At 35.5% G+C, this 60,948-nt stretch overlaps 5 protein-coding genes and 2 pseudogenes across 8 annotated transcripts in view; 2 read left to right on the plus strand and 5 right to left on the minus strand.

Moving 5' to 3' along the window:
* Positions 1-3,124, minus strand: part of LOC143531033 (uncharacterized) — a 3,925-nt gene extending 801 nt beyond the window's left edge. Inside the window, exons 1-10 of the mRNA XM_077026425.1 lie at positions 3,066-3,124; positions 2,049-2,134; positions 1,760-1,956; positions 1,642-1,692; positions 1,511-1,561; positions 1,351-1,411; positions 1,220-1,271; positions 973-1,116; positions 774-893; positions 1-691 (exon numbers count right to left, since the gene is read on the minus strand). The exon at positions 1-691 is cut by the window's left edge and continues 195 nt beyond it. Of these exons, the coding sequence (XP_076882540.1) occupies positions 1-691; positions 774-893; positions 973-1,116; positions 1,220-1,271; positions 1,351-1,411; positions 1,511-1,561; positions 1,642-1,692; positions 1,760-1,956; positions 2,049-2,134; positions 3,066-3,119 (1,507 nt within the window). The 5' untranslated portion in view covers positions 3,120-3,124. The remainder of the gene's footprint in view (positions 692-773; positions 894-972; positions 1,117-1,219; positions 1,272-1,350; positions 1,412-1,510; positions 1,562-1,641; positions 1,693-1,759; positions 1,957-2,048; positions 2,135-3,065) is intronic.
* A 1,830-nt stretch (positions 3,125-4,954) lies between these two features.
* LOC143530994 (uncharacterized) lies at positions 4,955-7,233 on the minus strand. 2 transcript variants are annotated; one of them, XM_077026397.1, is made up of 9 exons: positions 7,166-7,233; positions 7,014-7,083; positions 6,847-6,928; positions 6,135-6,219; positions 5,905-6,013; positions 5,693-5,781; positions 5,497-5,561; positions 5,339-5,417; positions 4,955-5,135 (listed from the first exon to the last, which is right to left on the minus strand). In XM_077026397.1, the coding sequence occupies exons 1-9, from the start codon at positions 7,214-7,216 to the stop codon at positions 4,974-4,976; spliced, it is 792 nt and encodes a 263-aa protein (XP_076882512.1). In that variant the 5' UTR covers positions 7,217-7,233; the 3' UTR covers positions 4,955-4,973. The 2 variants fall into 2 exon arrangements, with proteins under 2 accessions (XP_076882512.1, XP_076882511.1); XM_077026396.1 differs by having other exon boundaries at positions 4,955-5,131; positions 5,335-5,417.
* Positions 7,234-17,262: 10,029 nt separating this feature from the next.
* LOC143530995 (uncharacterized) lies at positions 17,263-21,935 on the plus strand. Of its 2 annotated transcripts, XM_077026399.1 has the most exons (7): positions 17,263-17,284; positions 17,473-17,538; positions 18,837-19,400; positions 19,505-19,818; positions 19,939-20,037; positions 20,434-20,601; positions 21,560-21,935. In XM_077026399.1, the coding sequence occupies exons 3-7, from the start codon at positions 18,866-18,868 to the stop codon at positions 21,704-21,706; spliced, it is 1,263 nt and encodes a 420-aa protein (XP_076882514.1). In that variant the 5' UTR covers positions 17,263-17,284; positions 17,473-17,538; positions 18,837-18,865; the 3' UTR covers positions 21,707-21,935. The 2 variants fall into 2 exon arrangements, with proteins under 2 accessions (XP_076882514.1, XP_076882513.1); XM_077026398.1 differs by lacking the exon at positions 17,263-17,284 and having other exon boundaries at positions 17,489-17,538; positions 18,850-19,400.
* A 4,893-nt stretch (positions 21,936-26,828) lies between these two features.
* LOC143531034 (uncharacterized) lies at positions 26,829-28,152 on the minus strand. The gene is made up of 5 exons (XM_077026426.1): positions 28,067-28,152; positions 27,830-27,963; positions 27,489-27,744; positions 27,244-27,368; positions 26,829-26,902 (listed from the first exon to the last, which is right to left on the minus strand). The coding sequence occupies exons 1-5, from the start codon at positions 28,150-28,152 to the stop codon at positions 26,829-26,831; spliced, it is 675 nt and encodes a 224-aa protein (XP_076882541.1).
* Positions 27,446-31,073, minus strand: LOC143531036 (uncharacterized). The gene is made up of 7 exons (XM_077026427.1): positions 30,693-31,073; positions 29,618-29,737; positions 29,334-29,416; positions 28,869-29,125; positions 28,067-28,406; positions 27,830-27,963; positions 27,446-27,744 (listed from the first exon to the last, which is right to left on the minus strand). Exons 1-5 carry the CDS (start codon positions 31,071-31,073, stop codon positions 28,213-28,215), a joined length of 1,035 nt encoding a protein of 344 aa, XP_076882542.1. The 3' UTR covers positions 27,446-27,744; positions 27,830-27,963; positions 28,067-28,212.
* Positions 31,074-37,664: 6,591 nt separating this feature from the next.
* On the minus strand, positions 37,665-48,145 carry LOC143531017 (cysteine-rich receptor-like protein kinase 15; annotated as a pseudogene). Its single transcript, XR_013134953.1, has 7 exons — positions 47,293-48,145; positions 39,672-39,806; positions 39,364-39,488; positions 39,059-39,269; positions 38,475-38,712; positions 38,215-38,365; positions 37,665-38,027 (listed from the first exon to the last, which is right to left on the minus strand). The product of XR_013134953.1 is annotated as a cysteine-rich receptor-like protein kinase 15 (transcript).
* A 7,928-nt stretch (positions 48,146-56,073) lies between these two features.
* On the plus strand, positions 56,074-60,220 carry LOC143531037 (protein FAR1-RELATED SEQUENCE 5-like; annotated as a pseudogene).
* The last annotated feature ends 728 nt before the right edge of the window (positions 60,221-60,948 follow it).

Here is a 60,948-nt window from a genome sequence, read left to right on the forward strand (position 1 = left end):
CCATTGCCGCCTCAACCACATTAGGTTCATTAACACAGACAGCCAACATGGGTTCCTCAGATTTAGTGTCTAGTGCACTCGTGTGAGGTGGACCAGACACATCAGGTTGTACATCATGCAATTCTGCTGGTACTTCAACTGAAGAGCCAGAGACCACAGGTCCCACTGCTTCAGTCACTTCACGTGTAGGGACCAGTTCAGCTTTATTATGCTCTTCCGTTATAGCATCAGGCATCAAGGGCTGTACTTTCTGCAACTCAGCTGGTACTTCATCTGCATGTGCTGATGGAACATGCACCGCCGGCTGCACCTTTTCTGGCTCTAGTGACGTTTGGTCAGATGGAGCAGATACTGCAGGTGGTGCTGTTTGCTGATTTTGTGGTGCATTAGCCATCACAGGTTCTACTTTAGGCTGTATTTGTGATCCTTCTGGAGGAACCGTTGGATCTAGCCTCTGGCGTTTTTGTGGTGTTTCAGGTGGCAAAGATGGGACCGCCGACTCCACTTTTTGTTGCTTTGGTTGCACTTCAGCTGGAGGATAGACTCTCAGAGTGCTAACTGTATGATTGCTATTATTATTAGTGCCATTTTTGTTCTGGTTTGCAGCAATAGACTCATTCACAGCATGAAGCTGCTGCAGCCTATAATCAGTTTCAGGTCTACGACATATCTTCCTCAACGCCACAATTTCCTGGAAATTTAAAAACAAATACTACAGTAACTAACTTTTTCTAAAAAAGAATCTTATTAAAAATATGTATGTAGTTACACACCTCAGATTGATCATGATCATAGCGCACCAAAAACCTACAACGACAACCTCTTACATCATGTCGCCTTCTTTGTGCATCCAGAACATGCGCATCAAAGTACAGAGCCTGCTCTTTTCCTTCCTATAAAATTCAACTGTTTTTAGAACTGGATTATGATTTCTTAAATATAATCATATAATATAATACAACTAATTATCACCTGAAAACAAAGAATGAGATCAGCAGGAAGAACAGCTACACATTCAGATGCTTCACATGGAAGAGATCTTTGTCTCACATTCTTCTTCACATTAACCCATTCATCCTCCTCAGCTCCAAAACCCGCAAACCGAACGAAAACTTCCTGATTAATATAAGACAACGTAATTAAATCATATGAGATATATCATGGAAATCAGGTGGATAACTGGATATACTATAACGCATTGATTAGGTTAAATAATTACCGGATCACCCGTGTCAAGAGACCTATGTGATATAAAAGTTGAAACATCATACCTGCGATAAAAGAAAAAGAAAAGATTTAACATTGTTGCATAACATAATAAACGTTAATTACATGTGTCTATGTACTAACCATGCACCATCTCTAGCAGACTTAGCTTCATATTCCATCTGAGAATTATCCATCACCCGTCCTGCACTTTGAACCGATCCAATTCATAACTTAAAACCCTAAATTTCCTCAATTTCATTAGAAAAATAGATGATAAATAAACCCAAAAATAGTATTCCACCTGAAAAAGTGGGTGGTTGCTGGGGTGCTTGTGGGAAAGTCCTAACCGAAGCTGAGTTGACCAAAGGTCAAATTAGTCGACGACTCAACAGATGAATATAAAATTTCAAAATAAAATGTATTCAGCTTTACCTGAAGGAACAGTTGGATGTTGTGGTACTTGAGGCAAAGATCTAGCATTAACTGCATTATCAGGAACATGTGTAAGTTATGTACAACAAATACTGCAGAAAGTGCAAGCTTAACTCACCTAAAGAAGCAGCATGCGGTTGTGTAACCTGAGGTACACTTTTTACCATAGATGAATCATCTCGAGCCATTGGTGTCACATTTATCTTCCCTGGTTCTTTAGCTGCTTTGGCTCTGATAGCATATCGTCTATTTTGAAACCAATTCCACACTTGTTTCATTTGTACTTCAATTTTTCCCGATCGTTCTTCAGACTTACTACATACACACATCCAATGCGGCATCAACAGATTATATAAAGATTGCCCAAAAATTTAAGCTTGGTATTAAAAATTCAAATAAATATATACCTGAATTTTTCAGCTAGAGAAACAAGAACATTACGTTCAGGCATTGCGATCTTGTGTGCTTGCAATATGGCTTCCATTTCCGCAATCTTGAAGAAAAAATAAAGTTATTGGTACCAATTTGTTAAAAGATTATGTACGATATATATTAAGCACCTCTATATGTAATATTTTCCATCAGATTTTATTTAACTATGAAGTTTTCACCTACAAGTAGCCAAGATTCCACATGAATTTGATGCCATTTTGGTATTAAAGACAAATTCTACCACAATTTCTTGAACCTCAGATGGTCAAAAACATAATCTTGGCAAGGTGATGATTAACCTTATCATTTTGAAAATTCAAAGCATACAATTACATATCATATAAACATTAGAATTTTCATCTTAAGAACAATTTTAATGCACCCAAAAACCATTCAAAATAATAGAACTTATTAATAACCGAAACCGACGGTATTCAATATTCACCTAGTTTGAAACACAATTAGGGATTTTTTAAACTAACAAAAGCAGCCAAGATTCCAAATGAATGGAGTGCCCTCTTGGTATCAAAGACAAAATCTACCAATTTCTTGAACCACAGACGATCAAAAATATAATCTTTGCAGGTAATGAATCCCCCATTATAGCCAAATTAATCCCCCAAATAAACATTAAAAATCACAAAAAGATATAAAAAAAAATAATTACTAGTACCAATTTGTTAAAACATTATGCATGATACAGATTATGACTCAAAACTTCAATGTGTCTGATATATTTTATGACAAAAAGACTCTTGAGCCCTAAAATCAGGCAAGATTCCACATGAATTTGGTGAAAAACATAATCTTTGCAGCAGCTGATGACTCATCTTATTATCATATTGAAACTTACAAAAACTAATTTTAGGGCAAATATAATACACCCAGTAACCATTATTATTATTATTAACCTAATTTTCACAATATGAATTAGGGATTTGAAAAACTAACAAAAGAGCAACGAAACTAACAACAATTAGTATGAATGTGACCTCAGCCTGAGTAAAGCGGAAAGAAGGGCCTCCGTTACTGGGTGGTCTCCCCATTTGATTGGATTGGATGACGTTAAACCAGTCGTGAACAACAATTGCTGTTGGGTTCTTCTAACCAATAATTACAACGAACGAACGAACAAGTATATTGTATTTGATACAGAAACAGGGGGTTTTTTTCATCGATCGGAAACACGAAGAAGGTTATGTAAATTGGTAAGACTGATTTGCTTGCGGTTTACTCGGATTTTGTTAAACTTGTCGTTCGCAGCGATTTTGTAGGTTTTCGTCCGTATTCTTTTCAAGATTGCAAAAACACTTACACAAATGTTTTTTAATTATTTGTAGGCGGTGGTGGTATACACACGTGACGTCAATATGAATATAATACTTAAAAACTAGTTTAAAGTTCAAACATTTTATCGATAGCATAACACATCTAGTACTTAAAAACTCAAAACATTAACATATTAGTTAAAAGAATAAAATATGTTGTGTTAAAACATAGAACGGAGTTTGTCAACAAGGATGATTGGCCGTTTGATCGAGATCGTCATGGAATTGGAAGTGAAATGCATTGGAATTTTGGTAGTGGATTTGTCTCATCATCGATAATCTAGGTTAAAATTAGGGACTGGAAATTGGGTGTCTGTTTAATATACGACAACACTTTTTAGCAAAAAAAAGTGCACTAGGCAGTTTTATACTTTTTAAAAAATAATTAAAATTAGGAGGCTAAGATTCATCATTTCATCTTGTTGATACATAAAACATATAGCTGTCACGCTTAAACCATCAAAGTAAAGTGTTAAACAAGTCGTTTTCATGTTTAATACTTGTACTAATAGCACTATCTCTAACCTGTTAAAACAATAAGACACGATTTGTCAACCCTAGTCAAAACTGTAATTGGGCCCAATCTCATTAAAAAACCTGATGGACCATTGGGTCGACTTTGACCGATTTGACCCGACTAGACCCAATATGTTCAAATTCCTTTTAATCTCTTTATATTTTACACTTTTTAAAATTTTAGATTGATTTTAACTAATATTATTATGTAAATAAAAGAAACTATATATATGGTTAGTACGTATTTTAATGGATACAGTTTACAACCATTGCTAATCTCACGTTAGAAAATGTAAACCAAAACTGGGAGTCATAAAGCTCTACACAATTTCATGTGGGCAGAAGAGATGTTAAGGCTTAAGAACATGCTCCGACTTGAACATCATCAACGTGTTTGGGACTTTGGGTGCACTGGTTGTGGATGAGACGAGAACTTAATAAATAAGTGGGCTCAAGGAGGTAATCTAGTGATGGATAATCTACTAGAAAGTCTCCACAGTAGCCAAAAGCAATGTCATAAACTCTTACCCAACAAACATTCAATAATGGTTTGAGTGTTAAAATAGCATTATCAAATGCAACTGCAATACTTAGAACTTGTGCAGCTCAAATAGAGATACAAAAATGATTGAAGAACTTAAAACTAGTGAAACTTGGTTTCTTGGTTAATACCACAAAAGGGCCAAAAAGACCGACTCAATGCAAAAAAATAAATAAATAAAAATAGACTACAACAACCATATAGGTTCATGTTGCTTTAAGTGTAATGCATAAAACACTATTATGTAAGTCCGAAGTGTTCTCAATAAACTGGGTGAACATAAATCAGCCTAACAAAAATTTGAGTTTTAGCTTAACAAAACTTTGGCTTCAATCAGCCTATTAAATGTTGTACAATTGATCCAAATTCTTGATCAATGAAGAAACAATATCACCAGTTTCCAATAAGATACCTATTTCATCTAGACATGCCACTAGCGACGACCGCACGATGCCACCACAAGAACTTTCAGACTTTTAAGATTTATCACCAAAAAGAAAGTATTTGTGACAATTCTAAGATGCAGGTGAACCTTCATTTCTCAGAGAAACTTTCTTCTTTTTCTTCGGTTTACGTTTCTTCTGCTTTAACTTCATCCTTGCTAAATCTTTAACGCTTTTTTCCCATTCCCGCCTTTTCTTAACATAAAGCATCATTGCAGCACGAGCATCTTCTATCTATAAAGCATGTGTTAGCTATGATTACAAAACAAATTATGAAAATAATAACTGAAATTTTTTAATAAAGCAATTTAGCAGGTTGTGTGGATCATAAAGAGACTTTGTGCATGTTTTTCTTTATTTGACCCTAAACGACAACCCACTTTGACCCGCCCTCATAAGTCAACGGACCACCACGCGTACTTTAAAAAGAAACTCACAGGACAATGCTCGCCGTTTTGAATCTTGACACTGAGGACTTCGGCTGCAAGATGTTTAAGTGCTTTGCTACGCCCATCTCTGTATCATATAAAAGGATTGGTGACAAATTAAAGCTATCTCTCATATTTGAATATAAATTATCAAAAATAAAACATACTTTAGAAATGGTTGATACTCTGCAGTGTCTCGTATATCCGTCTTTGGATGACTTAATAACAATGCCTGTAGAAAAAAAAAGTATAAATTACACATTAAATCACTTTATTCAAAAAAAATAGATTATAACAATAATATGTTTTTGCAAACATATTTAACACAAATTATATTATTATTATTATAATTTGTATATTAACCTTAAGATCGTTGCGCAGCGCATGACCAACAAGAATCTTCCCTTTGATCATTTCTGCCACTTCCTTCTGAACAACACGGAAATCCTTCGCTGAATATAGCATTATAAATCCAGTTAATTAGAAATATAAGTTGCAGATCCGAAAAACGCAATAACTTACAAGAGCAATCAATATGCAAGTAAAACACCAAATTATATACACAAAGCTGGAACCTTTTTTCAAGTCACGGGGTCGGATACCACTTATTTGAGTCCGAAAGTCAACCACACGTTCAACCGGACGAACGTGCTCATCATATACAACATTTCCCCACCTATTTACCTGTCATTAAAACATGTTTAACGGTTTACTTGCATGAATAATCATTTTAGGGTCAACCTTTGACCAATGAGTCAATGACAAACAATGCTGTTACATATACACCAATACAAATTAAACTTACCAGTGTAACTCTTCCAAGCGCGCTTTTGTTTCCTAGCGGGCTGACACCAACCATTTCACAATCCATGGCTATCTCGTTTGTAATACTGTCAAATTGCTTACTTAATTAAATTAAACTACACTAACATATCAGACTATTAGCAACAGTAAAGAAAACATAAAACATGAATCATGACATGTGAAACCGTATAAGGGGGTGTAAGGTATTTGGAGGTGTGTCTAAGTGGTTCTAATGACTTCACTTTCAAGCGCTCGGCTAAAACCTATTGCCATTTACATTCGGAAATCTGAATATAATGATTATTCATGGTTTACTAATTTTACTAAAACTGACTTGGAGATGCTGTGAGGAGTAGCTAAAAACTATATTAATTACTATTTTGAAAACTCGCATCCAAACACCCTAATTTTGCTAAGAGCATAATACTGATGAACCCATAAAACACAATAATGCTTATTAACTCTGGTTATTTAACACTAGGCCTGCAAACGACCCGAACCATTCGTTTACACTATTAATGAACGAACACAAACACACTTTATTTGTAAGAACACGAACAAGAAAACAGTGTTCGTTAACTTGTTCGTGTTCAATAACTTCAATCGGTTGTTTGGTTAAAGTTAAACGAACGAACGAGCACACCGTTAGCGTTCATTCAATTCGTTTACACACTAATTTAACACCAAAAACAAGTATTAAAAAGATTGTACACCTTGAGTCTGATGAAGTGGGAGTAAGAAGATTAATCTCGGAATCAGTAGCCTCCCCATTATCAGACCTCTCTTTACGTTTTCCTGCAAGTTATTATTATATGAATTTTAAAGTAGTAAATTGCAATTAGATAACAAATCAACAACTGGGTTGAGTAGAAACACAAACCTAAGATGGTTTCTTGGGTCTGTGTTGGTGATTTGTTGGAGGATGATAGTTCAGGCCGATGACCTAATTTCTGAAACACAAAAGCTCATTATAAACATTAAAAAGATTTATGTCTGTGTAGAAAGTGAAAGAAAGAAAGGTGGTTAGGTTACTTGACGGAGCTGAGCCCAGTTGGGGTTCAGCTGCTGCTTCGGATTCTTCATCGGACCTCCGGCCGCTTTTCCTATGTATATGTTTGTTGTTCTGAGGGACGAGTTTATGTTTGTAGGTTTTTGATTTGAGTTCTTTTTCACTTTGTTCTTGTAAGGGCAAAATTGGAAATACATTCATAATACCAATAACTTTGGTTCAATGATATTCACCACGAAGCATTACTTTTTATTGACTAGCCATCAACCACAACCACAACCACAATCACAACATATGGTCTTATTTGTTATTAATCAGTGATTACTTTGATTGATCGACTAGATATTGATAGAGATTTAGTTTTCGGAGTTGTGTGCATGTTCACAATATTCAATTCTCACAGTTATCATATTATATTATGATAGAAATACTTGCTTATTTACGTTTAGTTTAGTCTAATTGGTGAAAACCTTTTAAAATTCAATTTGTTTAAAAGAGTAAAGTGTCATTTTCGTTCTTGTGGTTTGACAAATAATACGAATTTAGTTCAAAAAGGTTTATTTTTTGCATATGGACCCTCCACATTTCTTAATTCTTGTCAATTACATTCAAATCACTAACCTCGTTAAATTTAATCGTTAAGTCAGGGGTAGACATGTCTTTTCACTATTTCTTTATTATATGAGTAAAATGCCAAAATCGTCCTTGAGATTTGATCATATTTGCAAATTTTGTCCAAAATTTTTTTTTTTGCAAGTAGACCCTCGATTTTTCCCAACCGTTGTCAATTTCGTCCAAATTGTTAACTCGGTCTAAATTCAACGTTAACTTATGGGTGTTATTGTCCTTTTACATGCTTGTTTACATTATTGTTATTATGTGTTTGTTTGATGACATATATAACATTTCACGATTCCTATGTTTGAATCCAATATATTATCCGTTTGTTTATTCTTCTTTATTTTTAGTCATATAAGGGGTTTAGCTCAGCGTAATAATAATAACAATTTAAACAAATATGTAAAAGGACAATAACACCCTTGATTTAACGTTAAATTTAGACCGAGTTAACAAATTGGACGAAATTGGCAACAATTGGGAAACATCGAGGGTCTAATTGCGAAAAAAAAAATATTTCTGGACGAAATTAGCAAATGTGACCAAACTTCAGGGACGATTTTGGCACTGTACTCATGTAATAAAGAAAGAGTGAAAAGACATGTCTATCCCTGAGTTAATGATTCAATTTAACAGAGTTAGTGATTTGGATGTAATTGTCATGAATTGGGAAACGTGGAGGGTCCATATACAAAAAATAAACTTTTTGGACTAAATTAGCATTATTTGCCAAACCATAAGGACGAAAATGATACTTTACTCTGTTTAAAATGTTTAATAAAAATATATTAAATTTAACACCAACTTTTGCTATGGTTTATAGCCTAAAATTTTGTTTTAATTTTGTACTTGTTTTTTAAAGTAGTAGTGTGAATCACATTTAACTTTACCAATCAATTATGATATGTGTATATGAACATTCGTATATAAATTAATAAAAAACACTTGATTGAAATGCAATACAAAAATTAAAAAGAAAGCTGTAAGTTGCATTACAGTAATACCACAATTGGAAAAAAAAATGAAAGTACAAGAAGAAGGAGATGGGCAATAAACATTTGATTTGAGGGTTTTTGTCCAACGTGATTCTTTTATAACAAATATATGAATCTCCGAAGAAAACTTATTTGTTTACTAGTATATAAAACCAGAACACTTTGTATTGCCAAACAAGGCACTGGCGTCCAAAGATGTACCTTGAAAAATTGCAAAAAAAAAAATACAAAAACAAAACATACAGTCTATTAAATTAAAAAATTCACAGAGTTGAATGGGCTTTATTTTTCCCATACCAAGCACGTTCTTTTGCTTCTTTGCTTCACCCACATGAAGGATGCCAATTTGATGTCATTCACCAACTTTGATAACACGAATGCAATATTATTGAAAACACGATCGTTTCTAGGTGGTCATATCATCCAACATGTTATCGACGATATAGATTGCACCGCAAGACGTGTAATGTTGCAATTGAGGTATAGTTTTTCTTTTACTTATACATTTAATTGCATGTAGAGTCAAAGGTGTTTTGTTAATGATAATTTTAATGCAAATCTTCTATCAAATGACAAACGTTGGCCAAGCCCAAAGAATGTAGAAAGCATGAAAAAAAACCGACAATCAAAGGTAACTTTCGCAATCCACACGAAGCAAACTGAAAATGACAAACTTTAGCCATGCCCAAAGAATGCATATGAGCAATGTGCAGCCATATGTGCAGCCGATAACATTCCAAAACGCGTAGACAAACCGGGTACTAGCAACCAGAAGTTAACCACTTATAGATATTTGCCCCAGCGTTAACCAAGTATGGTGGAATATTAAAACATCAAACTGTCAAATCCTTTTTTGGCTAGTGGTTACTAATATCAATGCTGCAACCATAGAGTCCATACCCATAAGAGAATTACAACTTAAAAGTCAGAAAGTACAAAGATTGGAAATATTTCATGCATCTGAACAAGCCAAACAAATGGTTTTAAGTTTTAACATAGGCAGGCAAGCAGCATCAGTTGTAGCTTTTAGGTTCGGTGCCTTTGACATAGTAAGCTCCGTTAACTTCCACAAGTTCGGATGAGCCAGGTAGATCCCAGCGATCCCTCGCAAACATAGGATCGTCACCACGAATATATCCTCGTCCAGTTTCAGCCATTCTACCATTATTAGGATTAATGCAAACATAGCTTGATTAATGAACAGTAATGCGTACGGGTTATCATATAATCGGTGATGGCATTTGGACTAGGAGGCAAGATCTCCCTCTTAAAGGATCTAGGAGGATGTTTCCCGACACAAACGAGTCGACCTCCCTCAAGGTGGTATTCATAAAGAAATTCCTCTGCCTTTTTGTTAGCGTGATCAACGTAATCCCACACTGTAGAGAAATTAAGAATCTTTCCTTAAAACGATTTTCTATAATTTTTATTTTAAAAAAATCTATCAAGTAAAAACTTTGTCACTTAATTTAGCTAGGTTTTTATTTTCGAAGTGACATTTGGTTATCATGATAAAGCCCCAAACATTATTACCCGAAAGCGGTGGTGCTGGTGAAGAATCGTGCTCATGGTCAATTGTATTGGGAATCTTTTTCCAACCGTGCTCCTCAGATGGGCGAGGGTACGTTTGGTCACCTATTAACAAGTTAAAAAGAAATGCAGTTTGAGACTTTAAACGATATTAAACATGCGCAACCCGTTAGAGAGTAATACTAATATGTTTTACAACCGAAACCAAACGAGTGGTTACCCGAAGGAGGAAGTGCAGGGGCAGAGGAGCTTGGGTTCTCTTGCTGCTTCCCTTTCACTTGAGCTTGGATTCCACCTATTATTATTATTATTATATAACAAAGATAAATAAATAATGGTGAAACAAAAACACTTTATGATATGTTTAACGAAAAACAAAAGAGAGCGGTTACCAGCAAATTGATCCTCTTCGTTATCAGATTGATCCTCATCAGTTGATGGTGAGTCAATGACATAATAAGGGGGGCAAGGAGTAGGAGGAGCCTTTGACTTTGCAGAGTTAACAGATTGATCCTCATCATCCACACTATCCATTGACTTTCTACTCAATGACAAAAAGATTATGTTTCAACAGCACATGCATGTATTAAAACATCCCAAAACGAAGGAGTGGAAAAACACAGCAAATATACGTGAACGTTAACAAATATATAAGCCAAAAGTAATTGCAAGGAAAAACATAGCACGCATACGATAATTGACCACCAAATTCCATTCATATATATATAGCATAAATAAATTAATAAATAACGTACCTTCGTCTTCAACCTCTTCTGATTTATTATAGTTTTAGGGTTTGCAAGTGTACGTATCAAGTTGTGGATTTCGCATGTACATGTATATATACACCCACTCGTGAGCGGGGTCTAAACCGTCATTGTGTTTTGTGGTTTTCATTATGTTTTTATTAGATATATTAGAGCCCTCAAAAGTTTTGTATTAGGGTTCCGTATTTGTCTCTATATTGATGCATACAAAAAAATATACAGAAAATTACTGTTCGCATACCTTTCGTTAAGGGCGGGGGCACATTGACTCCCTCGATAAAAATGAACTGGTTGAATCCCCGTGGTTCTAAAAATAAACTGAAAGAGTCCTGTCGTTACGCTTCCATCCATGGAAAAGCTGAAATTACCAATATGCCATTTCATAAGATACGTATGAGTCAATGTGGTTTGTAGTCGTGCTAAATTTTAGCCCCTCGTATAAATTCCATCCAAACTATTTTTTTAACAAAACTGATCGAAACAAACTACTTTTTTTAACAAAAAATAATCGAAACAAACTACTTTTCTCTAACAAAGCTAATTAACCGAACTACTTCGTTAACAAAACTAATCGAGTTGAACTGATTTTTTAACAAAAATAAATCGGACCGAACTAGTTTTTAAACAAAAACTTATCAGGCCGAACTAGTTTTTAACAAAAACTAATCGAAGCGAACTACTTTTTTAACATAACTAATCGAACCGAACCACTTCTTTAATAAAACTACTCGGACATAACTTGTTTTTTTAACAAAAACTAATCGAATCGGACTACTTTTTTAACAAAACTAATTGAACCAAACTACTTCTTTAACAAAAGTAATCGAGCCAAACTAGTTTTTTTAACAAAAAAAACTACTTGAATCGAACTACTTTTTTAACAAAACTAATCAAACCGAACTACTTTTTAAACAAAACAGTCGAACCGAACTACTTCTTTAACAAAACTAGTCGAACCGAACTAGTTTTTTTTAACAAAAACTAATCGAACCGAACTACTTTTTTAACAAAACTAATCGGACCGAACTACTTTTTTAAAAAAAGTAATCGAGCCAAACTACTTTTTAAACAAAACTAGTCGAACCAAACTACTTCTTTAACAAAACTAATCGAACCGAACTACTTCTTTAACAAAACTAATCGGGCCGAACTACTTTTTTAGCAAAACTAATCGAATCAAACTACTTCTTTAACAAAACTAAACGGGCCGAACTAGCCTTTTTAGCAAAAAAACTAATCGGACCAAACTGCTTCTTTAACAAAACTACTCGGACAGAACTAGTTTTTTTTAACGAAAAATAATCGAACTGAACTACTAACAGAACTAATCAAATCAAACTACTTCTTTAACAAAACTAATCGGTCCAAACTAGTTTAAAAAAAAACTAATCGAACCGAACTATTTTTTTTAACAAAACTAATCGAACCTGGTTTGGTTTGGTTTGGTTTGGTTTGGTTCGGTTTGGGGTGTGCACGGTTTGGTTTGGGTTGATTTGGGCTGAACCAAACCAAAAACCAAAACTTCCGTTTTTTGGAATTTTGAAACCATTTGGTTTTGGTTTTCGCTTAGTTTTCGGTTTCAGTTTTTCCTATTTGAGTTTATAAATTTTAGGCCAAACAAAAAGTTGGTAAAAAATAATGAATTTAGATATAAATACTTATGTTAATTAGCAATTAATTGGTTATACATCTGGCCACAAAAATTTAAGTTATATATTTATTAAATTCTTATAAATTTCTTAAAAATAAAAATGAAAATCTGGAAATTCGACATGTTTTTTTCTTTTTTACGGTTTTTTATTACATGCAAAACCAAATCTGAACCGTAAGTTCGTTTTTTACAAAACGTAAAATTAAACCGTTGGTTTTTGTTTCGGTTAAGTTTTTTGGTTTGAATTCTTCGGATTTTTTTTTGTTTCAAAACGGTATTTAAATTTATTGCACACCCTAATATAAACTAGTTGCATTTAAGATTAATTTTTTAAAGAAAAGTATTTATAGAAAGTAAAAGATGAGTTAATTGAAAAATCATGTGAACTATAATGTCACACCCTGACCATGACGGAAACGTCGGGGCGTAACCGATTGTTCATCGCATACGACACTATTAAGTGACAATATTTAATCAACTCATTTAAATTCATAAAAACACAAAGAGTCACATAACTTGTTCATACAATAATCGAATTCAAATCATAGTAAATAATATATTGTTCGTTTTGCTAATATCCTAATAGTCTCGATAACGTTTTTTTCTTCAAGTCCTCGAGTCAACCTAAAGTCAAACCTGTAACATTGCATAAATAAATTTTGTCAAAACAAAGGTTGGTGAGCAATTTCATAGTTTTTGAACAATAGATATATAATATGAAATTCCACAACTTGTATACAAAACAATAAATAATAGCAACAATTTAGATAAATGAAATCGTTAATAAGAATACATTAACGACACCTTTCTATAAGGGGATGCCAAATATGCTCGGATTTTGTATGAAATTGTTAATAAGAATACATTAACGACACCTTTCTATAAGGGGATGCCAGATATACTCGGATTTATGAATCAACCATCCAAAAGCGGTAAACACATTAGCACTTAAGCATATAAGCATATAATCACCAAATCGAGCATTTATTTAAGTAAAGCATACAATAAAATATGTGGTTTAAGACTCAAGTATAAATCATTTGGATTTGAATAAGTTTGCAATGTTACCCCCAAAATATAAAAGAGTGAAAACAGGGGGATGAAAGTACTCACGTTCAAGTAATAAACTTGAAAGATTTGATGATTTGAAGATTAACCGGAACGATGAGTTTAACGAACGAAGCCTAAAGGAGAAGAAGTCTTGTATTAGAAAAGTTGTCTTGGAAGTCTTTAAACGAAAATAAATGATAAGAAATGTAAACAATTTAAAGTTTAAGGTTTAAAATGTAATATTTAATAAATTATAATAATAGTCCTTTAAAAATGTAAGTTTGCTCGAAACCGGGTTAAAGTATCTAGCCCTTAATTTTACTCAAACTATGTTAAGTAATAAGGTGGGTAAAAATGCAAGAAAGCAAATCCCTTTATAATATAGATACTAAAACGGGTTTTAAAGAGTGTTCGGGTGGTCGGTTCGGGTCTTGGTGACTTGACCAAACCCAAAGTCAACTTTCCCAAAATAATAAATGTATGAGATAACTCAATAAATCTTAAAGAGACTCAACCAAGTATGTAGTTCTATTGTTTTAGAACTAACAACGTCCGTTAAGCGAGTGTTCGGTTTAGTCGGTCCAAACTTTGTTATAGGATCAGGTTGGATTCAACATTCCGAGTACTTTGTGAAAATAATTAAAATCAGTTTATAAAGTATTTTTAAAGAAATATACAAGCTTTAATGGTTAAAAACACACTTGTGTGTCTTAAGCGAGTAGACTTGGTTTAGTTCGGTTTGGTTCGGTTTTTATCTTGGAATAAGGCCAAGAATGGTTACCACATGTCCAAACATCATAGAACTTGTAAAATAATTTATAAATAATAATACCAAAGTCTTACATACAAAAAGTCAACAACAAAGTCTTTAAACGAAAGTTCGGTTTCCGGTTCGGATCTTGTTTCGAGATAAGACCGAGGTTAGATTCTACAAACCCATAACCATGGAAACTCAAAATGTAAAATAGAACTAAGATGAGCAGAAGTTAAACAAGTATAAGAAGTTTGATGGTTTGATGCAGAAAATATATATAATCAAGGACTACTACGAGTCCTCCATGTAGCTTTGTCTTATGGGCCGGACACTTAACCAACCGAGACCGGAGAAATGCCCACCGAAGGTACAAAGGGTGCTATTATATATTTATGTTGTATAACAATCTTCAAGTATAAATAAGTGTTAACAAGTTGATTATAATATAAGACTATGGTCAGTTTGACTTTGGAAAGTCAAACTGCCAAAAAAAATATGAAGAACACCTTTGAATGCTTGAGAATTGGAAGAGAAAGAGATGAATGAGCAGAGATTAATGAAGGGGATAGGGGTGTATATATAAGGTGGGTTGAAAGGGTCAAGCATGGGGTGTAATATCAAGGTTTGCATGCAAGAGGGGTCAAGACAAGTCACAAAACAAAAAAAACAAAAAAAAAGATGGGGCCTGGTCTACACGTCGGTTTGCGTCCGGAAGTTCGTTTTTGATGTATCTTGAGCGTTTTAAGTCCGTTTTCGAATCCGTAAAAGGGGTTTTTCAAATTAGACAAGCGGGAATGTTTTAGTAACATAAAATCCAATATTTTATATATTTGAAATGTTCAGGATATAAATCGGGTCGGTTTACAACATAAAAACAAATAAAAAATAAATACAATTTGACTCGAAATCGAGGGATGTCACATATAACTTCTTAATTTTAAAATAATGTTTCACTTAACTTATTAATTAAAGTTTTAATGCCATTAAAATCATGTGATGCAATAATTCTCCAACAATTCTTTTTAATCTTTTCTTTTTCCTTTCTCAAAGGCAAATTTCATGTCCTAACTTGTCTCTAACTCAGGATATTAAGATGTTTAAAACATTTTTATCTTTATCTTTGGGCTACCAACACCAGGACCATACGTCCAATACATAACCAGATTTAAATAACAAATTGTGAAAATCGTAGACATCACTTATACCTATTGCTTTGAATATGACATAATACAACTTTTAACCGTCTATCTTGCAATTCAAACAAATGTTTATATAGATTTATATCTTTTATTGGCAACAAGCGAAAAAAATTCATTAAAAAGAGGTGTTTCACAAACAAGTTAAGAAAAAAAATACAAACGTTTAGAAAAAAACTGAAAAGCTACACCAATCAAATCGGTTATCCCACGTAAGTGTGCTAAGCTTCATCACAGTGCTTGATTTAAAGAAAAGACACGCCTTGATTTCAGCAACTATGGCATCAAGTTTCGGGTTAACATTGTTAAAAATCTTATCATTAATTGCTTTTCCATAAATATCAAAGAGAGATCATACTAATTGTGTGAATAAATTTATTAGAAAAAGTTAAAATGCAAAATAAGATAAAAATGAGAAGTGTGAGAAGGGTTTGCGGTCATACGAAAACCCTTCAAAAAAATTCGAAAAAAGTAATAAAAATAGCATAACTCAAAATATAAATAAAAAACAAAAAAAAATAAAAAATGTAAAATGTTTCTCCGCGTCTTTCGAGTTTAAAAAAAAACCCCGAAAAAGACACAATGCCGAAGAAACACAATGATGAAAATAAACAAAAAAATAATGATAAATAAATAAAAAACAATAGATCGTAAAATATAACATAATATCAAGCAAAATATAACATAATATTTAGTAATATAACACAATAAAAAAAGACACAATGTTTAGAAAAAATACACAATCAATGACGAAAATATATATATAAAAAAACACAATATAAACAAAAAGGCATAACAATTTTTTCCTCATCATTGTTTTTTTAGAACGAGTAAAACGGGGAGAAACATTATTATTTTTTTGTACTTTTTCTAAATTTTGAGTTATGATTTTTTATTAATTTTTTTAGAGATTTTTTATTTTTTATATCACGAATCTTTCTTTTTCTTCTTGTTTTTATTCTATTTTGTAGAATAACCGGACACTAAACTTATTTACTTAGATTTTATTGTCTTTTTATTTATTTTTTTTCCTAATTAGCTAAAATTGATGATGTATTAAACATGCAATTGCAGTCATCGTTCTGGTCCAATGAGATAAGGATGATAGTTAAGACTTACGACTTTTATGGTCTCGAGTTTAAGAAAGTTTTCTCAGAGTAGAGAGATTTATTCCTGATAGTGTTCCTAGATGAGTCAGACATGAGACGTCAAAATCAGTATAAACACTAGACATTCTGTTTTAGAAAAACTCACTCGAGCTCAGGTTAGCTTCAAACTCTTAAAAAAACATTAAATATTCAACCACTTTGGTATATATTTATTTATTATTTATTATTGATGTAATAATTTGGAAATAAATTGGGAATATTTAATTGTAAACACGGAAAACAAAAGAAAGAAAGTTGCGGTTAAAAGCCAAAATTAGAGAAATAAGCAGACAAACAAACAAAGAGGGTTTTCTTCATCACAATCTCTTTCTTTCTTTCTTTCTCCCAAAATAATAATAATAATAAATAATAATAATATTATTATTATTATTATCTACAATCGATTTCAAGGCTCCGATCAACCCTCATTAGGGTATGTTCTTCATCAATTCACCCCCAATTTCACCAATTTCTTTAATTCGTTATCAAATTTCGATCTTTAACTAATTTGAGTTGATTAAACATTAACTTGATTCTGTCCACACGTACACCGATCATCATTGCTTGAGAATTAAGGGTTTTTGTTGGATTATTAATGTGTTGATGATCGTGTTTTTTTAGGGCTTTTTTTTGCTCAATTTGGTAACTTAATTCAACCAAGCTCTGGAGTCTGTTGATGATAAAAAGGTACAATTTTTATGACAATTTATGTTTGTTTGTTGATTTTGTGAATTGGGTTTTGTCCGAAAGTTATGATTTTTGTTGACTTGTTTTGGGTATTTTTTGGGGTTTTTTTTGGAACTGTGAATTTGTTTTCCGGGTTTAAAATAAAATTAGAAATAAATAAATGAAATTAAACTCAGTATATGGATCACTTAATTCAAGATGAATAAGTAAAAATAAGTCGAAAAGATTTGATCAAATGCTGATTGCAAGATTGGTAATTTGTGTTTTTTTAAGTTTCTTGTGAATTGTTGCTGAAGATGCTTGAAATTAAGGTTGAATACTTGAAATCATGAAAGTTTTATTAGGGCAACAGAATTTTCTAGGGTTGGTTTTAATCCTTAAATAGAATCTGCAATGTTGGTACTTGGTGATGCTTTTTCGAATGCGGTTCTAGTATTCTTATGCTCGGATGTACCACTTATTAACAGAAAATAAGGGAAACGTTTTTTTAATTGTGTGTGTCGATTTTTAGTACAGTTGTTTATCTTGAACTCAAACGAGTCCATACTATTTAGGGTTTTTTAAAAACAGTTTTGGTTGTGGTTGATCGTTCGACTATGTGTTACATGTAGCGATTTTCTTTCGATTGAACCACATTTAGATGGTAGTTGCATTAATCGACTTATTGCGCATTTAGGTGAGAATTCGGCTTTTGTGACGTTGTACGACTCATATGGCATGCATTGCCTGTCGGTGTCTGTTGTCGTATTAGTTGACTTAGGTTATCCGAGACTCCGAGTACCAATAGTGAATTTCACAAAATTTGTGGATGACGTGGCTGTAAATTGAAGCATCTTAGGTAGATTATCCAAAAACATTATCACTCGTTTAGTATGTTTCTTTCTTTCTTTCTTTCTTTCTTTCTTTCTTAAGGGATCCATTATTAGAATATTCAATTGATGTTTTACAATAGTTTTTACTTAAAAGGGTTCAAGTTTCTTGACCTATCTGGTGCCCTAGTAATAACATGATTTATTTCCATTTTGGATTGTCTCAAAATAAAAAAATTCCCATTATGATATCCCTATTCCCGAGATAAAGGCAGCAACTTTGTCTGTGAAAGTTGAATTCCAACAAACTCTTCTATCCTGTTTTAAGGTTTTTTGATTGCGTGTCGTGTAATTTTGCAGTTTGTTATGATGGACTTTCTTATCACTTATGTTAGCTTTATGGTTTATCTCTGCGTTACTATAAATGTCGTATAAAATATTTTTGTATTTAATATTCTAATCTAGTTCATATTTTTCATGATTGATCAGGATTTACTTGCAGTTCATCATTCAACGATATGGGACAACGAAATATGCTTTATACAGGCCCACCACTTGAAACAGAACATGGCCGTATTCACCCGGAACCTAGTGTAGTACCTTACGGTGGACTACCGAGTTTCCCGCAACCTACTAATAATAATCTCACAATATTACCTGGTTTCAATCCTCAACACCTACCAGAAAATCACGGACCTTTGCCACCTGGCATCACTCAGTTCAATGGTCCAGATCATCCTCATTCTCATCCTCACCTTCATCACCCTGCCAACAATGTATACATGACACCTAATGGTGCCCGAGTTTTCCAACCTGCAATCAATCACGGGATTCAAAATCCATTTATTGACGTGTTTAAAAGAAAGAACGCTGAAGGGTTCCCGGGAAATATGCAGTATTTTTACCCGACACCTGGCTCGAGTTCTTCTGGTGCTATCGGGGTTGACCCGGTCTTAGCCCATAATAGCGGTCATTTGATTCCGGGTAACTATGGTGGTCAACATATTCAAACGGTTTTGTGGAATCATGGTCCCGGTCTACCTTATCTTCAAGGTAATATTTATGAATACAGTTATAATTGCCAAACTAATTATTTTATTTTGCCTATTCCTTTTAAGATAAATTGTGACTTAGCAATATTAACTTGCTTATTCCAGGACCTATTCCGGGGGCTTTTGTGCACCCGGCTGCTGTCACGCCTCATCCGGGTCCCCACACTATCCACCACCCGCCACCGTCGCAGCCGCCAATGCAAGGACCTAATATAGATTTCCATTCTCAAGTGGCATCATCTTCACGCAGACTTCCAACAAATCCTTTTCAGAATGGTATTGAGCTGCCCATGCCTCGGTTTGTGGGCCCCGCACAGCCAACTGGTGTTAGAGTTTTCCAGCCTCATAGGCGGGAGCTTATGGTGGAGGCAACTGCAAGGCATCGGGCCTTTCCCCACTTGAGGGTTCTCCCTGAAGATGTATTATATTATACTCATATAAAAATTGAAATCTTTCGATTGATTTTGAATATTTTGAAACGGGAAATTGTGATGTTTCTTTGTTGGTTTTTTATAGTTTACGTGTTTTTTGATGTGTAGGGGGTTGCAATATTTGATATTTCTGGTTATCGTGAAGCGGGACATTCGGTTGATCATCTTAGAGATATGCGTTTGGACATTGATCACATGTCTTACGAGGTAAGTTGTCAAAGACCTACTTTATTTAAGTAATAATGTTTGTTTTATTTTAAGAATGTACTAAGATTTACTTCTAATCCTATGTGAAAAAAAAATGTTCTTAAAAGGGGTTTTTTTTTTTTTAAATTATGTATACATAATGGAATGATAATATGACATGCCATAATAAGGATTGATAGTTTACGTATTTATTAGATATTTAATATTAGTGGTTTCCATATATTAGAGTATTTTCTTTCTAATTGTCATTACACATGCTAACCAAGTTATTGTCGGATTGCGATATCTCTATCATGCAAAGGGTCATTAGGGCTGTAATCCATTATTCATAATTTTTGTGTTTTCATATCAATGTTTGCTTCATATAATTCTTGCAACATTTTCCGTTTTATGCAGGAGCTTCTCGCGCTAGGTGAACAGATTGGTAGTGCAGGCTCGGGCTTGTCAGATGCTTTTATTCTAGAACATTTAAAAACGAAAGTACTTGCTTCATCTAAATCTTCTTCTGAACCAGAAGATGCATCTTCTGCTGATCAAGAACTTAATTCTTGTGTGATTTGCCAGGTATTTAGTGAACTGCAATTTCATTTTTGCATTTTTTTTGGGTTCCTACTTGCTTATTACCATTTCTTTATTATCACCTCCTTAAATGATCTTGATCAAATATTCTTGCTCAGTTGCATGTATAAACATATTTTCTTGTGTTATGGTGCACCATAAACGGTTAACTTTAGAATACATTTTTTGTGCAAATTGCATAAAAAGGAAACCAACTTTGATCATCTTTCTATTTTAGCTGAGTGATGTTTTTTAGGTTAAATTTAACAATCGTCCATCAATATATATCAAAACTTTTGGCTCAAGGTATTTCTTATAAGTTGGCCGGTAACCGGTTTCAGTATGTCATGTCAGCGTCATGTAGGAATAGAAGTCAACTTGGTCAATGCTGTTATCATAAGTTGCAACATCATTGTTTTGATTTGGTTCATATTACCTTGAATTGAAAAGTCAATAGCTTGGGCTTGACTCGTTTCGAGCTTATTTAAATAGATTGAACTTGGTTTCTGATTAGTTTTTCAAGCTCGAGCTCAGCTTGGACCCGGCGCGTTTATTACTCGCACGCCAGTTCAAGCTTGATGAGTGAAGCTCCAACTCGGGCTAGTATATTGAACAAGCTTAGAGCTCAACTCTTTTAAGCTTGGCTCGATTCGAGCCATCTCGAGTAGCTTTCGAGCTGCTTGGCTCGTTTACACCACTGAAAATTGTGACAATTTTTTTTGTGTTTTTTTGGGTAGTTTTATGTTTTTTCTAGTAAAAAAAGTTACATGCCATATAAAAACAGTTAAAAGTTGGTTACCTTTTTGTGCAAATTGCTTCGTTTGTCGCTAGTTTTGGCTTCAATATATAGTTATTGATCCCAAATTGCCGTTCTCTTTTGGGTATGTCATAACTACATTTTATATCTGTTATCAGTTTCAAATCATACGCTATGGTTGTTCATTGATGATTTCTTCTTTTACAGACTGATTATGATGAAAAGGAACAAATCGGGGTGCTAGATTGTGGGCATGAGTATCATGTTGAGTGTGTGAAAAAGTGGTTGACGGTGAAGAACACCTGCCCGGTTTGCAAGTCGACGGGGCTTGCTGCAAAAGCAACGCAGTCGTAAGAGAAAGAAGAAGGCTTGTAATGATGATGTTATAAGTATACAAGTAAAGAGATGGTGTTGTTCTTTCTCCTTTTATAAATTGTGGTAAATATGAAACTTTGTTTTGGTTCTTTATGAGATGAGACAGTTTGACAAAGTGTTGAAAAGAAGGTTATCTCTCCTTTGAACCTTTTTGTATAGACCCTTTTCACTCTGTTTGGAGTGATGTGTACTTATGAATGTTAATATCAGGTTGAACATTCATTCAGTCTTGTATGTTTGGTGTTCATGATGTGGCATGCATGTATATAAGCCAGTTTGGCCCTTTTGATCTGTGTTTTCAGTCATTGGTCATTAGTTCATCTTTAATGATTTTTTAGCAGGGTTAATTTCACATTATGGTAACCAAGTTTCTTTCACCCTTTTTACATTTTGTAAATTTTTTTATAAATGTTATTTATTTTTTTTAAAAATAAGGCTAATTTGAAAACATCTTAATCTTGGTTACTATTTAATGATTTTTTGGGTTTTTTTTCAGTTTTGATTTATATTTAATTATCATGAAATTTTTTTCACCAATACATATTATTTGATTTAACTTGAAAAACTTAGAATGATTTTAGTGAAAGACCACGCGCAGACACAGATCACGCGCAGACGTTTAGGTTTGCGGACTGTTTGTTTTTTGGAAGACATTTCATTAAAAAAGTTCTGCGCGTCCTCTTTTTCACGCAGACATGGACCTCCCACTCTCAAATCTTCATACATCTTTTCAGTTTCTTATTCTTTCATTCATTTTATTTCTATCAGGTCTCTCAAAACCATTTTCATTCAATCCCATCACCCACTGCCCCCCTCCACCTCCGGTAAGCCGCCGCCGCCACCTGCCCCTCCACCTCCGGTGCGCCGCCGCCACCTGCCTCCTCCACCTCCGACCGCCACCGACGCTCACCTCCGCCCCTGCTGCCGCTGGCCTCTTTCTCTCCAGCAAACCGGCATCGGCCTCCCTCATCTCCTGTTTGATTTGTTAAGGTTTTATTTTTTATTTCAATCTTGATTAGAGTGATTTTCTTTAGATTACAATCTGATTCTTGATTTTCTTTAGATTAATTTTCAATTACTTGGTTAATAATGGCTCGAGTCATAAGTAACATTAGTGTATTAAAATGAAACCCATGACGATGGATTCTTGATTCTCGATTTTTGACCCGTTTCATTTTGGTTTTACTTTTTGATCCATTTTATTTATGTTTATGTTTGATTTGTGCTTGGAAAATTGTGTTTTAGGTTTGATTTATGCCTTGAAAATTGTTTATGTTTAAGTTTGATTTGTACCTTGGAAAATTGTTTATGTTTAGGTTTGATTTGTGCTTGGAAAATTGTTGATGCTTAGGTTTAATTTGTGCGTTGAAATATTGTTTATGTTTAGGTTTGATTGTTAATTGGTTTGTTCAATTAGGTTTGGGTTGCAAGTATGAATACGTTGGTTCGGGTTGCAAGTATGAAAACGTCGACTCAGGTTGCAAGTATGAATACGTCGGTTCAGGTTGCAAGTATGAAGATGTCGGTTCGGGTTGTAATAGTGAAGACGTCGGTTCAGGAAGTTATTGTATATTACTTGAAACATATGTTATTTTTAAACATATATACATTTGTTGTACTTTGAAACTTCTTTTGTATACTTGAAGCATGTTTTGTATATTATTTGCATTGGAGTTTCTGGAAATTATTTGGTTTTATAACACTTGAATATTGGTTATTGGAAAAATCGGTTTAGTTGAATTTCTGTTTATTTTATCAGTTTGCAGACGTTAAAAAACAGTCTTTTTCTTGCAGACTGCAGAGGTTTGGTCCACCTCTTCTGCTACAGATGTCTGCAGATGTGGTCCGCAGACTGCAGACATTTTACCTCTGAAAAAACAAATAGTAAGGGACCTTACTGTTAAGTTGCAAGTTTTGATTCATTTGAAGACTTAGTTACTGTTGTTTTAAGTTTTGTTTTGAAATGATTAATTTACAACACATGTTTTACACTTTTATGTTTTGTTTTGAAAATGATAAATTTAACACATGTTTTACACTTTTTTAATTAGCCCGTTTATATTTGCAATAGTCATGGACGAGTTACTAAAGTCAAATCAGGAGGCAACTCTGTGGTGCATGCCTCTCTTTGACTGTATTGTGTTAGTCACGTGAAGTAAATAGGGACTGATTGTGAGGCTAGAAGAGCGACGTAGAGAACAAAAAGGATTAGCCCTTAAAAGCAGTGTCTTTATTGTGACTTAAGTGAGGGCAAACGCCAACGATGAGGACGTTCAGATCACCATCGAAGCTAGTTGGTTCAATCATCCATGGGCAACCAAGTTCAAATACTTACGATGTTTGTACAGAGCGGTGGAGACATGAATAGTAACGTATTGATGTAGTCCATCACCTCCATTTCGGTTGGTGTAGGTGGAGAGTAGTCACATGGCATTGTGTGACAGAAGGTTCTCAACTAAATTATAGCAAAAAATTTATAGGGTTAGTAGTTTGACTAACTATGTTATACGTATAAAAATCAAAATATACGTTCCTGATTTTGTCATATGACATACTTACGAAATTTAATAATAATTAAATTTGATGCATTTTTAATATACGCTCATACCCCAGTCAGGGCGCTGTCCGCTGGACCCTGCTATCGGGGGCGCTACCCTCGGACCACCCGCTAAGGGGGCGTTGCCTCCTTGGAACCCCCATGACTTAGGGGCTTCACCCCTAAGTACCAATATAATATAAATTATAATAAGATCAAATAAGCATGCATCCGGAATACGATTTATTTAAATTCATATTACAATTAACTTGATCAACAAGTTAATCCCCACTTATACTAAAAAATCCCTAGCATTTATGTGTTCTTGATGGCGTGGGCTTTTGATACATTAACAAAGCCTGTTATAAGACATGGTAGAGTATATGACTTTATAGAGAGCTAGAACTAAGGTCTAGGACATGGTACAAAATTATTTTAGCGTTGTCGACGTGGTGGCTCTTGCATGCCATATTCTTCTTGTTTTCATCTCACTATGAAGTATTTTTTTCTACTACATTTTTCTTACCTTTCTTCTTTTTCAAATATTAGTAGTTTACCAATGTTATATTTTTAGTTTTCTTTTCTTTTTTGTTGTTTCTAATATACATTTTAGGTCCGGTTTGGAGTCCCGCATCTCACTGGAAAAAAAACCTCTTTTAGTCTCTGGAAAAGTATAAAGGCATGATTAGTGTAAGGCCCCGTTCCCGGTAACCCTACTTTAGTGTTGGATTTACTCATAAACACAGTTCTAAAATCAGAGTAAATTAAAAACTTTGCGGAATAATTAAAAACTTCATACATCACATTACAAAAAATTCATTCTTGTCTTAACATACAAATTGTAATTAATTAAAACAATCTTGGCACTTCTTCGTAGATGCCAATCTCTTCCGTCCATGCCATGTGTCTCTCCTCAAGCCAGCTGCCTCAATCTATTTGCTTGCGTGCATACTAAAAGTCAGCTACGCTGAGTGAGTTCTAGTTAATCATTTAACATACAATACATTCATATCCTTACTCATACGCATCCGAAGATACGTATTCATACCTTATTTACTCTTACTTCTTTCATACAAACTTTATATACATGCACACGCGCTTACATACTTTCTTTCATAAGGCCTTGTGATTTACCATAGGCTATTCTATCTCTACCATCACAGATATTATTAGGGTCTGGTCCCTTTTGTCTCAGATATTATCAGGGTCTGGTCCCTTTTGTCTCAGATATTATTAGAGTCTGGTCCTTTCGTCTCCAATAACCATACTTGTCACGTCACTCGATCATACATTCATTTTCATTCATGCATACTTTACATATCTTCTGGTCATGTATATACGTATATGTACATATTCATTCGTATAAACATTCCATAATAACATTCAATACTTAGTCATACATATATCATACACTTACCACTTAAGTTAAGTGTATTAACAACTATCACAAAGGAGTATGCATACAACCCCAAAAACATAACAGATAAAGGGGCTAGAAACTCACCAGAAGTCGGTTTCTCTCGCCGTTAATAGTAATGCCCTTTTTTAGCTGTGCACGGCTAATTGTATAACGCATTACGAGTGTCAAATATCCATTACTACTACTTCTTATATCTAAGTCAATGACACCCTCAACTAACAGGGGTCCGGGGGCAGCGCCCCTGGTAGCGGGGTCTAGGGGCGGCAGCCCCTAGCAGGGTCCAAGGGGCAGCGCCCCTGGTTGGGGTTGAGCTGCCAGGTCAGCTTGGAAAAATTTTATTTTCATTAACAGTCCTTTAACAAAAATGCATCAGAAAATGAATTTTATAAAATTTCGCATGGAAGAATTTTGCTTCGCATGCATGGAATTTCGCTTCGCGTGAAACTGTTTCGTTTCGCATGGCTGAGCGAAGCGAAATGCCTGTTTCGCTTCTCATGGCTGAGCAAAGTGAAATGCCTTCCTTTCTTCGCTTTTTCTATTTTAAAGTCATTTTACTTCGTGGCTTTTCCTTAGGACCTAATTTTTACTTCTTCCCAACTTTCGACACATTCTGACCCCATGCACCTGATCCTGAACCCATCCCTCAAAGTCAAAACACCACCTTTTTATCACAAAGTGCACCCAAGAGGTTATAACTTACAAAGTTTTTTATATTTTTCTTACATTTTACAACCCGATCTATCATTATATCTGTTTGTATGACAATTCTAACCATAAAACTTAACCATTTAAACCGAAACCCACCTTTTGCTTCGGTTTCGAGTTCAGATCTGGACAATACGTAGATCTGGACGTGATTCTTGTTGTTTGATGATGTCTACACACGAGATTCTTCCTTCTTTTTTACACAGATTTGGATCCGGAATGTAGAGAGAAAGGGTGTGTGTTCTTGAGTGTGTGTGTAACAAAATGGTGAAAAGAATGGAGAGGTTAGGCTTATATAGGGGGCCATGGGCCCCACAACCCACTCACAATTCCAAATCCAAATCCAAACACTTAACACACGACTAACTTAACGACACACAGTTAAATAACAAAACTTTCCTCCATTTATTATTTAACAAAAAGTTGGATGTTACAATTAGTTACATTCCACCAGGAGTAAGCATTTCATGGGTTTCACCTGTCGAACCCGCGACACCAGACCAGCAAACCAGTCCTGCACATTATAAGTTAGACGAGTTATCGTTCCTAATATGCATTTTTCAAGCCACCTCTTGTTCTCTTTATTTGGTTTGAACATATAATCGTAGTCATTTTGGTTACAAATTTCTTGCTTTCTTTTTTTTTGAAGCTTCAAGTTAACAATGAAGAATCAATACAATGTTAAAACCATCAAACAAAAATGCTCTCAGGGAGCCTATATTACACGGGGATACGAAAACACGGACCAACTTCTATCAAAATTTTGAATTATCCCCTCATATACACCAACAAAAATGGACCCAAAGGCCTATACATACGAATTGGCCCAACATCGCGTGTTCTGTTGTGCGATACCAATAGCATTTTCCATGTGCTCTTTCAAGATTAATAATTCTTCACTTTTCTCTTTTCTTAAATATCTACAAGCCGTAACAACATACGCGGATTCTATACCATAAAAATGACAAGCTCCAAGTTCCCTAAATATATCATCATATTATGTAAATATTAATCCACAATACTCAACGTTCTAAGAAAGTGAATTTAAAAAAAAATACCTGAATTAACTTCTGATGCTAGCATAGTTTGACTGAAATGACAGTGTCAACCACCATCGACAACGTAATTTCCAGTGCTTTTTTGACGCATTAACTTGAAACATATCAGGGATATTCTTTGAAGAGTTAATGTAACAACTTTCACCAACACCGTTGACACAACTTGACATTCTATCCTCATCGCATCCGGAAAGTTCTATGAAGCATGAAGCAAACTCTTTCCAAATATCACATCCTGCATATGTAGCATCTAAATGTAACGCGATCATCTCTACCAAACTTTCTCTGCTGTAAACTCCTGAAAATGTATACAAAACATACTAAATATATATGAATCAACAAGTTATATATAATTCAAACAATATAAAAAGATGATAACATACCGACATGATGCAAGTTTATTAGCTTTGAAAGTGAGTGGCTACAAGTCGGATCTTTTCTTAACGTGTCCTCAAAGCAGCTGCACAGTTTGCTTGCATCTTCTTTAGAAAAATGCTCAAGAAGGCTAGCTTTTAACCTTCATTATACAAGAGTTTAATTAACAAAATTACAAAAGAGTAAAAAGTTTCATAAACATATGAACTGAATTATTGATTTATATTTATTTATTTATTTTTTACCTAAAAGGAAGTGCAGCATGTGAATTTTGAACAACACTTTCAACCTCTTCTATAGCTTCTTTGACTTGATCCCCAAACAAAAGCATCTGTCAAAATTGAGATTTGAATTTTAAATAATTAGAAAAGTCTTTTTGAAATAATATTTTTTAATAGATAATGTTGCTTGCCTGTATTAGAGGAAGCAAAGCCTCAAAAGCTGGTGGAGTAGAATGAAGAGCATTCTTTAAATGATCAACTGCAGCCTTATAGTGGTCGTTTTTTATACTGTTTTGAAGAGAGATGAAATCCTCGAAACTGTTTGTTTTTGGAAATCTCATAGGCATCAACAAGTCTTCTAGATCTGAACCAAAATCAACCAATCACATGCAAGTTTATACAGTAAATAAGGAACACAAAAGAACTAATGTAAACAGTGCGAGAATCTAGTAGTTTAACCAAACACCAAACAGAGAAAAATTGCCATGCCGCGTATGACATTGTTAAGACAAATGTAAACACAATAAGTATACCACTTAAAATCACTTAATCAACAGTTTTTGCTCAAAAACATTAATTAAAAAAAATTAATTAGTGATACAGTGTTTGCTTTTATAATCACTTAAAATCAGTTTTTTTGGTTCGCTTTTTTTCAGTATTTGGCTGATTGGAAAACCAAAACCAAACCAAAACACTGATTAAAAAAAAAAAACCAAACCATCGGTTATTTACCGAGTTCGGTTATTTTGGTTTTATGCACACGGCAGACCCCTATAATGAAAAGTATATAAGCTGAAATGCCCTGTATAAAAAAATGAAAACCCACCATGTGTATTGACAATGGAACCATAAACTTTGTCACCGGTATGCGGGAACCATGCAGCGTTTCCATTTTGATCACTATCATCAGAATTCATATGGAGTTCATCATATTCAGGTTTTTCTTTTTTTACTTCTTGTTTGTAATTTCCAACAGAGGTATTTGAATCTGGCTTTTGAATTTCCACGTCAGCACCTTCTTGTCCATTAGAGTAATGAACTGACATCATACCTTGGGACTCGGACATCCCTGATTGAATAGAGCTACTAGATTCATGTGAATCATCATGTAAACGAACAAAACTTCTTTCGATATACCCTTGTACAATATATGACAATAAGCTAACCCTACAACCAAATTTGCTATTGGGTCTTTTGAAAAGTCTCTATCTTGCTTAAGACTGATGATAAAACAAATTTAATTAGTGTTGGAAATAATCTTTGATTAATGTCGCAAAAGAAAAATGCTAACCTTATTATAGTCTGTATGGCGTCATCGCTTTTACTTTGAGAAAGATGAAAAAGGAGGAATTCTAATTGTACATCTAATCTGCCCTGCCAAAAATCAAACGTTCAATTATTAAGATATAACACACAAAATGTAAGTTATAACTTATAATCATGTGGGTCATAACACTGGCCGCCAGATTAAACTCAAAAAGAATACATAAGCAAAATACCCAACGTTGCAACAAATAATTGATGATTAATAGACAAAAATAATATCTTATAAAATGCAACTTATTAAGACAATACCTTCAACGACCGTTTATTTTTACCATCACCATCCTTCTTCATCCATATATCATACACCTTCCGGACCGTTTTGTGTTCCAACTTTGCAGCTTTCATACGTTCTAAAAGCTCCAATGTAGCCTAAATAGCAAAAGAAAACCAAACTGTTAATTGCTAAATACTATTACAACAATAAAGCTCAAAACAAATTAAAACAGATATGTGCAGCATTTGCAAAACTATAATATGTACATCATGAGTTTTCCTATAAACGTGTTATCAGTGGAATTTTACCGAGTATGTTTATTATTTGTAGAACATCATATATAAACCTGGCAAAACAGGCGGGTCGGGTCAGGCAACATGTCGGGTCAGTTTTAAAAAAGGTTATTATGGTTCAGGTCAAAATGGGTGTGAGTCAAAACAGGCTAATTTAGAACGGAATCAGAAGCAAGGTGACCCTTATGAATCATCCGTGCTTTAAGATCATGGACATGAATAACGAGTGAGGAAGAGTTGATTACCACTTAGTCCTAGCAACACAGGTCGGGGTCGGCGGTTTTGGGTTATGGGTCAAAACATCTCTTGGGTCAGAACAGGTTTCGACTTTCGACTCCAAAAAAAAACTGTACATTTCAGCTTCGGTTCTGAGTTCTGACTTTCTGGTTTTTAGCAATGGTTACGCGCGACATTGGTTAAGCATGTTTAAATGCCGGTTACGTGCATTCAGGTGCCTATTGCGTCCACCGGGCCTGAAAAATGCACGACCTGTGCAATGCAATGAACGTAACCCAGTCCTTCGGTCCTGGTACACGATCAACCTAACGCCCGACCGTAACCCAGCCCTTTGGGTCGGCAGGTTTGGGTTATGGGTCAAAACAACTTTCGGGTCAAAACGAATTGGTTTTAAAAAAATGATTCTGGTTTTCAGCACCGATTTCGTGCGTTCAGGCATTGGTTAAGCGTGTGTTTAAACGCTGGTTATCCCGGCCCAAAGACCAGCATCAAAAGCCCTAACTTTTAAAAGTTCAACAAGAATAAATTCAAAGAATGATTTCAAACTTAAAATGTCCGAATTAAATTAAATTAAACATACCCAATACTTATTCCGATTGCTTCGAACACCACTCTCCTTATACGTCCCCTTCAAAAGCAAACTCAACACACCACACGCCTCTTCCCAATTCTGCCGCCGAACCAGTTGCCGGAGAATACACCGGAGTCGTTTCCGATGCTCCGATCGCAAACTCCGTAACTCTCGTCCAATACCAATACCAATACCAATACCAATACCCCTCTTCAAAACATAAGAAGGCTTCCGTACAGACAACAGTATCCCTTTAATATTCCTCTCCTTAACCACAACCTCGTCTTCGTCGTCGATCTTGCTCTGTTTCCTCTTACTTGTTTTGGGCGTCTTGGGTTCGTCAGTAGGTGAAGTAGGTATTTGTTCGTCGAGTTCCATGGGATCCTTCATTGAATATTGTTAATGGGTCTGAAGAGATTTATGCAGTGATTGATAGTTCGCCGGCGACGGAGAAAGTAGAAGAGTTCGCCGGCGGACTGTTAACGGCGGTGTGTACGGTTTAGTATGGTGTCGATTCTTTTTGAAGGGTTTTTAACGAAAGTGGGTTTTTAAGTATGGGGAGTCTGGTCCATAATGACAGCCCAATCTATTAAACCCGGCTCATTTACTTTAACAATTGTGGGCTTGTGGCTACCCGGGTTTGTTTTAAGGATTCGGGAATCGGTTTCGGGTTTGGTTAACAAAAACAAGAACCGAGTCGGATAGGAACCTATTTCAGGTATGGCCAGGTTTTGACCGGTTTTTATCGGGGTTTGATAGAATCGGGACCAAGTAAAAGAACTGATGGGGTCCACTTATAAATAGAAACTTAAAAAATATGATTAGCTATGTAAACTCTTTAAAAGTCCAACCCCAAACCCTAGTGATAAACATGAAATAATATTTTAATATAGAGTTGGTTACACGAATAGTCCTTATGATTTGATCCAAGTTGAGCTGTCCATGTGAGCTCCTTCAAAATTTTGGGGCCCGGAACGAGTAAAAAATGGGTCTCTAAAATCGCGTTCTCAGTTATGTAATAGATAGTTTGACAGTTTTACTAACAAGGTTGCCTTTTAAAAGCCCAAAATGAACAAATGATAATAAACATGCTAGAGCATGTTTGGGATTGAGTTTGAAAACAGCTTATTGACTTATTAGCTTTTTCAAGAAGTCATTTTGAAAGCCATGATTTAAGGCTTTTATAAAACTGTTTTTTAACCATTTCAAAAAGCTAAAATAAAAAAGATTTTTATGATTGTCAAACACCTTTTAGCTTATTGGCCAGTAAGACAATAAGTCAATAAGCTATTTTCAAACTCAATCCCAAACATACTTTAAAATGACTCATATAAAACACAAATGAAAGTTTTTTTTATAAAAAAAAGATTACTAAATGGGAATTGAATCAATGAATTTTATTAATAAGGTTGTCTTTCAAAAGTCCAAAACAAACAAATAATAATAGAAATGTTAATAAAATGACTAATATAAAACACAAATGAAAGTTATTTTCTATAGAAAAAAAGAGATTACTAATTGGGGATTAAATCCATGAATTTTACTAATAAGGTTGTTTTCAAAAGCCAAAAACAAATAAATAATAATAGACATACTACTAAAACGATTCATATAAAACACTTCTTTTTTTATGAAAAATAGATTATCAATTGTGAGAATTGAACCCATGACCATTGTTTCTATAGTTTAAAACACTTTTCATTCAACCAAAGAGTTATTTTGTAAGCTTTTGTGTTAAAACAAAATTATATATTATAAAATTTATTTTTTAACAATTATGGGTCTCTCGGGAGAGTGAGCCTGGTTCCGTCACCCTTCTGATGGTCCTGATTCTGAATTTCCTGAACTACCCTTCTGCTGGTCCTGATTCTGATTACTCGACGAACTGTTACCCCGGTAGCCATCTATGTTATAATTCCGACTATCACTCTGACTGTTCGAACCCTGCTGATAACCGCCTTGGTGGTAGCTGTTCTGCTGTCGATTCTGACCGGACCCCTAAAAGTTTGGGTTTGACTGACTCGAGGCGTTCCCGTATCTGAAATTCGAGTGGTTCCTCAGGCAGGGGTGATAGGTGTTTGAATTAAACCCCTAACCTTTGAAATCCCTATAAGCATAATTAACCTCTTCGGGCTCTTCTTCGTCTTCATACTCGGGGCAATCATCTGCTGTGTGTCCCAGTTCCCCACAATCTTCACAAACTAGGAAATTTACCCCGACTTTACCAACCTCCTTTTTACCCTTATCATTCTTCAACATTGCCAATTCTCGTTCCAAAGCTGCTATATGTTCAGATTCACTCGCTGTTGATGTTACTGATTTGGTTGTCAAGTGTTTTCTTCTTTTTTCAGCAGAGGCTTCGGCTTTTGAATCTTGGCACATAAATTCGAGGAAATCCCAATCATCTTCCTCGGGTTGGTTTAACAGCTGACCATTACATGATGCCTTCAAATACTTCCTATCCTCATATGTCAACCCGTCAACAAAACTCTTAACTAACTCCCACAACTCTATCTGATGGTGCGGACACTTTCTAATTATTTCCTTAAAATGAGTAAATGTCTCATGAAATAACTCGCCCGGTAACTGTGAAAAGTGACGAATCTTGATCCGGGATTCGTTTGTCTTCGATTGCGAATAATACTCGTTAAGGAAAACCTGCTGCATCTCACCCCAGTTCTCAGTATTGTGCATCGGTAGCGAGTTGAACCAGTGTTTGGCTTTGTCTTTTAATGAAAACTGGAACAACCGCAACCGAACCTCATCCTGATCGTATGTACCGTCACCGATAGATCCGCAAATAGCTGAAAAATCTGACAAGTGTGAGTACGGGTCTTCAGATCCCAGTCCGTGAAAATGAGGAACTATGTTAATGTAAGACGGACATGATTTGAATGCTGGTTGTCCCTGTACATGAGCCTGTGGGACAATCGGTGAGGCACCATCTGAAATAGCCGGTCTGAACCGACTATTAACACCCTGAGCCGGTAGCCCATAATTCCTTCGTCTGACCCTTGGCTCCTCAAAACCTCCCCGGTTAACCTGAATCGGCTGTCTTCGTTCCTCCCGATATCTTCCAATACCACCTCTGTCTGGGTTTCTGTTTCTCCACCTGTTACCTTTCACCCTAACCGGTTCTTCCACCTCTTCAACCTCCTCAATCAGTATACCCTCATCTGCATTTCTCGCCCCAAACCCGTCATTCCTTCTAATCCTCCAATCATCCCCATTACTACCATCATTCCTCGGTTCTTGTTCTTCCTCATCTCCCTCTTCTTCATCTTCAGTATGAATACTAACGTGATCATAATCTTGAATAATCTGTTGTCGGTGGCGAGGGGTATTGTTTGGGGCTGATGGTCCGGGTCTGTCATAGTTTCGGTTTCGGTTTCTGGATTGTCGGGCTGAATTTTGTGGTTGTTGGTTTGTATTGATAGGTGGCATCTGGTCATTGTTTGGTGGATTTTGGGTATTAGGTGGGTTTTGGTTATTTGGTGGATTTTGTTCGGGTTGGAAAACATTGATCTTGGGTGGTGAGTTTTGATTTTGATTATGGTTCTGGTTCCGACCTTCCATGTCTGGCTGTTTGATCTGAGCTCGGTTCTGCCGAGCTACACGCTTAATTTCTGGCTCGTAAATCAGTGGAAAACCTCTTCCTGAATAGCGGGTGTGCATAAACCTGTTACCTGCACAAACAACACACCCCGCGTAAAATGGGAAAATAAAACTAAACTAAAAATAAAAACAAAAACTAAATTAAACTAAACTAAATAAAGAAATCAATTAATCACAAAAACACTAAGCACACTAACTCCCCGGAAACGGCGCCATTTTGATGCTAGACTGTCGCTATCTAGTCAAAAACAATTAATTCAGTGTTCCTAATCACCTAAGCAAGCTAGGGTAAGTAGGGTGTCGAACCACGAGGAGTATGTGGTCAGTGTGCAGTGAAACTGATTCCTAACATTATGAAGTAGTTCAAGTAAAGTGCTGATCACACTAGCAAACAGTTTGGTTTTATAGTAAACGAACAAGCAATCAAGTATTCAATCAATCAGACAAAGCAAATCACACCCGGGAATCCAAGTACGTAACCTAACAGCAAACTCACGCAACTTAACAGATAAACTATCCTGTGTCAACTACAGAGTGACTAACCGGTTAAACCTTAGGCATCCACGCTCGCTAACACACGGCACTGGTTATCAAACGGTCCCTGCCAGTGTGACTCAACTAAGGGCAAACGTATGCTTTCTTGCAATTAACAGGTCAAAACAATCCTACAAGCAATTATCATAGCAACTGGCACACTAATCTTTCTGATCGAAATAAACCTAAACTGACGTTGTGCACAATCATACTAGACATCAATACTCATAGATTAACATCAAAGATAGTTACAATCAATTCGTTCTTAATACATGAGAAAAACTGAAAGATACAATACTCTACATCCCGGGCATGACTCGAAGGAACTAGCCACGCATCGGTATCTCTCGGGCTTCGGTTATGATTTGGTAGGACATGTATGATGCTTGGAGATGATTGGAAGTGATGGTGGCTCTCCTTCTGCTCTGAAAATCGCCAGGAAGGTCAATAATAACGTCTCGTCAAAATGTAATATATGAAAAAACCCTAACTTTCACGATTCTGGGGACCATCGCGTAGCGCGATGGTCTCCTCCCCGAGACCACCGCGCTACGCGATGGACCATAAGTCAACGCCTGGTCAATATTTCCCACCTTCAACACCCATCGCGCTATGCGATGGGTCACTTCACTCAGCAAGTCAATATTAATGTCTTGATTCGCGTGCTGGACATCCCGGGTCTTCATTCTGTGCTCGTACAGGTCCAAATTAGGCGCGTTAAGTACCTGTGTCCTGAAACACAATAACCATGTATGAAGTACCAAAGTTCCTAAACTACATTAGTAAAACGACTAAGTTAACAAACTAAAATATGTACAAATAAACCGAACATCACCTTCTCTCCCTCCTCTTAGGCTAGGCCTGGACCCAAGTAACATCTTTGAATACTAAAATTCAAAAATAGCAAAAATTTGGAGTATAACAATCATTATTATTTTATATAATATAATGAAGAAGTTTGGAGCCGCAAAGTCCCGATTGGCTAACTTTGCGGCATCGTATTGGTCCTTTTTGGTTTGTTTTAGTTTCAGTCTGTAACAACGTAATGAAAACCGACCGAATGTCAATTTTGTTTTTTGTTTTGTTTTAGTACCGGTACCGTAACGAACGTGACAGAAACCGACGGAATTCAAGTATCAGTTTTAGCTCCATAACAAACGTACAAAAACCGACCGAATGCCGATTTTGTTTTTTTTATTTTTGTTTTTTTTAGTTCAAGTACCGTAACCAATGTTACAGAAACCAGCCGAATTCGCGTAGACTTACCGCCTCAACCCCCGGGATTAACAACGACAGGTTTTACCAACGCCCGATTTTTGCCGCCCGACGCAACCCCATTTGTCCAGCTCAAATTTTATTATTTTTTGTTTTTATTTGGTTTTAGTTCCAGTACAATAACACACGTAACTGAAACCGATCGTATTCGCGTCGACTTACCGCCTTAACACTTGCGACTGATAACATTTGGGTTTAATTGCCACTGCCTGGGTTTTATTGACCTGTCCCGGCGTAACGTGCTGGGTAAAACGCTAGTTTTATACAAACTAAATAGAAAAGCTAACGAGAGTTAGGCTCAAACCCTAAACATCTTGATATTATCCAATAAAAAGAGGAATGAGAAAAAACAAAAGGCGCTAAAAACACTATTTTGATAAATATTTTTGAAATAACACTATTTTTGATAAATAGTTTTTCTATCAACATTTTTGACATTTAAAAAAAGAAATCATAAAATATATACCTTTGAATTAACTTGAGAATGAGATCCTCAAGTTACCTTCTATGTTTTCTTGAACAACTTATTATAAAAAAGGCCCATTAACAAGAAATAATCTATCATATGAGAAAAACTAGATGTACATATATGTTCATGATTCAAAGTAGAGTGACAAACATTTGTACGCAAGATACATATGTGATTGGTTATATCATCATAGATTAATGCATATAAAGTTTTTATAATTCTTTTTATATAGTGACAGTTATAATGTAATACACATAATTTGATTATATCACATGCCTTAGTGTTGTGTAATATGCTATTATTTCTTAGTACATATAATATTGAATAGAACAATTAAACCAAAGTTGTGCTTATTATTACTATCATGAAAGAGTATGAATATACTTGATATGACACATAAACCCTAGAGTGTCAATACTCCATAAACCTCATTATCAGTTTGTAGAAGGTTACAAAACCTTAAACCGATAAATATTACATGACCCAATCATGTGACTATTTCTTGATCTATATAATGTGAAAAGAAAGTTGTTTATATTGAAGAACCAATATGCTCCTAAAATAGCAATATCCTTAAGGGAGTATGAAAATATTAAAATGATTTAATATCCAGGTGACCGAGTAAAGAATAAAAACCTTGAAACTTGGTTAGTTTGTCTCAATTTCTTGAAATGAATGTGATTAAAGATCTTTTAGAGTTTTAGTTAAGTCAGATTTTAACTCATGAAACTAATTTAGATCTAGCCATTATATAATGGATATACTGTTTTCGATTCTGACTTTCATGATTGCGAGTTTGTGAAACATCAGTTACTTTACCAAACCCCCTCCATTATGTTTCCATTAGCAAATAGTAAAAAAATCATATTGAAAATGGCTATGATCTCATTTAGATCACATAAGGTGAAGAAAATCCACAAAAATAAAAAAAGAAAACGTGGAACTATCTGAATTAATAGACTCATGCTTAAGATACAAGCGCGCACACAATATGCATATTTACGTTCACATGCATGTAATCTTTAATTGTAGAATGGAATTATGTTTTCAAAACCAAGCTAGTATCATATAAAGTGCATTATTAAAACCTATCTAGGAACTATTTCAGACATTGAAACATCATTTATTGAAATCTCGGATGATTTTGCTTTTTTTGATTTTTGTATACCACTATTGTTTGTTGAGGAACTATACTCATGAAAAAGTGGCATTTCGGGATCACTTTTGCTATGCATGAAAAACGCAGGCTCTGATGGTACCGGGAGGGTGATAGAGAAGCTATTGAGCATGAGAACAACTGAGGCCATGGTTGGCCTATTAACAATATTTTCTTGAACACATAATAATCCAATGTGGATACTTCTAATGATATCATGCAATGAACCTGATCCAGTCCTTAATGCAGGATCTATCATATTTGTCACCGTCTTATTCCGCCAATTTTTCCACGCCTACAATAAAGAAAAAAAATTGTTTTGTTAGCATCACAAGTACAATAGGGAATCTAAATTTTCAATGCAATGTTATCATAAATAAATAAATATATATATATATATATATATATATATATATATATATTTTTTTTCATGTATATGCTCTACTAATTAGATTATTATAAAATAAAAGATGGATACTTACAAAGCTAAGAAGGTCCTCAATGCTCTCACCACTCTGAAAGCAATGGTTCTTTTGACCTGTTATCGTTTCCAACACCAACACTCCAAAACTAAATACGTCTGACTTTACTGAGAACTGACCATGCATGGCATATTCTGGAGCCATATACCCACTATATAAGAAAAGTAAAGAAACCACAATATTAACACTTGCGTTATTATGCAAGTAGAAAAAGCTTCACAAATTCCATATATGAGATTATTTGAAGATCGTATACTTATTAGGTACCAACAATTCGACTTGTATCACCTTGAGTTTCCTCTGGTTTAAACAACCTTGCCATGCCAAAATCTGCAATTTTAGCATTCATTTCCGCATCTAACAAAACATTACTAGCTTTTAAATCACGATGAATTATCCTTAGACGTGAGTCTTCATGAAGGTAAAGAAGTCCTTTTGCTACACCTCTTATAATCTTGTATCGCTTTTCCCAATCAAGAAGTGCACATTTAGTTTGATCTACAACAACCACCAACATGCACGCATCACTAACAATTAATATCCTATAAAAACCATATTTTGCTATCCAATAAATGTCTTTATGTTGATTGTTAATAAGCTCTTTAATTCTTTAAAGAGGAAAACAATATCTGAGACTAAAAGTATCAAATTGGTTTTGTGAAGCTGTTTGGGATATCACAATATTTATTTTCTTTTGTGGAGAAGTTACTAGACGTAAACGTATGCTTAAGCATTTCATCTAGTTATCAAAACCCATAGTTCAATTCCTTCGAAATTTTTATAAACGTTTGTTGTGGGACATGACATATCAAGTGGAAAAGAGGACCGCTCTTTACAAACTTACCAAAAATAAACTGATCCAGGCTTGCATTTGGCAAGTACTCATAAATGAGAAGTCTTTCACTTCCTTCTATGCTAAAACCGAGTAACCTGACCAAATTACGGTGTTGAAGCTTCGCGACTAGCAAAACCTCATTCTTAAATTCTGCATCACCTTGTCCAGAGTCCCTTGCTAGTCTTTTTACTGCTATATCCTGTCTATCTCGAAGCGTACCCTAAATATCACATGATAACATATATCCGTGTTCCATTAATTAACATTAAGATTCTATTCTTGAAATATAAAAAGAAAAATCAATTTGTGTATACCTTATAAACCGCACCAAATCCGCCTTTTCCTAGCTTATTATCTTCAGAAAAGTTATTTGTTGCAGCTTTCACTAGGCTAAAGCTGTATTGCAAAGACTCAGGATTGGAAACATCCATAGTTTCAGCTGGTAAAGAAAGAGCAAGTTAAACGTTGTTTTATTGAATAGTTGGTATCCCTATCCCTATACAAACACAATAACTCAAAAATTGGTGTATTATATCAGAATGATAGTATCATGGTACTAACAATATTAGCGCTTTATGTTTTAAGTTCTTCTTGCAAATATGATTTCAAACTTAGAACTTACTCTCTATAGTTTCACTTGACGAAGGTTTCCTTCTTTTCCTCAGTCGCACGAAGATGCAAATGCTAATGATTATTAAGATGACAGTGACTACTGAAATAATGACTATTATCGTCACGGTCGTGCTAGAACTTTTTCCTACAAGAAATGAGTGCATTATCAAATATTGGTGTACTCATATGGTCTAAGAAATTATAAGAAGGATTTTATAAAAATAAAGAGCAATTTATAATACTAACAATAGTACAATACCTTATGTTAATTTAAACATTTATCAAGACCAAAATTCAACTTCTTTACAAAATGTGAAATAATTTAAGTTTAGTCAGGTGCTTTAAGAGTCAAGCTGTCAAGACATATCCAATGCACTATCTAGAATGTAATTAATTATGCAAAGAGATGTTGGTTTACTTAGAAAACATGATGCATAGTAAGCTAGTGGTTAATTGACAGAAGTTTCGTGCCAACTTTTGCAGATATCAAACCTTTTTGTATGTGTTGAAATAGTGCTAAAATTGAACATAAGGTCAATGAAGTTAGCTTCAGCAATGTTCTACCGATAGTAAAGCTCGTTAGTCAAACTTGTGTGGTCAACATGAACTCATTAGTTAGTGAAAACTAATGTCTACTTAAGTACCGATGGTTAGGGCTCTTGAGAAGTTAGTATCAAAAGAACTAACTGATGCAGTTTTGGAAGCGATCAATGGTTTGAAAATGATTAGTTAATCAAAGATCATAATTAAACCAAAGGCTCCAATAACAAAGTTCTTATAATTATATTCAACCAAAAACCGATTCCAACATTAAGTAATTAACAAGCAGGTTATATTCTCTAATATTGAGAATATTATGGAACAAAAAGTTGGAAATAATAATCAAACAAATGCAGACCCAAATAGAGAAAATCAAATTTAGAAATAATTTCAAAATATCTTCAAGCATGTTGATCTAATATCAGCCTCCGGATCATCCTCGTTATCGGTATCAGTAACATTATTATTGATGAGGAGTAACTACTAATCTACCTACTATATTAAAGCAACAAAATTGTTTCACATATCATTCAATTAAACTTTTCATATAGGCTCCAAGTGTACAAGTTTCCATTTTTATAATTTTTCTTTCATGAAAGATAAAAAGAAAAATATGTTGTTGGTAGGAATTAAACTCACTACCTTGCTTTTAAATGTTTATGGCTTATCAACTCAACTAGGATGAATTGATGTTAGTCTTCTCTTTTTCTTAATTGTTATAGATTCACAACCTTCTATTTTATTACTTTTAAATTGCAAATACAAATTATTCTTACTAATTTATGTAATTTAGAAAATTATTTATATGTTATGAATTCATAAGATGTGTTAATATGTATATTATTAAATTTAACCTTTTATCCCTATGGGGGTCTCATTCGAGCCGGGGGTCTCATCGGAAGCAGCCTCTCTATCCCTATGGGGTAGAGGTAAGGTTGTGTACATCTTACCCTCCTCAGACCCTACCATAGCATTGCTATTGGTGGGATATACTGAGTACGATGATGATGATGATGATTAAATTTAACCTTTTCATTTTACTTTTTAACCACCCGTGTATCACACGGGCTCTATTATAGTAGAGTAAATATGTTAACAGGAAGAAGTTAATACCAAACTTGAAACCGTTAAAGAATATTATATAATATATTGTTAGAGTTTTAGTATTATAGTGTTACCATAATTAGGAGATTGCATTTGATTATGTTTTCTTGTATTTAGATCATTGTACTCCTATATATAGTTGATTAATAATACATAACACCTAACGGGGTTTTCATTATTCTACATTGTATCAAAGCCTTAAGATTATAGCATTTTTCTTTCTCTTCTTCTTGTTCTCATCCTGCCCACATTGTACACACAAATATTACTTCTCTCCTGCCCTTCTTGCCTGACTCTCCTCAACGGAATAGCCCACCTTGGCGCCAAATCCAAAGAATTTTATTTTGTTATTTGCATCTATGCCAACACAGAGATTCGTTATATTCATCTCTATTACTTGTTCTTTTATGCTTTTTATTTTACTCTTTTTTGCGTAATGTAATTTTATTTGTTATTGGAGCAAAAACGAAACGAGAAAAAAAATTGTTTAGGCTTTGGGTTTAAAGGATTGAAAAAAAAGATAGTTTTTTTTATTATTATTTAGTTTTATTCTTAGGAAAAAAAAACTGCCGCCAAGTCGTTGCTTCGGCCGACTCAGTCATAGCTCCTGCCGTCGCAGTCAAAGCTCTTGTCATAATGCCTAGCTGCCTGACTATGTCAAGCCGCTGCCGAGATCCTATAGCCGATCGAGTTTCTGCTCTACGTGACAGCCGGTCGTATATCTTCACAAGCTTTGCGCTCTAGTCCGAGCGTCCAATTTTCTACCGCTCTGACTGCTGGGGAATATTAGAGAATATTATATCATATATTGTTAGAGTTTTAGTATTATAGTGTTACCATAATTAGGAGATTGCATTTGATTATGTTTTCTTTTATTTAGCTCATTGTACTACTATATATAGTTGATTAATTAATAATATATAACACCTGCGGGGTTTTCTTTATTCAACAGTAGTTATGACAAATGTACATAAGGAACGATCGAAGAAGTCTAAGACAGCATTGGTAGTTAATTATTTCAATTGTTCTGTAATCATTCATTCATTTGGTTTCAATAAAGATCGTCAAGCGCTGGTGATTGCTTTTAGTTCAATATTCAAGTTTTTGATTCTTTATCTGTAGGTTGTAAGGCCAATTTAAGTGACTTGCGATATCAAATGACGAAACCCGTTATATATTTATGGTCAAGATAATATTTAATGTCGGCGAGCAAAACCGGACACGAGACGAGAACTTCGACACGCGTTTAAGTTTAACGAGAATGCTTCTAGAATGTTTTCTTTTTACTATGTTTAGCTATAAATAGGAAACTTGTTTTCTTTTATAGTGTGTGTTTTGTATGGTGTAAACAACCATCCAAGGGGAGCTCACCTTGGTGGGATCGGTTCGTTTTAATATTATGAATCTTTTGTACCGGTTTCGAGATCGTTCATTTATTTTATCTTTATATTATTTATGTTCGGTCATTTGTTTCACCGCACCCGTCTCTAGCGTTTATCAAGAACAAAGTCGTTCGTTGTCGGATCCGGTTTCGGGACCTACAATTGGTATCAGAGCGGGTCGAATCTTATGATTCAATTTTGTTCTTGATATTCGGGTTCTACGCCCTGCTTGCGGTGCGCGCATATAATGTATATATGTGTGAACCCTCGGGTGGGCAAAAGTAAAATTGCACTAATTTTGACGTTATTTTACTAATCTCGTGAAAATAACGTTAAAAGTAGCGGAAGGTTAATCAGGCATCATGTGGTGGCGTTGATAGCCGAAAGACAAGGGCACATGCACCAATCAGCCGGTGTCCCGATGATTGAGTGCTATGTGCCTTATGTCCAAGGCTTGATGCAAAACTACTATCGAGCCGGGGGTCTCACCGAAAGCAGCCTCTCTATCCCTATGGGATAGCTGTCTACATCTTACCCTCCTCAGACCCTACCATAGCATTGCTATTGGTGGGATATACTGAGTACGATGATGATGATGATGATGATATTCGGGTTCTATTTCCGCTATTACCCGAACCGAGACGTTAATTTCTTGAAGCTTTTGAAGACCCGTTGAAGTTTTGAAAATAAAAGTTTGAAGATTTGGGGAAATAAAGATGCTCGAAGTTCATCTCTAGTTGTAGACCTGGACTTTTTGCCCCATTTAAAGGCGGAGGGAGGCTGGTGACCTCGCTTGAACGGAAATAACTGTAGAAGTTTTTAGTTAGTGGATGAGTGAGGCGGCTATATGATGAAGGCAGAGGTTATGGTGGTGATTCTTACTGGCAGGAGATGGTTCACTAGGATGGCGGCGCCGGAAGTAGTGCCGGAACCCTAATCGGTGACCAGAATTTAAAAAAAAAGACAAAACATCAAAACTAGTCTTTTATGTTTGCACGTTTTTTCAATGGTTGTCCTTTCGCAGACTTAATGGCAAAAAACATCCTTTGTATTCAAAAACTCTATCACGTTTTGTCCTTTGACCCTAACTCAGTTAAGTTTTCTCGTTAAATATGGTCATGTGCATTGCACATGGGGTAATTTTGTAAATTTATATAATTTAATAATTAAAAATAAAAAAAATAATATTCCATATATATTTTAAAAAAATAAAAATATTATATATATATATATATATATATATATATATATATATATATATATATATATATCTCACACTTCTTTCTCACTTTCTGACCAACACCAGGTCCACCACCACCACAGCGTCCGCGACCACCCACACCACCGGACTACCCCACCATCCCTTTCATATTTCTTCAAGCTCAAATTCACCAAACCACTCTCTTACTCCCAATTTCTCATAACTAAAAAACATGCCCCAAAATCCAGATCGTTTCTGTGTGTACCAAATTCAATAACCTCCAAATTTGGTGTAAAAAAAAGCCAAGCTTCGTTTAGGACGGCAGAGGAAAACCCTAACCGACGGTGAACGACACACTTCAACACACTGGAAAACCAAATCGGAAAACACGAATTTCGTCGGAAAAAACAAATCGGAAAAATGAGGGTTACAGACCGAACAACCACCACAACCTCCGCCCCCATGACCGAAAACAGGAAATCAAAGCTAGATCTGCACATGAAATTCTGTTACCGGTGAAGCTAGATTGGCATGAAATATAAATCAGTCGAGGCGGTAGTGGTTGTGGTTGTTAGGTGGAGGTGTTGGCCGGAGGAGGTAATCAGGTGTAGAGAATAGAGATGGAGGTGTTTGCTGGAGGAGTGGTGGCCGGTGGTGGTGTTGGGGTGGATGGTGGAGGTGTTGGCCGGAGGAGTGGTGGCGGCGGACCTGGTGTTGGTCAGAGAGAGAGAAAGAAGTGAGAGAGAGAGAGAGAGAGAGTGAGTTTACGATATATATATATATATATATATATATATATATATATATAGAATATTATATATATGGAATATTATTTTTTTATTTTTAATTATTAAATTATGTAAATGTACAAAACTAACCTCATGTGCCTTGCACATGACTGAATTTAACTAGAAAAGTTAACTGGGTTAGCGCCAAAGGACGTAACGTGATATATATTTGAAACATAGAATGTCTTTTCTGCCATTAAGTTTGCGAAAGAACAACTATTGAAAAACCGTGCAAACATAAAGGACTAGTTTTGATGTTTTGTCTAAAAAAAAGTGGCGGAGACTTTCCAGTTTGGAGTCCGACCGGCGACGTTTGAAAGGTGCCAGTCGGAACTCGCTTTTCCGATGATTGTTTGTTGCTACCAGATTACGTTTTCCGGCTTTGGGTACGCCAGTGATGTGTGGCGGCGATGATACCGGAGTACGGTTCTCCGGTGGGTTGACCTTAATTCCACAAAGATGGTTGCGGTCCTGGTGACTAAAACATTCTGGTGAAGCTGACCGGTGGCCTCAGCTTTTTGTCTGCGAAATAAAGGGCGACGTATGTTGGCGGCGACCGGAGGTGGAGTGAAAGAGGAGAGACATCAAATAGTGACTTAGAGGTTGAGGATGGATGTCTAATGACAAATTCCGGCGACACTATCGATTTTCCGGTGAACTCCGGCGAGTTTTATGTCACGTAAGAATGGAGGTGTCGGCTCAATAATGAGGCTGCTAGGGTTAAAGTTTTAATTGTGTTGGGCTTGGTTAAATGGGCTGCAAAGATGGTTCTTGATTTGGGCTTAGGTCTTCTAATTTGGGCCGAAGACATGGTCCAACTTGATTTTTTTTGGCTTGCTAATTAAGGGGGGCTGTCGTTTTCTATTAGGCTTGTTTAAATATGTTGATGTTTATTTTGGCATATTATGTTGAATTGGTTTGGGAAAAGTGATTGTTTTTGTGCCGAGAAAGCATTGTTTTTCGGCGTTGACCGACTGAAGAAAGTCAAATTTGTTCGGGTTTCGTCTTGTTTAATCATGTTCAAAGCTTGTTATTTCTAAGGCGTTCGAGAAGTTGGATCCGAAAGGTGAACTTCGAACGAATTAATAAGTTTTGTCATTTGATCGATGAAACCGGTAATTCGAGATCGATTTGTGGATATTCGAGCTCATCTCATGCCAATATACAACTTAAAATCCGAGAGAATGGATAAAGAAGCGAGAACTATTTCAAGATTAAATATAGGTGGGTTATACCTTGAGGGGGTGAATTGAAACGAATAGGCTTCGGTTTATCGAATGATTTGTGAAGATGCGAGACATGGTTCAACAAAGTTTTTGATATCATAAGTCAAGGGGGTGATTGTAAGGCTAATTTAAGTGACTTGCAATATCAAATGACAAAACCCGTTATATATTTATAGTCAAGATAATATTTAATGTCGGCGAGCAAAACCGGACACGAGACGAGAACTTCGACATGCGTTTAAGTTTAACGAGAATGCTTCTAGAATGCTTTCTTTTTACTATGTTTAGCTATAAATAGGAAACTTGTTTTCTTTTATAGTGTGTGTTTTGTATGGTGTAAACAACCACCCAAGGGGAGCTCACCTTGGGTGGGATTGGTTCGTTTTTGTATTATGAATCTTTTGTACCGGTTACGAGATCGTCCCTTTATTTTATCTTTATATTATTTATGTTCGGTTGTTTGTTTCACCGCACCCTTCTCGAGCGTTTATCAAGAACAAAGCTGTTCGTTGTCGGATCCGGTTTCGGGACCTACATAGGTACTGGTCTTTGGTGTTATCATATGTGAATAACTTGTGATTCATTTTTCAAAAATAGCACCAGAGCATGGTGATTGACTAATTTAAAGAACGTTATCATTATTTCATCGATCAAGAATGAAGAACGCACTCAACAAAGTTTTATTAAAAGAAATTTTATAGGAAGGAAGATTTTGGGTTATGAAGGTTGAAAACGAGGGCACTGCTGGTGTATTGTTGAGGTTCTCTATGGCGAAGAAAATTAGTAAATTACCCAGAAGTCTAACAGACAAGCGAGGTTCCAATGACACATTATTGCGAGAGGTGTCAAAGAAGATCTCTTCTGCTTGAGTTTGGGCTAAAATAGAGAACATATATTATACTCAAGAATCATTTATATATATGCTTTCAAGATAACCCATGCTAAATTCAATCTCTTGAAAATAATACTGCTAATTTTTACAAGTTTGTGTTGTATCTTGAAAACACAGAGGTTATATGCCAAGCGAAAAAAAATCAAACGGAAGTATTGCCAGGAAACTTCCATCTTTATGTGATGTTAAAACACATGAAATTTATTTAGTTTGTATTAAAAAGGTAATATATATATGGGAAAATAACCAAAATGGCTTTTTTTTTTACCAACTTGGCCGAATTTCTACAAATACCCAAAATGACCGTTCTAAGAACAGTCGAACTATACCCGAATTTCTACAAATACCCATTGGAACAGTCGGACCGACCAAACTGTTTGGGATGTATTTATAATATTATTTAATCATTTGACTAAAATAATAATTTTTTTAACATCAAATTTTCCCCCCTGTTCATTTTAGAAGGGACAAACATCATACTAAAAAAATAATCGATACCTGGCGACGATGCTGAAACCGGCGGGGAAGCGAGGGAAACCGGCGGTGCCGGTGACGAAGATGGTGGTGGTGGTATGACAAGAGTACTCACGTTGAAAAAACTATAAATCTCGTATCTGAAGTTACACGTAGCTTTAAGAGTTCTCCCTCCAACGCTCCCGATATATATACTCAGCCCAAACTGATTGACAGCATCTTCCAAACAATCACTACACTCTACCCTCGATAAGTCCGGATTACACTGCACAAGCCCATAAATCGTTGTGAAATCTGGCCCCGTCCTGTTCCCGCTCCCAAACTTCCTTAGCGAACTGCCTGCAGCAGCGTCGGCTCTCAGCTCGCTCAACAGCGGTCTTAGATCGCTATTAAACTGATCCTTATCTGTCGCGTTACGGACGTTAAACATTGACACCGTAGACCCTCTGGGAATGTTTGCATTTCCAGATATAGTCTGGTTGGAGTATCGCAGCGAACAGTAATCGTAGTATACTATTGCTTCCTTTTGGTTTGGGCATCGTTGTTGCAAGTTAACAATGGAGCTATTAAGACAACTCAGACACATATCTAGATTAATGTCACCTCGACAAAGGGCGACCGAGTTGACTCTATCGCTGCCTTGACCACTGGAGGAGTTGAAGAAACCTAAGCCAGAGTTGGTGGAAGGAAGGGCGGAGAAGGCGGTGATCAGGTTTCTTTGGTATGTACTGTTTCTTGTATAATTAGCAGCGTTTTCGCAGACATGGTATAGGTACTCGGGTTGAGCCAGAGTGATGGTATTGGATAAATATATGAAACTAACAGTGAGCTATAAGATAAGAGTTCTTGAGGGTATGGACATGTCTGGTTTTAGTGGTAGCCAGAGATTATAAGGCTAATCGTTGTGGGTTAACGGGGCGGAGCGTTAGCCTGTCCGAGTCAGACAATGGTGGGTGGGTACGTAAGTGGCCGTGTGTGTTGGGGGGGGGGGGGTGTTAACCGTGTTGTTTGAGGTATAATTAATCGCCACACGTTTTTAAAGACAATTGAGATATGTATCTTGAATTCTTGATTTAGCATGTGTTAGAAAATATCTTTCACAAGGATTGACTTACTATAACGTGTAGACTAAAATGATAGAAGCCTTCTATATATGGAATATTATCGAGTGGTTCATATGTGTTTTAAGAATCAACAATAGGCTGCGATGATAAGTCTGGGTTTGTTTTACTTTTACAAAACCATTATCTTTTTGTTCAAAACGTTTATTTTAGTGTTATAACTTATTAAAGGTTTTCTTTTTGCTATTTTATATTTGTTATAATTTCCAAAAAGATTTATTTTTCATTTTATTAGTATTTTTCTTATAAAAACCTTTTTAAACATATTGACTTTTCAACAGACGAACACGACAATTTCTAATGTGAATTTTCGAAGGAGGGGATATATGCAAGTAAGAGATAGGTACATTTAGCCTAATTTCTAAACTTTTGAATATCAAAATACTAACTACATATAAAATACTAACTAGATAATAATAAGATACTACACGTAAACTACCTCAATAACCTGAATTATGGTATCGCTGTACATGTAGCCTGGACTTAAGAAAATAAAACTTAGCCGTGGATATTCCTTTGGTGATGACATCTGCAAATTAATGAGTGGTCGTAACATAATGAACCTGGAGTAGCCATGTAAGGACAATATTTGTGACTTGCGATATCAAATTATGAAACCTATTATTTATTCACGGTCAAGATAATAATTAATGTCGGCGAGAATCCAAACACGAGATGAGAGCTTCGACACGCGTTTAGTTTCAACAGGAAGAAAGCTTCTAGATTATGTTTTTATTTGGCTATATATATGTAACATATTGTCATATGAATGTTTGTGTTTTGATGGTGTAAACAACCACCCAAGGGGAGCTCACTTTGGGTGGGATCGGTTCGTTTAACTTTATGAATCTTTTGTACCGGTTACGACATCCTTCCTTATTTTATCTTTATATTATTTATGTTCGGTTGTTTGTTTCACCGCACCCGTCTTGAGTGTTTATCAAGAACAAAGCCGTTCGTTGTCGGATCCGGCGGTTTCGGGACCTACAATTGGTATCAAAGCGGATCAAATCTTATGATTCAACTTTGTTCTTGATATTCGGGTTCTATTTCCGCTATTACCCGAACCGAGACGTTAAACTTCTTGAAGAGTTGGAAATGAAATTTGGTGTTTGGAAATAAAAGTTGGAAGATTTGGAAATAAAAGTGTTTGAAGTTCGTCTCGTGTTTTCAGATCTAGATTCGTAGCCGATTTTTAAAGAAGGTGATGTTAGTTTTCCGGCAGTGGAGACCGGCGGCCGTTGTTTGCTCGTTGAATTGTAACGGTGGTTTGTCGGTGGTTGTGAACGGCGGTGCCTACAGCAGTTTTATTTGGTGGTGTTGAAGGTGGCCGGCGGCATACGGTTTCCAGTGAATGGCCGTTGGCCGGTGATGAGGGTAGATCAGTAGTCGATTGTTGATGACGCTGGATCTAGGTTTGAGTGGTTAGTGGCTGAGATGACGTATTTGAGGGTAGAAGATGGGCGGCGGCTTGGGCTAGTAGGGTCACCGGAAATAATGGTTGTTGATGGTGACGAATTTGAGCTTGTTTTTCCGGCAAGGGTGGCCGGTCACCGGTGATGTAGAGATAGCGGCAGCGAAGGTAGATATGGCGGCGGAGGTGAGAAAGATGGAGGCTTTGGTGGCCGGAAAAGGTGTTATGTACCGGGGCTCCGGCGGGTTTTCCGGCGCCGTCACTGATGAGGTTGTCGGCTGGCTGCTTCATACATAAACATAAGAGGTTCCATATTTTTTATTTTTGTGCCCTAAATATAGGGGTAATGGGCTTGGGCTAAACTAGGCTTGGGTTATTAATACTTGGATTGAAATTGTGTTCTGGGCCTATTACTTTATTTGGGCTGGTTATAGCATGGAGCAATGGATAATCTTTTATTTTGGGCCTGTTCAAACAAAGATAATTCAATTACAAATGTAGTGAACCGAGCCACATGTTTGCAATATGTTTTTGGCCGAGAAGTAATTATAATGTTCGAGGTTGACCAAACTGAAGAAAGTCAAATTTGTTCGGGTTTCGTCTTGTTTAACCGTGTTCAAAGCTTGTTATTTCTAAGGCGTTCGAGAAGTTGGATCCGAAAGGTGAGCTTTGAACAAAATAATAAGTTTTGTTCATTTGATCGATGAAGCCGATAATTCAAGATTGACTTGTGGAAATTTGAGCTCATCTCATGCCTATATACAAGCGAGGACTACTTCAACATTAAAAATAGGTGGGTCATACCTTGAGGGGATGAATTGAAACGAAGAGGCCGGCTTCGATTTATCAGGTGACTTGTGAAGATACGAGACACGGTGAGACAAAGTTTTGAGATTACAAGTCAAGGGGGTGATTGTAAGGCCAATATTTGTGACTTGCGATATCAAATTACGAAACCCATTATTTATTCACGGTCAAGATAATAACTAATGTCGCGAGAAATCCAAACACGAGACGAGAGCTTCGACACGCGTTTAGCTTCAACGGGAATAAAGCTTCTAGATTATGTTTTTATTTGGCTATATATATGTAATATGTTGTCATATGTATGTGTGTGTTTTGATGGTTGATGACCGTCGTTTGAGTCATGCAAAAACCTAATTAACCTAAGCAGCTAGGGTAAGTCAGGTATCGTATCCACCAGGAGTATGTGGTCAGTGTGAAGTGAAATCAATTTCTAAACTTATGAAGTAATTCAATTAAAGTGCTGATCACACTAGCAAATGGTTTATATGTTGTAACAAGCAAGCAAGTAATCACGTGTTCAATCAATTAACAAAGACAAATCACACCCGGGAATCCAAGTAATTAACCTAACAGCAAACTCATGCAACTTAACAGATTAACAATCACTGATTAACACCGATTGACTAACTAGACAAACCTTAGGCATCAACGCTTACTAACACACGGCACTGGTTATCAAACAATCCATGCCAGTGTGACTCAACTAAAGGAAAGCGTATGCTTCATCACATTCAACTAGTCAAAACAATCCTATAAGCAATTATCATAGCAACTGGCATAATAATCGTTCTGATCAAAATAAACCTAAATCGACTGAGTGCACAACAATACTAGACATCAATACTCATAGATTAATCAAAGATCATTACAATCAATTCATTCTAACTACATGAGAAAAACTGAAAGATACAATACTCTACATCCCGGGTATGACTCGAAGAAACTAGCCGCGCATCGGCATCTCTCGGGCCTCGGTTATGATCTGGTAGGCCATGTAGGACACTTAGAGATGATTGGGGATGATCGGGACTTGCTCATATGCTCTGGAAATCGCCTGGAAGGTGAAGAATGTTGTCTAGGGTCGTCAAGAACGTAATATAAAACAAATCCTAACTTTAACGATTCTGGGGACCATCGCGTAGCGCGATAGCCTCCTCTCCTGGTCCATCGCGCTACGCAATGGACCAAAGTCAACGCAGGAACTTACAGGGCATCGCGTAGCGCGATGCTCCACCTTCAACACCCATCGCGCTACGTGATGGGCCTCTTTTCTCAGCAACTTCGTTTAACTGCCTCGGTAAGCGTACTGGACATCCCGGGTCTTTATTCCATGCTCATACAGGTCCAAATTAAGTGCGTTAAGTACCTGTGATCTGAAACACAATAAACATGTATGAAGTACCAAAGTTCCTAAAATAAATGAGTAAAACAAATACGTTAACCCAAATAAATATGTACAAATAAACCGAACATCAATGGTGTAAACAACCACCCAAGGGGAGCTCACCTTTGGTGGGATCGATTCGTTTAATTTTATGAATCTTTTGTATGGGTTACGAGATCGTTCCTTTATTTTATCTTTATATTATTTATGTTCGGTCATTTGTTTCACTACACCCGTCTCGAGCGTTTATCAAGAACAAAGCCGTTCGTTGTCGGATCCGGCGGTTTCGGGAAGAAATCAGTCGGCTCAAGAAAGTCAACAAAAGAAATGAGATGTCAAGCCTCCCCCATCTGATGTTTCTAAAATTTGCTGTTGCCGATCCTTCCTAGAAAATAAGATTGAAGTTCAAGTCTACATGACCGGAAAATAAAGATTTGTCCAAGATCCCATCTCGTTAAAGATCCTGGATCAAGACAAATACTAGGTTTCAAGAAATAAAGACGAAGCAAAGAACTTGACGAAGGTTCCCTGACATACTCAACCCTAGAGGGAGATTGTAGGGCCAATATTATATATTGTTTTTAGGATTGTATATGTCGTTTTAGTTTGATTTTAGTCGGTGTAGTACGTACTCGGTACGTTTATTTTCTAAGTTTATTGTGTAAACTTTGGAGAAATAGGGACCCTATATAAAGACTACTTAACCCATTTTGTAACACCCCGACTTAAGCAGAAACGCCCGAGTGTGACGTACAGATTGTTCAAACACACGTGACACTATTTGGTGACAATAATAACATTAATTCATTTTAACACGAGTTCCAAAGTAAACAAGTACATTCAAATCAAAGATAAAATAATAAAAATCAGTTTATTTGAATATCCTAAATAAACTAAGCGTCTTCAAACTTCAACATCTAATCACGATACCTGTAACATATGTATAAAATATGGTCAGCTATAAATATAGCTGGTGAGATTTCCACAGTTTGATATACTACGTAAAAACTATACAATTCCATGAAAACTTGTAAAATGCGCAAGTAAGGGTTCTTTACACTCGATGCAATGGACCTGGGTGTAAAGAACAAACGAAGGTCCTTTCCAGTTGGGGCTACCAACATACTTGGATATGAGGTCCCTTTTCCACTCGATACAAATGGACCTGAGTGCAAAAGGGGGCGTATGATCATACTTATTGAGGCAACCACTTGAATCCACGTATATAACAAATAAGTAAGTAAGCATACAAGTCCATGATACGAATTGTAGTTTGTAAGCAAAGTTGTAAATCTTGAAGTTTGATAATAAATATATATGCCACCCCAAAATATAAAAGCGTTTAAAAAGGGGTTGTGAAAACTCACCTTATGAAATGTGGAAAAACGGAAACCCGAAAGCGTTGAAAAGATTCAGAATGGCAAAGAATCTAACGCGTCACGAAAACCGAAACGAGCGATCCGCACAAACTATGATAAATAAATACGGGACTTAATCGATAATTTTACAGGGTTATTTATTGTATAACTTAATTGAGAGTTAGCGAATAATTTATTAATTTTCGTAGCTTTTGATTATTATATCAATATCTAAGTTTTAGCGAACACTTGGTTATTTTAATGGCAAGGACGCGACGCTTATATGTTCGGAAAACTTGAACTAAAGTTTAGAAGTTGGTTTTATAGTTAATGTTTTAACGAAAAGATTTCTAATGACTTAAAGTTTACATTTAATATTAGTAAATGATTTTTAATTACGATTTACAAAAGCGAAAATTTGGTTTTTAAATGTGGAAAGGTGAGATATATGTTATATTTAATTTAGGTGATTTTTATTTAATTTAAAAATGATTTTTATGATTTATTATGATTTTTAATTGATTAATTAATTAATAAAGAATGATTTATTAACATAAAACTCCTATAAAAAAATTAGGTTCTGACACAGGGTTTCAAACCCAGGTCTTGGTGATACAGGTTTATGGTGCTAACAAACTGGTCTAGGTAAGACATTCGTTAAGAATATGGTCTATATTATATATATATATATATATTAGTAGTTTATGTTATGATTTATTAATAAATAATTATAACAGTTTCAGAAAAAAAAGAAAAGAAAAACTTGACCCGGTGTTTCGAACCCGAGTCTGATCTTTACAAGGCAAGGAAGTTAACCAGTGGACCAATAACCATATATATTTAACACATGGAAACAAATAATATTAAACAGCACCTAGTTTCATCTTCTTCAATAGGGTTTCAATTGAAGAGTTTTGTTCCATGTGAGAAGAAATTAGGTTAGGGCTTTCTTTTATTGGATAAAAAAAAATCCTCTAATGCATATTTTAATTACCCGTTAATGCGTTGTTTCAACGGGGAAGATGAACTCGCCGGAGCCGAATCCTTTGAACTTGATTACGGCCAAGTTAGAGAATTTAGAGAGAAAGAAGGTTGTGAGCGAGTTGTAATGAAAGTCTGGATCCTATTTATACTAGTTAGAGGAGCGTATACGCGTTCAATGCATTAATTTGATTAACCCGGATTTCCGGCGGGTATTTCGGACGTAAATCACAACTTGTATGACGTTAATACGCAATTAATCAGTTGATTATATTTTAGAATTAACGATTAAAGAGGTTATTAAATATAAATGGGTCAGAGACGCGTGATTTCGGCGGTTATACGGTTCCCGGCGCCGGAAATCCGGCGGCCGGAATAGTGACGGGAAAACAGGGGGGACGGTGAGGGTTGGGTTATGCTTTATATATTATATTATATAATTTATATAATATTTACACTTTAAACCCTTAACTCTTATATTGTTTTAAAACTGAATTTAAATTAAATTTACAAAGTAAACCTTAGACTTTGAAATGTTTTATAAATGCAATAAAGGTTTATAAATTTAGAAAAATTCCAAATTATACCCGTACAGTCCGCAAATCGGTTAAATAAAAACATTAACTCTCGGAGTTTTAATAATTGATCGAAATAAAGGAATGAACGAACGATGGACTTCAATCGTCAGGACTATTTTATTAATGATAAATAATAAATAAATAAAATACATGAAACGAAACTTGATATATATATATATATGTGTGTGTGTGTATATATATATAGGTATTGGGTCATTTCAGAAGTTTTTTTACAGCGAGAAGTGCGAGAAGTGACCACAACCAATCATATTTTTTCTTATTAAATTAATTTTTAATTAAATACAAGGTTACATTGGTAATATCCTTGTTTATTATTTTTGTTAACTGCTAACTTTGTGTCTACTGTTTCAGCTATCAAATAATCCGATCAACAACAGTATTTTTGTCAACAACAATCCCACGTTCTTCATAATCCCATATTCCGAGCAGCAACTAAATCAATCTGATTTTTATATCTATTTCAGATTCATTGTTAACCTAATTCTATAACTATGTCAGATTATGCGGCAACGACGATGTCAATTTCCAATATGAGATTCACCCAGCGGTTGTTATGCCTAATTTCTGCCCTAAATCATTCTCGGTTGCAGTCTATTTGCGAAGTTGCTTATTACAGCATGAGATACGTCTATTCAATACCAGAAACTCCAGGTTTCCTTCAATTTTCTTATATCAATTTCAATTTTAAGCGTAATTTTGGGTTCTCAAAATCAGCCAGTAGGATCATTATATTTATTAAGTTTCAGTAAAACTAATTGTATATTATTCCAGTCCGTAATGTTGATACTCTGGCATGATTATCATTTAATATACATTGAATGAGATTTTTATTTAATTTTAGTGTTACTTATTTCCATTGTTTTATGTAAAAAGATTTGTGTAATATTTTTTCTTTTTATATATCAAATATCAAATTCATTCATTAAGAATTAGAAGATGCTTAACTGAATATAGCATACCATCAATGACCGAGCATGATTATAAACTCTTGATTTTCCTTAACTTATAATTTTCACCTCTTCATTCTCCACATTATCTCCCTCAAAACAGGTAATTAATATATTGGTAAAATTATTATTCCGGTTACTTGGATGTTCAATTGATCTTCGCTGTTATCAACTTTGATGTCTATATAGGTGCAATGGAAAAGGAATCAACTACACATGCTGCTCAGTCAAGCAGCATACCGACTAATGACAATGACAGTAAGTTACACTTTTTGATGAAATTGCCCATTTTCTTGTGTATTAAACTTGTATCATAATTTGTAACATTAATATTTGTTTCGTGTCTATATATTGTTGTTTTGTTCATCCATGAAGAGAGTTGTAGTTGTATATACTTATGCTCATATCTTCCTATGTATGGATCCATCTATGTAGGTATGTATGTAAGTGTGTATCTGTGTACCTCTATTCGGCTTTGTGTGTGTATTTACGTTTCTGTCTGTGTATTTTTGTTTGTAGGCTACAGTTTGTTATTTTCGCTTTGTTTTGCTTGTGCCATTTCTTTGTAAACATGATGTTAAGGGTTAGTCAAAATTTTATAGAGTTTTCAAATAAACAAATACTTTATTACCTAAGGTCATTCTGAGTTATATCTGTGTAAATCTGTTAGTTTTTTTTTATTCATCAACGTACGTTTCGTGGTTGTGTACCTTTGTTTGTATGTATGCGTTTGCATAGTCTATCTTTTGTTAATTTGTATTTGTTTTGATTGTGTCATTTCTTTATAAACCTGATATTAGTCATAATTATATACGCTTTTCAATTACCAGCTATTTGTTTACATGGCGTAATTATGTTCTTTTCAAGCTACCTGATTCGTATGTGTTTACTTATGTATGTTTGTGTCTGTGTACCTTTGTTTTTATGCATGTATTTAAGTAGGCTAGTATTTGTTATTTGATGTTTGCTTTTTTTGCTGCATGTATTTATAACATCTTATTAGTCATAATTGTTTACGCTTTTTAAATACCAGCTTTTTGATTAATTTACGTTATCTTGGCTGTACACTTATCTGGTTTTCAATCTCCATAAACAGTAAGTAGGCACATTATCGAGTTTCAAACTGTTTTGCCAGAAATTAGCGAAGTTCCTGAGATGCAAACTGTTGTTCCTGAAACCAACGAGACGTTTGTCGGACTATCGACCGTTCCAGAGGTTATCAACCATGAACGTAAGACTAACCAACTTTAATTTAGTTTCATCTACTTTCATTTAATGTATTTTACTATTATGATTATGATTATTATTGTTATTATTATTATTAGTATTATTATTATTATTATCCAATTATTAGTTTTATGTTTGATTTTTGAATTTGTATTATATTTAGAAATGGAGCAACCTACGTATTTATTCTTACATGATGGGACAAAACTATGCATTCCAAATGTTCCATCAGCTGAAAAGCCTTCAATTGGGCAACAATTTAAAACATGGGAGGACGTTGTTGTTATGTACAAGGCACATGCGGCCAAAGCTGGTTTCGATATAAGGAAGTCAACCAAAACATGGACAAAAGATGCCATTTCTCACAGATATATGGTATGCAGCAAGGCTGGTAGACCACGTTTCAAAGATGTAGATACCATGGACACATCAGCGTCATCTACAAAGCGACGCTACACCAATATAAAGGTTACAGGTTGCAATGCATGCATCAGACTTAAAGTTACAGCAAGTTCTGCGGGGTTCGAGGTTTATCATTTTATAGAGTCTTACAATCATGGTCTTGTTAGTGACTATAATATGGATTTCACATGAGGAAGAAGACAATTACAGTTCTCAGACAAGGAATTTATCCAACGTCTTCAAACTATGGGTTTCGGTCCAACCGTTGCTCACCGTGTCCAATCATCTTTGAAGGGTGGCCAGCACCTGGTCACGGGATCTAGGAGTGACTTTAAGAACCATGCTCGCAATGTTAGGCTTTTATTGCTGATGCGGATGCACAAATGATTGTAGATAGGTTTAACCACAACATTATTCATTTGGAGGATTTTTATTTTCAATACAAAGCTGTCGATGGTGTGCTAAGGTCTATATTCTGGTGTGACGACATATTTAAATGCAACTACAGTTTGTTCGGTGAAGTGTTACCTTTTGACGCTACCTACACAACTAACACGTACCGATCCTGTTATTATATATTTATCCACATTCTTTATCACTATTGTATATCCCTTCATTTTTTAATGCAGGCATAAGATGACTTTTGTCCTTTCACGGGCGTGGATTGCAAAAAAAATGTGTTACCTTCGGTGCAGGCTTGATATATAATGAGACAATCGATTCTTACAAGTGGTTACTAGTTGCGTTCCTCACAGCTCATGGAAAGCAGCCCAGGTTGGTCTTGACAGATCAAGACGCAGCTATGAAACAAGCGGTTTCATCTGTTTTGACCGAATCAACACATTGACTGTGCATGTGGCATGTTACAAATAAAATACCCGTTAAGGTGCGTATATTCCTTTCATTATAATGTCCAGTTTCGTTTTTAAAATCTTATGTTATGTCTTGTTCATTTATTTTTTTAAATGCACTTACTAAACGTTAATTAGAAATCAATTGTACTAGTGTTTTATTGCATCTTAATGTGTTATTTTTTTAAGATTTCATGTAACTATGCAGCTCTGATTGACTCTACAAAATGCATCAGGCACATTATACTTTCTTTTTTCAGCCCACATATCTGGGGTCTCACTTTTTAAACATACCAAGCCACATTTTTTAAAACTTACCATGTTATGTGATTACCATATTATATACATCATATTCTTCCTATCACATCAAACTCATTCTTCAATTGTTGTCTTTTTTTTATATTGTTTATTTAAAGCTGAAGGGCTAGTTGCAGCTTAATGAAACCATCAGATGTTGTGTAAACAAGCTAGTTTGGAACGTATTCATCAAGCCAGAGACCTTTGAATCCAGATGGCACGATTTGATTGATGAGTTCAACTTAATCGAAAACAAATGGTTAAAGGACATGTTTGCTATTCGAGAAAGTTGGGTACCGGCTTACATTAGAGAGTTGCCAATGTGTTGTTTGATGAAGACGACTTCTAGGTGTGAGAGTTCCAACTCACAATTCAAAGTGTATTCTAGCCCAGGCAACAATCTAGTACAATTCATGAACTGCTTTGAAATGACATTGAATTCTCAAAGGCACGTGCAACGCGAATTGCAAAATGATACTACAACAAAGGCACCGCCGTTACAGACCCGTTTGCCAATCGAGCGCCACGCGTCGTATGTCTACACTATAACAATTTTCAAAGAGGTTCAGAAAGAGATTATAAAGGGACTATATAACTGTGCACGTTCTCGTATTGAGTCAGAAGACGGAATAAATACTCATTTCATCAATCACAAAGACAAATGGAATGGTTTTGTTGGTGAATTTAAGGTTCGTATTCTCACCACGTTACACCATAAACTATGCTTCTGCTGTTTAAACTTTAATGTCATTCACTCGCCCATTTCCAATGTGTGCTGCAGGTCACTCACAATCTCACTGACAACACATTTTCATGCTCCTGTAAGTCATTCACTCGCATTGGCTACCTTTGTAGACACATCTTCGCTGTCTTCCAGATCGAGCTAATTGATGAAATCCCTGATAAATACATCTCATCCCGGTGGAGGAGTGATGTGCTGCCATCGTCAATTTTCAATATTGAATCCAGATACGGTGTTCCACTCGACGAAAGATCTAAACTAAGGTAACAGTTTTTGTCTTTCACCAACCAGTGTGCGGACCGTGCATGAGGTAACCTAGAACTTCTTCGTTCGTTGGTCGACCAAATGCAACAGATGAAGGATAACATTTGGGAAAGAATTCCTACAGAGCCATCGTATAACAGCAACCCTGTCATCATCCAAGATTTAATTGGATACCAGATACCCGAAAAAATCACAATAACTCCACCAACGGGCATTTGAAATAAGGGTTCCGGATCACGCAAGCGGAAGACGGGTCCAGGTGAGGCAGCCAAAAAGAAAAGCAAGAAACCTAAAAGGTTTTGTAAAAAATGCAACAAACGCGTTCATGGTCATGACTCACGTAACCATGAAAAAGTTATACAAGAAAAAGAACGTCGGCGAAAAGAAAGGGAGCAACGGAGAAAAGAAAGGGACCAATTGAGGAAAGGTAAAGCTGCAATGATGGACAATCAAGCTTCAGAATATGTTGAAGCCGACGATACCGATTACACCACGGAAAGTGACTCATCCGAAGACTCTGATGACAGCCACGCTACTGACTCAAGTTTCGAAGAATAAAACTTATTTGGATATGTGCAATTTGTTTTCTCTTTTGGATTTGAAGGAACATCACATGACTTTTTGTCCTCTTATTTTTCCCATTAACTGCTTTTTTTCACTATCTTGTCATAGTTTTTTTTTAAATAATAGTAGCAAAACAGCTGCTTTATTTACAAACATGTAGCCATATGCAAGTTCTACTTATGTATTACATCTACATTATGTGTCTCTCACTCTCAACTGATTCGCGCACACTTAAATCTCTCATAATTAACTACCTTGTCTATACTACCGTCTAACTAACACCTCTTGTTTCATCAAACCAACGTGTTCAACAGGTTACATATATCTGTGTAACGTCTGTGTCTCACTCACCGTGTCTGTTTGCTCACACTCGTATATCTTCAACTCCACAAGTTACACATTCCATTTTGCACACTGCTTACTTAAAAACTTACAATTGCACATACCGGGTATCTACAATTCCAGAAATGTACATGCCATTTCTCTATTTTTTCATATATGTGAAGCCACACATTTGGTATGCGCCTACCTACTAGGTCGCACAAGAGATTCAATGGTCGTGTATTCGATGTGCGCTTACGTAAGCATACAACATCTCCTGTGTCTGCTTCAATTGTCATTATTATGTCGATATGACTGATTATCGCAGGCATTCAGTTCAGGTATCAAAACACGTCTCCACCCACACGTTCACATTTACATCTAATTGCTTATGTACTTAT

Source organism: Bidens hawaiensis, unplaced genomic scaffold, assembly GCF_021521415.1.
Source record: "Bidens hawaiensis isolate Kalapana, Puna unplaced genomic scaffold, B.hawaiensis_p1.1 tig00009070_1, whole genome shotgun sequence".
Taxonomy (NCBI): domain Eukaryota; kingdom Viridiplantae; phylum Streptophyta; class Magnoliopsida; order Asterales; family Asteraceae; genus Bidens; species Bidens hawaiensis.

Excerpts from the sequence above, each read along its gene's own strand:
- LOC143531034 (XM_077026426.1), bottom strand. The coding sequence starts at position 28,152 with ATGCTTTTGTTTGGGGATCAAGTCAAAGAAGCTATAGAAGAGGTTGAA. Across the intron at positions 27,745-27,829 it reads AATAAACTTGCATCATGTCG|GAGTTTACAGCAGAGAAAGT; the intron begins GTATGTTATCAT and ends ATACATTTTCAG. Across the intron at positions 27,369-27,488 it reads TGTCGATGGTGGTTGACACT|GGAACTTGGAGCTTGTCATT; the intron begins GTCATTTCAGTC and ends TGATATATTTAG.
- LOC143530995 (XM_077026398.1), top strand. Across the intron at positions 19,819-19,938 it reads TGAGGGTTCTCCCTGAAGAT|GGGGTTGCAATATTTGATAT; the intron begins GTATTATATTAT and ends TTTGATGTGTAG. Across the intron at positions 20,602-21,559 it reads ATTCTTGTGTGATTTGCCAG|ACTGATTATGATGAAAAGGA; the intron begins GTATTTAGTGAA and ends CTTCTTTTACAG.
- LOC143531036 (XM_077026427.1), bottom strand. The coding sequence starts at position 31,073 with ATGAAGGATCCCATGGAACTCGACGAACAAATACCTACTTCACCTACT. Across the intron at positions 29,738-30,692 it reads GCAATCGGAATAAGTATTGG|GCTACATTGGAGCTTTTAGA; the intron begins GTATGTTTAATT and ends TTTGCTATTTAG. Across the intron at positions 28,407-28,868 it reads TTCCATTGTCAATACACATG|ATCTAGAAGACTTGTTGATG; the intron begins GTGGGTTTTCAT and ends ATTTTGGTTCAG.
- LOC143530994 (XM_077026397.1), bottom strand. The coding sequence starts at position 7,216 with ATGAAGAATCCGAAGCAGCAGCTGAACCCCAACTGGGCTCAGCTCCGT. Across the intron at positions 7,084-7,165 it reads ACTGGGCTCAGCTCCGTCAA|AAATTAGGTCATCGGCCTGA; the intron begins GTAACCTAACCA and ends TTTGTGTTTCAG. Across the intron at positions 6,014-6,134 it reads CGCTTGGAAGAGTTACACTG|GTAAATAGGTGGGGAAATGT; the intron begins GTAAGTTTAATT and ends TTTTAATGACAG.